The following is a 72,089-nucleotide window of genomic DNA, read 5'->3' as shown; positions in this document are numbered from 1 at the left end:
CTGCAGATGGTGACTGCAGCCATGATATTAAAAGACGCTTACTCCTTGGAAGGAAAGTTATGACCAACCTAGACAGCATGTTAAAAAGCAGAGACATTACTTTACCAATAAAGGTCCATCTAGTCAAGGCTATGGTTATTTCAGTAGTCATGTATGGATATGAGAGTTGGACTGTGAAGAAAGCTGAGCGCCGAAGAATTGATGCTTTTGAACTGTGGTGTTGGAGAAGACTCTTGAGAGTCCCTTGGACTGCAAGGGGATCCAATCAGTCCATCCTAAATGAGATCAGTCCTGGGTGTTCATTGGAAAGACTGATGCTGAAGCTGAAACTCCAGTACTTTGGCCACCTCATGCGTAGAGTTGACTTATTGGAAAAGACCCTGATGCTGGGAGGGATTGGGGGCAGGAGGAGAAGGGGTGACAGAGGATGAGATGGTTGGATGGCATCACCGACTCAATGGACATGAGTTTGGGTAATCTCAGGAAGTTGGTGATGGACAGGGAAGCCTGGAGTGCTGTGATTCATGGGGTCTCAAAGTGTTGGACATGACTGCGACTGAACTGAACTGAACTGAGGTCTGTTGTTCTGTCCTCAAGTGGTGTCCTACTCTTTGTGACCCCATGGACTGTAGCACAACAGGCTTCCCTGTCCTGCACTATCTCCTGGAGTTTGCTCAAACAAATGTCCATTGAGTCAGTGATACTATCTAACCATCTCATCCTCTGCTGCTCCCTTCTCCTCCTGCCCTCAGTCTTTCCCGACATCAGGGTCTTTTCCAGTGACTTAGCTCTTCACATCAGGTGGCCAAAGTATTGAAGTTTGAGCTTTAGCATCAGTCCTTCCAATGAATATTCAGGGTTGATTTCTTTTGGGATTGACTATTTTAATCTTTATTGTCCAATGGACTCTCAAGAGTATTCTCCAGCATCACAATTTGAGAAAGAATGTTTTTCAGCACTCAGCCTTCTTGATGGTCCAACTCTCACATCCATACATGACTAATGGAAAAAACTTAACTTTGGCTATGTTGACCTTTGTTGGCAAAGTGATGTCTCTGCTTTTTAATATGCTGTCTAAGTTTCTCATGGCATTTTTTCCTAGGAGATAATGTCTTAATTTTGTGGCTGCAGTCACTGTCCAAAGGGATTGTAGAGCCCAAGCAAATAAAATCTATCACTGTTTCCTCTTATTCCGCACCTATTTTCCACACAGTGGTGGCACCAGATGCCAAGATCTTAGTTTTTTGAATGTTGAGTTTAGAAAGTATTTTATCACCCAATGAGATTTAAACTAGAACATAAGAATTAAAAAATCACAGTTACTGACGTTATGAAATTTGGAACTTCATATTAAGGAGGTCTAATATCTATCATAATGAAACACAATATGAAAATAAAACTGGAATAAAATCAGAGAGACATACTGTGGCCACCTGATGTGAAGAGCCAAGTCATTGGAAAATACCATGATGCTGGGAGAGATTGAAGGCAGGAAAAGAAGGAGAAAGCAGAGGATGAGATGGTAGGATTGCATCACTGATTCAGTGGACATGCGTTTGAGCAAAGTCCGAGAGATAGAGAAGGACAGAGAAGCCTCAGATGCTGAGTTCATGTGGTCACAAACAGTCGGACTTGACTGAGTGACTGAACAACAACAGAGAGAAATGGAAATCTGAATGGGTCTCCTAACGGACTCAGAATAGAGAGCAGAATAGAGAATAGTTGCAACATCTTGGAATTTTTTATTAATTTCAATTAATCTTCTCTATTACTTATTAGTTCTGACCTAATCGCCAAAGAATCCACCTCTCAGAATCTGATTAATATATTTGTTGTAAAACAAGTTACTGAGATCTATTATGAAAGGATCAATTAAGGTTAGAGGTTTCTCTATTAAATATATTGTAGATATATTGTAGATAATTAAGAACTGGGGAATTCCTTGGCAGTCCAAATAACTGATATGCCATCATAATATTGACTCTGTTCATATACGCTTTTCACAGTTTAAAAATTTTTTTCAGGGCAAATTTGACATCCCTATTCCGTAGGCTATAGATCAGGGGGTTTAGCATGGGCACAATGATGGTGTAAAACACAGAGGACACTTTCCCTTGGTCCATGGAGCTGAATGATGATGGCTGTAGGTACATGAATGCAGCAGATCCATAGAAAATAGCAACAGCAGCGATGTGAGAACTGCAGGTGCTGAAGGCTTTGGACCTGCCTTCCATGGAATGGATTTGGAGGATGCTGGAAATGATGAAGATGTAGGAAGCAAGAATAACTAGAGCAGGAGTCAAAATGTTAAATGCACTCAAGAATATAACCAATAATTCATTGACATAGATGCTGGAACAGGATACCTCCAAGAGTGGAAAGAGATCACAGAAATAATGGTTAACGATATTGGTCTTGCAGAAAAAGAGTCTCAACATAAATCCTGTATGGATTGTGGATCCAGTGATGCCTAAAATATAAACTCCCACTGTGAGGAAGAAGCAGATGTGATAAGACATGGTGATGTTGTAAAGCAAGGGGTTGCAGATGGCAACATAGCGGTCATATGCCATCGCAGCCAACATGTGACTTTCTGCAATAGCAAAAATGATGAAGAAATAAAGTTGAGTCATGCATTCAGGATAGGAGATAATATTCTTCTCTGTCACAAAGTTCACCAGCATTTTGGGGGTAATGACAGTCGACTGACAGAGATCAATAAAGGACAAGTTGATGAGGAAATAGTACATGGGGGTGTGCAGGTGAGAACTGAGCCCAATCAGTGTGATCATGCCCAGGTTCCCCACCACTGTGACCACATAGATTCCTAGGAAGAGGAAGAAAAGGGGCAGCTGGAGTTGTGGCTGTTCTGTGAGCCCAATGAGGATAAACTCAGTCACTGAGGAGTGATTTCCAGGGTCCATTTTCTTCTCAGTTCCTTCTATATTTAAAGAGAAAATGAGAATATTTTATGCCTGTGTGTGCATGTGTGTGAGTGTCTGTGTGCACGTGTGTAGATGAATGGATAAGAAAGCTGTGGTACATATACACAATGGAGTATTACTCAGCCGTTAAATTTATTTATTTTAATTGGAGGTTAATTACTTTAAAATATTGTATTGGTTTTGCCATACATCAACATGAATCTACCACAGGTATACATGTGTTCCCCATCCTGAGCCCCCCTCCCTCCTCTCTCCTCATACCAGTGATCCCTCTGGGTCGTCCCAGTGCACCAGCCCCAAGCATCCAGTATCATGCATCGAACCTGGACTGGCAATTCGTTTCATATATGATATTATACATGTTTCAATGCCATTCTCCCATATCATCCCACCCTCTCCCTCTCCCACATAGTCCAAAAGACTATTCTGTACATCTGTGTCTCTTTTGCTGTCTTGCATACAGGGTTATCATTACCCTCTTTCTAAATTCCATATATATGTGTTAGTATACTGCATTGATGTTTTTCTTTCTGGCTTACTTCACTCTGTATAATCGGCTCCAGTTTCATCCACCTCATTAGAACTGATTCAAATGTATTCTTTTTAACGGCTGAGTAATACTCCATTATGTATATGTAACTTGAAATAGAACTGCCATATGACCCAGGAATCCCACTCTGGGCATACACACAGAGGAAACAAGAATTGAAAGAGACACATGTACCCCAGTGTTCATTGCAGCACTGTTTATAATAGCCAGGACATGGAAGCAACCTAGATGTCCATCAGCAGATGAATGGATAAGAAAGCTGTGGCACATATACACAATGGAGTATTACTCAGCCATTAAAATGGCATAGTATTTTTATTTCACTCAAAATATGTGAGTAGTGTGTGCTTTCTCTAATAAATTAACATATAATTCATAAATATGAAAAGTTTATTAATTTCAGATATTTTCTGTACTAGAATCATAACTCAAAATACCTGAAGGACTGGGCAACTATCTGTATCATTTCACCTGAGATCTAGTTCTTTAATGTCCCAACATCCTTCTCCCTGAACTATGACCCCAGAGAGCAGAAACATAACGGCATGGCAGACATCATCCTTATACCTCAATAGGTTTTCCAGACTCAAGAACCTTCTTCCTTTATTCTAATTTTGATAATTTGGAGTCAGAATATAATGACCTCAATATAGGTCATATATTCCATCACTGTGACCAGGGGATCAGGGTACAAAGTTTAGTTCATGGAATTTGCACTTCATGGTTGGTGGAAAAGATGAGAAAACTATAATCACACTCCCCCAACCCCTGCTTAATATGAGAAGCATTTTTGAACACAAATACTAGGTCTTGTTTATTCTGGTCTTTTTTATTAATATAATCCTGTATTTTGCAGATGATCTCTATGGAATTCAAGGATGATAGAGATGTGGATTAGTAGAGCACATGCAAAATACAATTAGAAATTTTAATTTAAACTCAGTATTTATCAACTGTGGGATGTGTTCTTGGTTTAAGACCAACTCACTTTTAGTTTACATTTGTATAGATAATGAGTAGATGCTAGAAAATGGAAATTCAAAATCTTACTTAAAACTCAAGCAATAGTTGGATTAATGCGTTCATTCAAGATGCAATACTTTATGTGATAGAGAAAAACTGGAAAACTAGTAAAATGATCTAAACTCTGCCATATTAGAATGGTTAGAATAACTAAGAATGTATTTCTAGCAAAATTAATACCCGTGTGACACCTGACAGCTATAGTTCAACATGTTGGTTTGTTTAAGAGTTATTGGGCTCATTTTATGTGTCACCAATAGAATGAAGTAAAAATCACTGCTTAAAACTATTGGAGAAATATTTGGTTTCACAACAAAACAAACACTCCAACTATCAAAATACCCAGATCTTTCAGGCAAAATGTTGATTTCATCTTAAATAACTACTTAGCAGGAATTATTAATAACAGTAAGCATCTCATGCTTGGATTAAATAATTTTTAACATCTCAGTTTCACTGTTTCATGATTTTATAATTCTTAAAAAATCTGCCTGCAATGCAGGAGACAGAGAAGGAATCAAACCAGGAATCAAACCAGGAATCACGGATTTGATCCCTGTGTCAGGAAGATCCCCCGGAGGAGGAAATGGCAACCCACTCCAGTATTATTGCCTGGAGAATCCCATGGACAGAGGAGTCTGGTGGGCTATAGTCTATGAGGTCACAGAGAGTTGGACATGACTTAGTGACTAAACACTCACACATAAACCCTGGTAGCAAGTTAGAATTAGTGGATTGAAGCGTCGCTGAACTCCATACTTACCATAAGACCTTGAGATAATCAGATCTGCTCTCCAACTCTGAAAAAGCAAAAATCTGTTTCATGTGAAAATTAAGTAAAATGATTCTCACAAGGAGCTTAGCCCAGTCCCTGGCTCTTGGTAAGAAAATGTCAAAGTTATTTTACTGTTAAACTATTCAGCTTCTCCCTATAATATGCTTTATTTAACCAGCATTTTTATTCTTTAATCATGGCCAGAATGTTAAGTTTTCTTATCCTTAGAACATCTTCTTGTTGCTCCTTTCTACATTAATACATATAGTAATATAGAGATTTGAAATATTTTACTGAATATTAACTTCTTAAATTATGAATATTTTCCATGGTCTCCAAATAAGGCCAAGCCAAATTATTTGTCATTCCTAGATTCAGATCATCTGACAAGAAAAATTTTCTTTTTGATGTTCCAACAGGTATCACAAGTTTTAATTATTTCACAAAAGAACATAGTAGGCTTTCATTTTTGACTCATCAAATTCCTTTAGCTTGTCTCACTCTATGCCCTTTATCTTATAAAATGCATTTGATTTTGAAGACCCATTAGTTAAGGATTTTAACAGTGGAAGCCCCAGTTAATAAGAAAATTTTCTATGTGCCCATGAGTATATTTTTATATTATATTTAGTACATAAATAAATCTGCATCAATTATTATGGCTTATTTATTGATTTTTCTTCAGCACTAGAGTGTTTTGTTTACTCAGTACAATGTTTGGCATGGTGCCTCACATACAGAAAGCATCAATAAACATGAGCCTTTAATAAAAATCATTTGAAAGATGCTTAGCTACATATTAATATAGACTCCACATAAGTGAACAAAATTCTCACACTATCTCTGTCAAAGTGAGTAAAGAAGGAAGTGTTGGTCACAATTTTACTCAGCCAGGGACAGGAGAGTGTCCTTGCTCGGAAGTAGTCTTTGTTCATTTGCTGTTGTTTAGTCACTCGGTCATGTCTGATTCTTTGCAAGGACTATAGCATGGACTGTACAGTCCATAGACTGTAGCATGCTAGGCTTCCCTGGCCTTCGCCATCTCCCAGAGTTGCACAAACTCATGTCCAGTGATGCCATTCAACCATCTCATCCTCTTCTTACTCGTAATGTAGTATGAATATTAGAGTGAGGACAGACAGATATTTAAAAAAGAAAGAAAGAAAGAAAAACTTTCTGCATTTGTAATTGCACTTGGAGGCAGCCACAGAGGGCTTCCCAGGTGGTGCTAAGTGGTAAAGAACCTGCCTGCCCATGCAGGTAGATGTAAGAGATACAGGTTCTATCCCTGGGTTGGGAAGATCCCCTAGAGGAGGGCATGGCCACCCACTCCAGTATTCTTGTCTGGAGGATCCCATGGGCAGAGGAGCCTGGTGGGCTACAGTCCACGGGGTCACAAAAAGTTGGACACAACTGAAGTGATTTAGCACAGAGCCACAGCTGAAGTTCTAAAATCATAAAAGTCAGGGCTGGGATTCAGACACACAGTCCTTGTTCCCTGAAATTTCAGAGTTATGTGTTTCTCCCCAATTTCTCCGAAGAGGGGGTGGATATCTGATGTTGCTGGTGGATAGCTCTGAATACTAACCTTGCAGGGCTGTTAGATGTTGAAGTGTCATAGCCTAATAGCCTCCATGATAACGATATGTCACTGGTCCTGACCTCTGATGAAAGTAACGGCTCTCAGTAAAGACTGGTTGATATCAATGATAATTTTATACTCTGCAATTGATTCTTAGAGTCTAATTAGGAAAAATGAGAGTGAACTCCCATTAGGTTCATATCCCATAAGTATCAACTCTTGGGAAAAGAAGCAATTAGAGTTTTGCTTTTCCCCCTTTGGTTCTCATGTGTTTAATAGTGTCATGTAGCTGTGATTCAGTGCTCTTGTTGGATTCTGTATTGTAAACAAGGATGTGACAGACAGAGTTTGTTAGAGCTCCAGTGAATTTCATGTCCACTTATGGATAAAGTAATTTCCCACTAGGTGAAAATGAGAAAATTGAGGGAAACAAACTTTATAGGTAAGATGTGAAATCTTTTTTTTTTTTCTTTTTCGTGTAAAATACTAATTGTGCTTAAATATTGTGATGTACTCAGGAAACAAAAATACTTATATTATTTTAGTATCCGTGAGGAACTGGAAGTGTACCTGATAATAGAGTGATCAGAAATGCATGGAGAATTTCATAAGACTGAAAAAGGAGAATGGAGTCAAGATGTCATTTCAGGATGGAAAAGCAGCATGCCAAGGTCATAGGGATGAACCCAGCAATGTTGAGATCTTACAGAACTACCTAGAACAACTTAAGAGCTTTGTAGTAGATACTAACAGTTATGAAAATAGTAGTATATTTTATTTATGTCCTACACATTTTATTTTAACCAATTTCATATTGCCATCCTCCTCAGATGCACAGTTAAATTTAAATGTTGACTCTAGATGGAACAACATACAGTTGTTTAGGACTAAATGTAAATATTGAAAGAGTGTAGGAGATTGCTGGTTATTCTTAATTTTCATTTTCCCATTTTTCCTCAATAATAAATGCCCTGAATCTTATTTGGGTGCATGGCTATCTAGACACCTTGGTATTTTCTTAAAAAAAAAAATAATTTGTTTATTTTAACTGGAGGCTAATTACTTTACAATATTGTGGTGGTTTTTGCCAAACATCGACATGAACCAGCCATGGGCACACTTGTGTTCTCTATCCTGAACCCTCCCTCCCACCTCTCTCCCCATCCCATCCCTCTGGGTCATCCCAGTGCACCAGCCCTGAGCACCCTGTCTCATGCATTGAACCTGGACTCGTGATCTATTTCACATATGGTAATATACATGTTTCAATGCTATTCTCTCAAAACATCCCACCCTCACTTTCTCCCACAGAGTCCAAAAGACTGTTTTTTATATCTGTGTCTCTTCTGTCTCACATACAGGGTTATCGTTACCATCTTTCTAAATTCTATATATATGCGTTCGTATGCTGTATTGGTATTTTCCTCTCTGACTTGCTTCACTCTGTATAATAATATTTTCTTAGCCTCTCTTCCAGCTGAGTTTGATTGCCTGGCCAAATTTCACCAAAGGGAAATAGGAGGAGGTAAGGTCTGTCGCTTCAAGTGGTGATCTTCAAGTTAAGGGACATTTCCTTTCCTTCCACATCTTTTCTTCTGATGGCTGAGGGATAAAGATGCAAGATCTGTCTGGAGCTATTGTCTGAGACCGAGAGATGGATGGAAGCTAGATGTTGTAGCAGATCACAATTTAAAACAAGTTTATGTTCTGCAGTGAGCCACTGAACCAGTCCTGAAGATCTTTAAGCATCATGGTGCATGTGTGTGGGGGGCTGTGTGCGACGTACAGTTAAACCTAATTGCAGCTAAGTTTAATTGCAATTAATTTTGATAATAAAAATAAATGCAAACTAAAGATCCTGAAGCATGCTAATTGTACATCAGGAACAGTTTTTTTTTTCTTTTTTTTTAAAGAAATTAATATAGGGTTGAATCCAATTTAATGAGTGTAAATTCTGTATGGAACATTATTCAAGTCCATCAGAATGCCTACTTTAGAATGCATTTACTCAGTCATGCTCTTTTCAATTACTAAAACATTTGAAAACATCTCCTGCCATAATAATGTTTAACAAATCTTATGCATTCATTAAAATTTTTCTCATTTGTAGTAGATCTCCAAGTCCTTGATTTCTGTTTTTTGTGTTTTGGAAATACTCTGATATCTATTCTAATATGTTAATACTACATCTTCCACGAGTTCTCAGATTGAGATCCATAACCCTGCAGATCCATAGAAAATTCCTAAGGAAGCTTTAAATTTTTGCCTTGCTTAGTACTTTTAAAGTTTGTGTGTGTTAGGACTTCCCTGGTGACTCAGACAGCAAAGAATCTCCTGCAAAGCAGGAAACCCAGGTTCAATCCCTGGGTCAGGAACATCCCTTGGAGAAGGAAATGACAACCCACTCCAGTATTCTTGCCTGGAGAATTCCATGGACAGAAGACCTGGTGGGCTACAGTCTATGGGGTCACAAAGAGTTGGACACGACCGAGCGACTAACACACACACATTCACATTTTAAATTTTGTAACACTTTTTTTAAAGTTTTAAATATTTACAAATGCTTGAAAACATAAAAAATTTCATAGTCATTTTCATATATCAAACATCAATGTAAGAAATTCACCAGCTGTTTTTTGATTAATGTGTAGTGTACTAAAATAGAAATACATATGGGTGCTCTGGTTCAAAGAAATAACATACAGAATTCACATTCTCCCATGGATACAATGAATTTAGAGCTACATAGAAAATAATTTCCTGTGGGGTGGTTTTTGAGGAGAGGAGGACTAGTTGATCAATTCTTACACATTGGGCAAACAAGAAAAGGCCACACTGAAGTGGATATGAGAGGCTGAGACACAATCTTGTCGTAAACCACAGCTCGCTGCAACAAACCACAGTCAGCATAACTCAGAACCCTGAGCTGCTTCTTGCGGAGCTAACAGCTTGAACCCCACATCTGGCACCACAACTGTTAAGAAAGACCTGAACCAAACAGAGAAGTCCACAAAACATTTAGCAGGAATGTCAGCAGGGTTTGTGATCATGAGACCCACAATGCTATAGGGAGACGAGAAACAGTTCTTAAAGAAAAACTTCTTTTTTTTTTTTTTTTGGTCTCCTGGGCCTTCATTGTTGCCTGCAGGTTCAGTAGTTGTGCTGCACAGGTTTCTCTAGTTACAGCATTTGGGCTTTGTTGCCCTGTGGCATGGAGAAGGCAATGGCACCCCACTCCAGTACTCCTGCCTGGAAAATCCCATGGACAGAGGAGCCTGGTAGGCTGCAGTCCATGGGGTTGCTAAGAGTCGGACACAACTGAGCAACTTCACTTTCACTTTTCACTTTCAGGCGTTAGAGAAGGAAATGGCACCCCACTCCAATGTTCATGCCTGGAGAATCCCAGGGACGGGGGAGCCTGGTAAGCTGGCATATATGGGGTCGCACAGGGTCGGACATGACTGAAGCGACTTAGGAGCAGCAGCAGGAGCCCTATGGCATGTGGGAATCTTAGTTCCCTGAGTAGGGATTGAATCCATGTCCCCTGCATTGGAAGGCAGATCCTGAACCACTGGACCACCAGGGACATCCCTGAGAAACCATTCTTAAAACTCACATTCAGGTAGACTGACCCACCCCAGAGCTCACCTCAAGGCAACTCCCTTTTAGAAAAGCACCTGGGCTTTTTGTGAAAGAGGATTTTTTGCTTATTTTTTGCTTATTTTTAAGCATAGGCAAGAAGAATAGGCATCTAAGGAGACACACACTGAGAGCTTATTGAAATACTTTCTGGGATACAGGCAAGAGGGCAGCAGGTCTGCACTCTCCCTGTCCCTAACTCCAGCTTCCAGTTATCTCCTGGCAGGGAGATCATAATCTTGTCTGGAACCCTGACTTTTGTGGCTGCGGCTCAGAGGACTGCTCATTGGAAGGACTGATGTTGAAGCTGAAACTCCAATACTCTGGCCGCCTGATGCAAAGAGCCAACTCATTGGAAAAAACCCTGATGCTGGGATTAAGGGCAGGAGGAGAATGGGACAACAGAGGATGAAATGGTTGGATGTCATCAGTGACTCAATGAACATGAGTTTGTGCTGCAGTTAATGGAGTTGCAAAGAGTCAGACATGTCTTAGCAACTGAATAATAACAGCTTAGTGGACACTGCTAGGTCACCTGGCTGGGGTCATCAACCAGGCTTGTACAGTTGAATCTCAGGATTAAACTGATAGAGAAAGAGCTCAGAAATGGGAAGAATTTAACCAAGTCTTTAATAAATAATTTTACAACTATAAAAAATTACTAAGAGATCATAAGAGCCATTGTTTTAATTCTATCAGTGCATCTGTACTTGTTATATCAGATAAGATAGCACACTAGCCAAAGAACATCAGTCTGGCAAATAAGATGATTTGAATTGGGAAAAGATAGAAAACACTGAGTATTTAAGATATCATGCAAATTCATACATACAAGATGTTAAATGAAAGACAATAAAACAACATAAGAGAAAAGATATTTCAAAGATACAACTGACATGAAATGGTGATTATTTATAAGTTATAGGAGGAAAGAGCATGAACCATATGACAGTGATACAGCTTAGCTGGGATGTTGGCTTTCATGAGCATCTGCTTTCATAAATAGCTATTTCTTGTATAAAGATAAGACAATATTGTTGAGGCTGTTTTATAAAATTATTGCTACATATTGCTTTATTATATCAAGTATAACAATTCAATCTCTGCTCAGTTGCTCAGTCATGTCCAACTCTTTGGAGGACTGTAATCTGCCAGACTCCTCTCTCCATGGAATTTTTCAAGCAAGAATACTGGAGTGGGTTGACATTTCCTACTCCAGGGGATCTTCCCTGACCAGGGATCAAAACTTCATATTTTGTGTCTCCTGCATTGGCAGGCATATTCTTTACCAATAGCATCACCTGGAAAGCCCCAAGTCTTTGAGACTCAAATGACTCTTTTTCTTTTGTTTTGATGAAGTCAGGTTTGAATGTTTTTCATTATTTTCATGATATCAGAAGAAATAAATAGGAAAAAAGTATGAAAGAGATCCGGAGGAAAGAAACTCAGTCTTATAGGGAACTGAGGTTGCTTCATGTATAGAAGAAAATTCCTATGGAGGCTTTAGATCTGCCCACAATTACCTGGGGCCAAAATATAACCGAGTAAAATCATGGATTCTGGAGCCAAACTCCCCACATCCTATCATTTGTTACGTTTGGGACCATGACATTTACTCATGGTCCCAAACTAAATGCCTTTCAATTTCATTTCCCTCCTAAGAGAAATAATACTACGATGTGCTTATATAATACTGTGAATATAAAATAAAGTTGTTCACTTAAATGCCGGACATTGTGTTTTATACAAAATTATATAGATTACTATGATTGATGTCAAAATCTTCATCTTCTTCCTCAATATTTTTCTTCTGGTTTGGATTATCACTGAAAATAAAACTAAGACCACTTTATCTTCTGGAGTTGTTTACTTTATTCATAATCACAGCCTATGACTTTACATATAAATACTACAATATAGGCTCAAGAAGTGGCCTGGATAAAATCTTGGAGATGTGTTATATAGGCAAGTATGATTGCTTTTTTCATATCCAATAAGCTTAATACATAATATATCTTAGTGAATCAAATGACTGATATGACATCATTATATTGTTTCTATTCATATACACTTTCCACTCTCTACAATTTTTTTCAGGGCGAATTTGACATCCCTATTTCGTAGACTATAGATCAGAGGGTTTAGCATGGGCACGATGATAGTATAAAACACAGAGGACACTTTCCCTCGGTCCATGGAACTCACAGATGAAGGCTGCAGGTACATGAATGCTGCAGATCCATAGAAAACAGCAACAGCGGAGATGTGGGAACTGCAGGTGCCGAAGGCTTTGGACCTGCCCTCAGTGGAACGAATATGTAGGATGCTGGAGATGATGAAGATATATGAAGCGAGAATAGCTAAGGCAGGAGTCAAAATGTTAAATGCACTCAAGAATATAACCAATAATTCATTGACATAGATGCTGGAGCAGGATAGCTCCAAAAGTGGAAAGAGATCACAGAAATAATGGTTAACCACCTTGTTTTTGCAGAAAAGGAGTCTCAACAAAAATCCAGTGTGGATTGTGGATCCAATGATTCCTAAAATATAAACTCCCATTGTGAGGAAGAAGCAGATGTGATAAGACATGGTGATGTTGTAAAGCAAGGGATTGCAGATTGCAACATAGCGGTCATATGCCATTACAGCCAACATGTGACACTCTGCAATAGCAAAAATGAGAAAGAAATAGAGCTGTGTCATACATTCAGGGTAGGAAATGATGTTCTTCTCTGTCACAAAGTTCATCAGCATTTTGGGGGTAATGACAGTGGAATGACAGAAATCGATAAAGGACAAATTGATGAGGAAATAGTACATGGGGGTGTGCAGGTGAGAACTGAGCCCTATCAGTGTGATCATGCCAAGGTTCCCCACCACCGTGACCACATAGATTCCTAAGAAGAGGAGGAAAAGGGGCAGTTGGAGTTGTGGCTGTTCTGTGAGCCCAACAAGGATAAACTCAGTCACTGAGGAGTAATTTCCAGGGTCCATCATCCTCTCCCAGGTTCTAAGTTTAAAAATGAGAAAATGAGTGTACATGTGTGAGAAGACGTGGTCATGTGAGTGTATTTTATGAGGGGGAGGGACGGATTCTGTGGAGCTCATTATTCGATCCCTCATCAGACGACACACATAAAGCAGAAATCTCTTGTGTCTCTCCTGCTACTTGGGGACAAACGATGATTCTGCTTGAACTAGAGAAGGAAATATAAACTTCACAACCCTTAGAATTCAAACACTTCCTCACTTTTGAAGTGAAAACACCCATCTATGGATTTTTAAAATCAGTCAGAATGAACATTGCTCTTTTTATTTCTGAGGATCTTTTCTTTCTTCCCATAGTCTATATTTATAAGTTATTCTGCTGTGGCTAAGTCCCTTCAGTCATGTCCGACTCTATGGGACCCCATAGATGGCAGCCCACCAGGCTCCCCCGTCCCTGGGATTCTCCAGGCAAGAACACTGGAGTGGGGTGCCATTTCCTTCTCCAATGCATGAAAGTGAAAAATGAAAGTGAAGTTGCTCAGTCATGTCAGACTCTTCGCAACCCCATAGACTGTAGCCTACCAGGCTCCTCTGTCAATGAGATTTTCCAGGCAAGAGTACTGGAGTGGGTTGCCATTGCCTTCTCCATATGTATATGTTATTCATAATCAACAGTTAGAACTGGACATGGGACAACAGACTGGTTCCAAATAGGAAAAGGAGTATGTCAAGGCTGTATATTGTCACCCTGCTTATTGAACTTATATACAGAGTACATCATGAGAAACACTGGACTGGAAGAAACAAAAGCTGGAATCAAGATTACCAGGAGAAATATCAATAACCTCAGATATGCCTATGTCACCACCCTTATGGCAGAAAGTGAAGAGGAACTAAAAAGCCTCTTGATGAAAGTGAAAGAGGAGAGTGAAAAAGTTGGCTTAAAGCTCAACATTCAGAAAACGAAGATCATGGCATCTGGTCCCATCACTTTATGGGGAATAGACAGGGAAACAGTGGAAACAGTGTCAGACTTTATTTTGGGGGGCTCCAAAATCCCTGCAGATGAAATTAAAAGATGCTTACTCCTTGGAAGAAAAGTTATGACCAATCTAGATAAGCATATTCAAAAGCAGGGACATTACGTTGCTGACTAAGTTCCGTCTAGTGAAAGCTATGGTTTTTCCTGTGGTCATGTATGGATGTGAGAGTTGGACTGTGAAGAAGGCTGAGGGCCGAAGAATTGATGCGTTTGAACTGTGGTGTTGGAGAAGACTCTTGAGAGTCCCTTGGACTGCAAGGAGATCCAACCAGTCCATTCTGAAGGAGATCACCCCTGGGATTTCTTTGGAAGGAATGATGCTAAAGCTGAAGCTCCAGTATTTTGGACACCTCATGCGAAGAGTTGACTCATTGGAAAAGACTCTGATGCTGGGAGGGATTGGGGGCAGGAGGAGAAGGGGATGATAGAGGATGAGATGGCTGGATGGCATCACGGACTCGACGGACGTGAGTCTGAGTGAACTCCGGGAGATGGTGAGGGACAGAGAGGCCTGGCGTGCTGCGATTCATGGGGTCACAAAGAGTTGGACACGACTGAGCGACTGAACTGAACTGAACTGAACTGAATCATATAAATTAGCATAGGATTTTTATCTCACTTGAAATAAGTAATAATGGTGTATACTTTCTCTAATTAACAGAAGATTCACTCCCCATGTGATTTTGTGTTTATTACATCTACTCTCCAACACTCTTATAAACAAAAATATCAATGTGCATTTTATGTGAAAATTAAGTTAAAAGATTCCTACAGGGAGTTTAGTGCAGTTACTTGCTCTTTGTAAGCAAATGTCATTTTTTTTAACCTATTGAGTTTGTCTCTGTTATATCTTTCATTTGACCAATATTTTCATTTCTAAATGATGACCACAGTTTTAAATTTTCTTTTCCTTAGCACATCTTCTTATTGCTCCTTTCTACATATATTAACATATACAGTAAAAATAGAGATTTTAATTATTTTATTTGCTATTAGCTTTCTAAATTATCAATATTATGTATCAATTAACAGCATTTTCCATGGTCTCTAAATAAATTCAAGTCAATTTGTTTGTTATTTAAAGATGTATATCATCTGACGATAAACTTTTTTTTAAGGTCACAATAGCTGTCACATGATTTAATTATCTAACAAAGAAACATGGTTTACTGTCACTTTCGACACATTAGATTCCTTCAGTTTTTTTCTCTTTATCCCCTTTATCCTAGAACTAACAGTCAACATCCTTAAGTTGAGGACTTAAACGGTGGAAGTCCCAGTTAATAAAACCATTTTCTGTGCCCAGAAATACATTTTTTATCTGGTAAAGAATTAACTTACCAATGCAGGAGACATGAGTTCGATCACTGGGTTGGGAAGGTCCCCAGGAGAAGGAAATGGTAACCCACTTCAGTATTCTTTCCTGGGAAATCCCAAGGACAGAGGAGCCTGGAGGGCTATAGCCCATCGAATTACAGTCGGACACAACTGAGTGACTAGACAACAACATGTTACATTTAATGCATACAAATCTGTATTAATTATTGAGAGTTATTTACTGGTTATTCTTCTGTACTAGATAATATTTGGCACCATGACTTAAATACAGAAAGTTTATCCACAAATATGCTATTTTAATAAAATTATTGAAAAAAGTTTAGTGAGAGGTTAACATAGACTCCCTGGAGAAGGAAATGGCAACCCACTCCTGTATTCTTGCCTGGAGAAACCCATGGACAGAGGAGTCTGGCAGGCTACAGTCCATGGCGTCACAAGAGTCAGACATGACTAAGTGATAAAACCACCACCACCACCACATAAGTGAACAAGGTTCTCACAATGCCTGAGCTGAAGTGACTAAATAAAGAAATGTTGGCCATAAATTTATCCAGCAGGGACAGGTAGATGATAAGGGAAACTTTGCTGCTCTGGGAGTGTGACTATTAGACTGAGGACAGATAGAGACAGGAAGATAACTACCTACATCTGTTAGTGCCCTGGGAGAGTGCTGTGGTAAAAGACCTAAAATTTTTAAATTCAAGACTGGGATAAATCCTCCCCAGGCCTTCCCTGGTGTTCAGTTGGTAAAGAATCCACCTGCAATGCAGGAGACTAAGGTTCAGTTCCTGGGTGGGGAACACCTCCCAGAGAAGGGAAATGGCAGCCCACTCCAGTATTCTTGCATGGAAAATCCCATGGACAAAGGAAGCTGGCATGCTGCTGTCCATCAGTTACAAAAAGTTGGACATGATAGTGACTAACCAGCACCAACCCCTGCCTAAAACTTTAGAGCTATGGGTTTCTCCCCCAACTCTGAAGGTAAAAATGATTCTGATGATGGTGGTGGATAGTTCTGAGTACTAACCTTTCAGGATTTCTTGGTGTTGAGGGTCATAATCTAAAAGTCTCTGTTTTTGTGATTTTGCATCACTGGTCCTGACCTCTGGTGAAGCTGATGATCCTTAGCAAAGATGGTTGATATTAATGGTGATTTTATATTCTCAGTATTGATGCCAAGAGTCTAATGTGGAATAAATAATGATTCTTACTTCCCTTTGGAACCTTATCCCACAAGTATCAACTCTTGGGAAAATTAGACAATTAGAATTTCACTCTTTTCTCCATTGCATCTCAAGTGTTTAATCTGGTCTAATGGATGGGGTTCATTGCTCTTGTTAGATTATACATTGTAAGCAAGGATGTGATAGAGTTTTTAGAGCTCCAGTGAATTTCATGTCAAGTTAATTGAAAGTTCAAAATTTCAGGAAATTATAAAGACATACACTAAAGGAGTTTTCTAAAGTGATTTTCCACAAGGGGAATAATAGATAATCAGAGAGCAACATTTACCTGTAAGCTTTAAAAGTTTCTTTTTTCATTTTCTCTATTAACTGTACTTATCTATCATGATACACCCATTAAAAAAATGCTTTTAGCATTTTAACTTGGGGACTGAATGAAAACATCTGTTAGATAGTGCCATAATCCCATGAGTTCTAACAAGTCTAACAAGGAAAAATAATGACTTATTTGCCTCTAATATTATAAGAAGTATGTTGAGAAACAATATAGAGACACATGTGTTATCGAGATTATTTTAATTCTACATAAATTCTGAATTGTATTTGTTAGGAAATAAAAATTGTATTTAATGTCTTTATTCAAAATATGTTTTAAATGTTATATCATTTTGAGGAAAAATTTACTATGAAATGTGTTGATAAAGTTTGCTTTTTTCAGCTTTGAGATATAATTAACATATAACATTGTATAAGCTTACTATATACAATTGATTTGATACAATTTAATGTTGCAAATTGGTTTCCACTATGGTTTTAGCTAACAACTCTATCATGTCATATAGTTACCATTTCCTTTTTATGGTAAAAATATTTAAGATTTACTCTACTAGAAACATATAAAATGGACTTCCCTGGTGATCCAGTGGTTAAGACTCTGCACTTCCACTTCAAGTGGCTCAGGTTCAACCCCTAGTTAGGGAACTAAGATCCCACATGCCATGTGGCAAAAAAAATAAAAAATAAAAAAAAAGAATTAAATGAAAAAAAAAGAAACATATAACACAATATTATTAACTGTAGTCATTATTTTGTATATTAGATCCCCAGAGCTATTTATCTTACAGCTGGAAGTTTGTGCTCTTTGACTTGCATCTCCTTATATCCCAATTGACCATCTGGTAAAAACCATTCTACTTTCAGTTTCTATGAGATCAGATTTGTCAGATTCCACATATAAGTGATATTATACAATATTTGTCTTTCTTTAACTTATTTCACTTAACCTAATGTCTCTAGGTCATTCCATGTTGTTCCAAATGACAGAATAATATTCCATAGTGTGTATATCCCACATACCTCAGGCTCTTTCTGTATATTGGCTAATCAAAGTTTGAAGGCCTTTAGATTACTGTTGGGTATCAGATTTTAATCAGATTTTAAGGTATTGTTGCAAATTTCTGTAAAAAAAGGGTAGCATAAACATAGGATAGAACAATCCATAAACACATAGGAAAATGTTGCTCATCAATAATTATCAGACCTAGAACAATCAATATGGTACAATGTAACACAAAAAATTGTTCTCAACTTTCTGATAACTTTTACAGGATACCCACAAGCCTTCTTTAATGATAAGGAGTACCATAAAAGACATCATTATTGCAGTATATGTGAAGAACCAGAAATGTGCTTGATAATAGTGTGAAGTGGTCAGAAATACATGGAGAATTAAAAACTTGCATTTGTTCTTGAAAGGTGTTTATAACTGAAAGGTGTGAAAAGCTGGAAAATGAGAATGGATTTACGAAGCTATGTCAGGACTGGAAAGCAGCAAGAATGAAGTGACAGGAATAAACCACATTGCTAAGATATTATAGAAACTATTCCACCCAGCAGGACAACAGTTTTCTGGCAGATTTAATAGCTATGAAATATTAATGTATTTTGCATGTTATGCATATCATTTTAATCACAGTTCACATTATTATTCTTTTAGATACAAAGTCAAATTCAAATGTTAACTCTAGAGAAAACAACACACAGCTGTCCAGGACGAAATACAAATACTCAAAAGAGTGGAAGACAGTTAGTAATTCCTAATTTTCTCTTTTTTCCTCAATAATAAATGCCTTGATTTTTTGGGGGGGGCAGGTGGCTACAAAGATACCATGGTATTTCTTAGCCCCTCTTACAGCCACCTTCAACTATATGACTGGGTCACACCAAAGGGAAATAGGAGGAGGTGAGGTCTGTCACTTCCAGGCAGTTGTCTTCAAGTTGGGGGACATTCTCTCTCCTTCCTTGTCTTTGGTTCTGATGGCTGAGGGTTACAGATGAAGGATGAATCTGGACCTATTGTCTGAGACCAAAAGATAGATGGAAACTAGATGTTGTAGCAGAGCAACAATCGATAAGCAGCTTATGTCCCCAGTGAACCACTGAACCTGTCCTGAGTCACCTGTAGGTTTAGGTACCAGAGTATGTGTGTACTTCTGTGTGTGTGATGAACAGTTATACCTAACTGTGACTAAAACAGAAAATATAAAGTAATTTTCTGAAATCCACTCCTGTGACATCCTTGAAAATGCTAATTGTACATGAGCAATTGGACATTTTTTGGAAATTAATATATGCTTGTATGAGAATTAACGAAAGACAAACTCTGTATGAGAGCTTAATCCAAGCTTATCATAGTGCCTAGCATTAGAATATATTTTTTGTATCATGTTCTTTTCCATTATTAAAACATTGTGCCCATCTGTACTGGTATATAAAAAAATCCTATATATTTGTTAATTTTTGTCTCATTTGTAGTAGTTCTCCAAATCCTTTACCTCTCATTTTTGTGGTAAAGTTTCATTTCCATTTGGAATCTGTCTGCAATCTACTCCAGTATTTTAATCGCATATCTTCTACCAGTTCTCATATCACTAGAGTCAGTGCAGACATGTTTTATCTTTCTTTATTCTTTTGATAGCTTTAATGCACAAATAGAGCTTCCCAGGTGGCAGTAATGGTAGAGAATCTGCCTGCCAATGCAGGAGATGTACGAGACACAGGTTTGATCCCTGAGTTGGAAAGATCCCCTGGAGGAGGAAATCACAACCCACTCCAGTATTCTTGCCTGGAGAATCCCATGGACAGAGGTCACAGAGACTGTAGCCTAACGGTCTACAGTCCATGGGGTCACAGAGAGTCAGACACGACTGAGCATTGAGCAGCAGAAATACACAAATGCATCCTCAGAAACAAACAAAAATTCTCAGAAATATTCCTTCCTATCTTTCAGCCATCCATGTGAAAAAAAATGTATTCAATGTTGTTTGTTGAATGCATAGAGTAATAATTATTACACACATAAGCCTTATAAAACATATCCTAGCAATAAAAATAGAGATTGGTTTATAATATATAACATCCATATTAGTTGCACATAAACATAGACATATATACATACACATATGTACACATATGGATAGATATACATGTATGCAGAGAGTTTTTATAGGATCAAAGAGTGGAGTATGAACTTGAGGAATGATTGGTATATAGAAAGTCAAGAGGGAATTTTCCTCTAATTCTCAAAGAGAGGAATAAGCTTGCCTTGTACTTTATGAATTTAGGTTTTATGAGGTAAGATAAATGGTGCTATCTCACAGAAGTGTTACCATTACATGTCTGAAGGCAAGCTGACTTCAAAGAAAACACTACCTTAGAATTATTAGATGGGACTCATGATGTTTAAAACACAGTTTGAAAAGAAAAGTGAAAGTGTTAGTCACTCAGTTGTGCCTGAGTCTTTGTGACTCCAAGGACTGTAGCCCACTTTGCTTCTCTGTCCATGGACTTTTCCAGGCAAGAATACTAGAGTGGGTTGCCATTTCCAGCTCCAGAGGATCTTCCAGGCCCAAGGCCTGAATCTGTGTCTTCTGCACTGGCAGGCAGACTCTTTACCATCTGAGCCACCAGGGATTTTTACCAAGTATAACAGCTCATGCTGAGTCGAAGGGGTAAAGAGGGTATTTATTGTTTACATATACCTTTTTCCTCTTCAAAATAACTCAATTTCTTTTCTATCAGATACTTTGGGGATAAGATGGGTACTTATCATTAAACAGAAAATAATTTTTCAATTTTAAATGCCTATGTGAATGAATGATCCATATGGTTATAATAATGAAAGAATATCACTTCTAAATCTAAGATTCTATAATGTGAATGGCAACAAAAAGATATATTTTTTAGAGACAAGAGAAAATAAGTACAACATTATCAGGGAAACGGAGGTGGTAGAATTATCTCAGAAATGTGGATTAAGGAAAGCTGCACAAAGATATAAGTCAAAATACACATAATTCTTCAGGTCCATTTATAGCTGTCAATCTCTTCCACAATAGTGTGGACCATATGTGTGTCTTGTGACATAGAAATTATGTCTTATCACCCATCATATGCCCTTGTATTTCCTAATACATTTTGTGCACAAACTAAGAATTAAAGACTGAGTTTTATAGATTGTAAATGGTTAAACATTGTTTACTTTAGAGATCTCACTTTTGGAGATATTTGCCTTATTAGTAAACAGCACCAGGGATACCAGACATTGAGAAAATAAAAAAGTATATATCAGATGGATTTATTCCTTGAATTAAGATAAATAAATTTTGGAATTTCCCTGGCAGTCCAGTGATTAGGACTCAGCACTTTTGCTGCCGTGAACCTGAGTTTAGTTCTTGGTTGGGGGAACTAAGATCCTGCAAGTCACACATTGCATCCAAAAAATAAAAATTTAAACTTAAAAAAATAATTTTTAAAAGATAAATAAGTCTTGACTAAAGAAGTTCCATATTCCATGCATATAATAATCCACATGAAGGCCTTTGGATATTGTTTTAATGTTTAAAGGTACTACAGAATTTTATGGACATGTGGACTCTGGCACATCCTCAAACGGTGCTGTTCTCCATATGATAACACTATGAGTCCAGTCCTCTCCCTGCCACTTCCCCCCAAATAATCAAGTCTTAATAGTAGCAATGATCTCATTAATTGTGGACATACATTCCTGTGTCTGGACTATTTCCTTACCAAACTTTCTCAGGAAATCATAAATTTCTTCCAAGGCAAAATACTCTTTTTCATAGGAAACTTATTTTTTCAAGGATTTTATTAAAGGCAATTTAGACATTATTCTTCAGGCTGTAGATCAGAGGATTCAGCATGGGCACAATAATGGTATAAAACACAGAAGACACTTTCCCTTGTTCCATGGAGCTGACTGATGATGGCTGCAGGTGCATGAATGCTGCAGATCCATAGAAAATAGTGACAGCTGAGATGTGGGAGCTGCATGCGCTGAAGGCTTTGGACCTGCCCTCCATGGGACGAATGTGGAGGATGCTGGAGATGATGAAGATGTAGGAGCTGAGGATCGTCAGGATTCGAGTGAGGATATTAAATGCACTGAAACACAAAACTACCACCTCATTTATGTAAGTACTGGAGCAGGAGAGCTCCAGTAGAGGAAAAAGATCACGGAGGTAATGGTTGATCACATCAGCCTTGCAGAAAAGCACTCTTAGCATGCAGCCTGTGTGAGCTGTGGCACCAGTCAAGCCCATGATATAAACCCCAACTACCATGCAAGAACAGAGCTGATAAGACATGGTGACATTGTAAAGCAAGGGGCTACAGATGGCAACATAGCGATCAGATGCCATTACAGCCAACATATGACATTCTGATATAACAAAAACAATGAAAAAGAAAAGTTGAGTCATATATGCTGGGTAGGAGATAGTATTCTTCTCTGTCACAAAGCTCACCAGCATTTTGGGGGTAATGACAGTGGACTGACTGAGGTCAATGAAGGACAAGCTGCAGAGGAAATAGTACATGGGGGTGTGCAGGTGAGAACTGAGCCCAATCAGTGTGATCATGCCCAGGTTCCCCACCACCGTGACCACATAGATTCCTAGGAAGAGGAGGAAAAGGGGCAGCTGGAGTCCTGGATGCTCTGTTAGCCCAGCAAGGATGAACTCAGTCACTGAGGAGTGATTTCCTGCTGCCATTTTCCTCTGGGAATTCATGGAAGAAAGGAAGAATTGAAGTGGATATTTATAGTCTTATAACACGGTGTGTAATATAAAAACCAGACTTCTCAAGCAGATAGCTCCAGTTCTCTGTCTCTTCCTGATCTACGTTAGTGGTAAAGTACATCTCAGTAACATAGAAGATATAAATATTAACAAATATAAATAGAATGTTCCTTTGTTTGTTCTACGTTATCAAACCAAAGAACTCTCCCAATGGGTCTCAGTATTGCCCAGTGCCTAGACAGCCAAATAAATTTTCTGTTAACTTTATTGTAAGAACTTTCCATGATTTGTTTTCTTTCCTCTCAACTCTTCTACAGAGCAAATACTAGCACGCCTATTTTACATGCTGGATAACTAATATAGTGATTGGATATTTTCTCACAGTTAGGCATATAAGAAGTACATGATCAAGCATACAAAATAAAGCCTTTCTGTCTCCCTTTTCATCTCCTCTTTTAGCTACTCATATCTGCCCTTCTATCTCTTTGTCATATCAGAGCAACCATAAGTGGAAAAATTATTATAAAGTACTGACAGTAGAGTATAAATAACTGATCCTTTGCAGTGAATACCTTCACTATAATCACCTTTTCAAAAATAATGAGGAGAATTCAGAAGTGTGAAATATTAAAGCCTAAATTCATTCATCCTAAAATCTCTTATGAAATATTAACTATGTGCTAAGTACTTTGTATGACCTGTTATTGTCCTGGGAAACCAGGGCTGCAGAATGTCAATCTTGCATGATCCTTAGGCTGTAACAACAATATGGGTGTGGTCTTGGTGTCTTTGTACTCACCTTCAAATTCACCTTCAAACCAAAACACTCCCCCGTAGGCACAAGAGACCAAAGCAGAAAGAATATTTGCATCTTTCTAACTCTGGGATATGGGGGAAGAAGGCTGATGATTCCATGCACAGCACAGTGTGATGACTTCAAAAGAAAGAGACCCAAGAGGTATCATCAGAGGTTATCAGTGTATCAAAACTGATTACTATTTATTCAGTGGATACTATGTGTTGTGCAAGGCCTTTAAAAAATGGTGTCCCAGCAATCTTACTGAGTGTATTATTCCCATTATATAGATGAAGATGCCATTAATAAATTCAGAGACTTAAGTGAGTTTTTAGCCATGACTGGTTTTTCAATATAAATGTGGATAATGATTTCCTAAGAGTACAGATAAAAAAAAAGAAATTGACATAGCCATAAGAAACAAAAGTGGTAATTAAGGACTTGAGCTAATACTGATATCTTCTGAAAATACTATCTCAAAATCAAAACATGCATAAAACATATCCTAGATGCAAAGAACATAAGAGCTGGAAAAATTTATAATCAGAATACCATTTATTTTCTGCCACCCTCTTGTTATTGACACTTTTCATCCATAGACAGAAATTTCAGTTATGATTATGAAGATCACCATTTCAGAGTAAGGTCCTCTTAGTCTTTAGCTAGGAGGACACTGCAAAATTGTGATTTTCTAAAAAGCTACTTTTGTAGAGTTTAGTGATAACAGCAGGTAAAACTGTTCACCTTTTTAAATTCAAATTTAAATACAAATACTTTTTTTAAAAAGGTGGAACTTGCACTTTGAGATATTAATTTGAGAATTATTCCATGGTACTGTAAACTTAGACTTATACTGAAAAATATTATGCTAATAACTCTGATGATACCATAAAAGAAATCATTATGAAATTTGTAGATGATATTAACATAGAGAAGACTAACAGACACTTTTATGATGATAATGATTCTAAACGATACTATTAGCCTGTGGATCTAATAGCCTTTGATATTATAAAGAATTTAACAGTCTGTAAGTACAGTTTTCTGTGGACACTTAGGATACAGAGAGATGAATAAGATAGAATTCCTACTCTTCAGAGTTTTACAGTCTAGAGAGAGTGGAGGGGGCAGACTAGACAATGTGATAAATGATTGAACAGATCCTCCAGAACTTGGTGACTATGGCGCTAACCCAGAGTAGGGGTCAATGAAAGCTTCCAAAAGTAACCTGAATCTGGAAGGATATAAGTAGGAATAGGTCAGGTCTGCAAAAAACATTCAAAATTGGGAAGAAATGGCCTAACAAATCTGTGTTCAAAACATCTGGATCAAGAGAAAACACATCAAACTGCCAATGATTTCATTAAAAAGAATATAACATCCAAAATTAAGGGAGTGATAATCACACAAGAAAAAAATACATCTGGTGAATTGTGCTTAGTTCTGGGGGCTATAATTTATGATGGTGAATTTCAAATTATAATTATCCAAGACAACAATATTTGAATCAAAATACTTTACTCCAAGTACCTACATGACTAATAACATGAATTGGAATTAGATTTATTGAATGTTACCTCAAAGGACAGAGCTGCAGCCTGTAAAATATGTGTTTCAATAGCAAGGCTGTCTAACCATTAAATGGGTCTGAATATAATATGGGCTGAACTTTGAAAAAGATAGTTTTCTGCATTCAGAGGTTTTACATTAAGAAGTGAGTAACCATTTTTAGATAGCAATCGTTTTTAGGAAGTCACTGTAATTGTGTGTGAAGTGGTTCAGTCAGTTCAGTTCAGTCTCTCAGTCGTGTCCGACTTTTTGCAACCCCATGAATTGCAGCATGCCAGGCCTCCCTGTCTATCACCAACTCCCAGAGTTCACTCAAACTCATGTCCATCGAATTGGTGATGCCATCCAGCCATCTCATCCTCTGTCGTCCATTCTCCTCCTCCCCTCAATCGCTCCCAGCATCAGAGTCTTTTCCAATGAGTCAACTCTTTGCATGAGGTGGCCAAGGTATTGGAGTTTCAGCTTTAACATCAGTCCTTCCAATGAGCACCCAGGACCGATCTCCTTTAGAATGGACTGGTTGGATCTCCTTGCAGTCCAAGGGACTCGCAAGAGTCTTCTCCAACACCACAGTTCAAAAGCATCAATTCTTCAGTGCTCAGCTTTCTTCACAGTCCAACTCTCACGTCCATACATGACCACTGGAAAAACCATAGCCTTGACTAGATGGACTTTTGTTGGCAAAGTAATGTCTCTGCTTTTGAATATGCTATCTAGGTTGGTCATAACTTTCCTTCCAAGGAGTAAGCGTCTTTTAATTTCATGGTTGCAATCACCATCTGCAGTGATTTTGGAGCCCCCTCAAATAAAGTCTGACACTGTTTCTACTGTTTCCCCATCTATTTGCCATGAAGTGATGGGACCAGATGCCATGATCTTCGTTTTCCGAATGTTGAGCTTTAAGCCAACTTTTTCACTCTCCTCTTTCACTTTCCTCAAGAGGCTTTTTAGTTCCTCTTCACTTTCTTTTTTCTTAATATAAATTTATTTATTTTAATTGGAGGTTAATTACAACATTGTATTGGTTTTGCCATACATCAACGTGAATCCTCCACTCTCTACACTTTCTGCCATTAAGGTGGTGTCATCTGCATATCCGAGGTTATTGATATTTCTCCCGGCAATTTTGATTTTTCTGAGATGAAAAAATTCTGAAACAGATGAAGCTCACATACTCACCCTTTACTTGGAAACTTTAGACTGGGTTGTATGTCTGCTTTGGGGCAAGTACTCTCTAGAGAAATCTTAATGCTGATGGTAGGGACTGTTCAAGATAGAAATTCCTATGCTGTCTTTCACTCAGTGTTCAAATTCACATCTTGATTAGTGTTGTTGTAGAGATACTATGAATCAAGAGTCATGACTCCTTATTGTAGCTTCCTCATAATGCTACCAGAGACGCTTGCCAAAGTGACATGCTTTTATTTAAGGTTTCAATATATAAGAGGTATTAATAATATCAAAGACATGTTGGAAGCTATTGGAAACTCCTGTTAAGATTTCCTTTCACCAGGGATGAGCTCTTAGAGTACAGGAGCAAGTAATGTTTGCTTTTTTCATTCTTTGTTGATCATATCATTAGCTCTCTTGTGTGTAATACTCTCAGTATTGAGACAGTAGACAGTCATTTGTTTAAGGGCTGAATTAAAGCCTGCAGACATTGCTCTAGATGGCCTTTGAAAACAACTTCCTATATGAATATAATTTCTGAAATATTTGAAACCATGATTTCAATATTTTTCTGTTTATTTGAGGTTTGGGGAATATTTAATTGTATTTAATTATTAGTAGTAAATGCCTCATTAGCACAATAGGTAATGTGTCAGTTTTGTTAGCTGTAGCTGCTCTATAAAATTTTCAAGCATTTTATTTTTATGTACATACGTCAATTATCTATAGCCAGGATTTACTGAGAACTTACTATGCACTACATTTAATATTAATCTTGTTATATTTGCTAACTCATTCAATTCTCACTATAGCTCAGTGTGGAAGATGATATTAGGTTGAAAAGTGAAGCATTAGTTGTTAAGTCATTTCCAACTATTTGTGACCCCATGGACTATAGTCTGACAGATTCCTCTGTCCAAATGATTCTCCAGGCAAGAATACTGGAATGGGTAGCTATTATTCCCTTCTCCAGGGGATCTTTCTGACTCAGAGATTGAACCTGGTCTCCTGCATTGCAGGCAGATTCTTTACCATAAGAGCCACCAGGGAAGTCCTGAATATTAGGTTGAATCAAGTAGCAACTTGATATGATTAAACTTAATACATATGGAATACTTAAAGAAGCTGAGGCACAGAAAGATTAGTTAATTTTCCTAACCTTTTCAGGATAGTAAGTTGTAGTTCGGTTTATTCATAAAATAATTATGTTTCTTATATTATATATATTTTAAAGCAGTCAATGATTTATTAATTCAGCAGACATGCAACACACCATAGTAGGTGTTAGGACAAACACTCAGACATGCAAACTGTATGTTTTCAAATGTGTCTACAATAGTACTTCACGCATTATATATAGCAAATAATTATATAGCAGTTGTGCTGTGCTTGTGCTGTCCTTAGTCACTCAGTATTGTCTAACTCTTTGCTGCCCCATGGACTGTAGCCCACCAGGCTCCTCTGTCCATGGGATTCTCCATATAAGAATACTAGAGTGGGTAGCTATCACTTTTCCAGTGGAACTTCCTGACCCAGGAATCTAACTGGGGTCTCCTGCACTGCAGGCATATTCTTCACCAGCTGAGCTAGCCAGGAAGCCCATATCACTTCATTTGTGTCAAATAGTATTTTAAGTGCTCTTCTGCTTTATCTTCATTTATTTTGAATATACTAGAATTATTCTCACTTTGTAGATAAGTAAACTGAATAGAAAGCTTTATGAAGACATTATAAATAATTTGGGGCTGGGATTATAATGATGAACAAATTAAATATACAAGGATTGCTGTTTAGTGCTTTTCGAGCTCCCCAGTATGGTAGCCACTATTCTTGTAAGCCATTCAGAATGTAACTAAAGTACATCAAATTTCAAATTCACCATTTTTCTGTTATACTGACATATTTTAAGTACTCAATAGTCACATGTAGCCAATGATTACTATATTGGAGAAAGCAAATATTGAACATCAGACCTATTTCCAAAAATTCTATTGGACAGTGCTGGTTCAGTAGAAGAGGGAGAAATTGATGAAAAGATTCATCAAATGTAAAACCATAAAAATGATAAGGAAGATAGGTCCACGGTGCTGTGAGTCTGTCATTTATGGCCTCAAGTATCTAAGCATTTGTCTGCATAGAGGTGACCACTCAGGTGATAGTCTTGGACCCAGAAGGTCAGTTCCAAGGGCAAGTTATATTCATCTTGAGACTGAAGTGGGAAAAATGTGGGGAAGTTCTGATACAGCATATGAAACTAAAATGTCTTTTTGCCTAGATGCAAGGGACTGACAGAGGATTTCTGTTCTCTGCTTCTAAGGGATTTTGCTATATTTGTACACTGGAAAATTTCCAGCATTCCTGCTCTATAGTCTTTTCCACATGTATTCAACATTTGACTCACTGGATAAAAGTAGTTGACCCTTGCACAATGGCAGAAGTTAAAGGGATACTGACTCTCAAGCTGTTGAAAATCCAGGTGTGACTTCTCAGTCCTCCATTCTCATAAAGTAGCCTCGGATCATATAGTAACTTAGTAAATGATTACTGGAAGAAAAAATATGCATATAAGTGGACATAGGCAGTTCGGACCTGTGTTTTTTAAGAGTCAACTGTATAAGAACATATTTATCTAGATTTGTATTATAAAGTTGTTTTTCCAGAGGATGGAAAAAAATTTTAAGCCAGTATATTCAGCCCGTGAATAAAACAAGCTGCTTTATCTGTCAGTTCAGTTCAGTAGCTCAGTCGTGTCTGACTCTTTGCGACCCCATGAATTGCAGTATGCCAGGTCTCCCTGTCCATCACCAACTCCTGGAGTTTGCCTAAACTCATGTCCATTGAGTCAGTGATGCCATCCAGCCATCTCATCCTCTATCATCCCCTTCTCCTCCTGCCCCCAATCCCTCCCAGCATCAGAGTCTTTTCCAATGAGTCAGCTCTTCACACGAAGTGGCCAAAGAACTGGAGTTTCAGCTTTAGCATCATTCCTTCCAGAGAAACCCCAGAGCTGATCTCCTTCAGAATGGACTGGTTGGATCTCCTTATAGTCCAAGGGACTCTCAAAAGTCTTCTCCAACACCACAGTTCAAAAGCATCAATTCTTCGGTGCTCAGCTTTCTTCACAGTCCAACTCTCACAGCCATACATGACCACTGGAAAAACCAGAGATGGACCTGACTAGACGGACCTTCGTTGGCAAAGTAATATCTCTGCTTTTTAATATGCTATCTAGTTTGGTCTCAACTTTCCTTCCAAGGAGTAAGCATCTTTTAATTTCATGGCTGCAGTCACCATCTGCAGTGATTTTGGAGCCCCCAAAAATAAAGTCTGACACTGTTTCCCCATCTATTTGCCATGAAGTGATGGAACCAGATGCCATGATATTAGTTCTCTGAATGTTGAGCTTTAAGCCAGCTTTTCTACTCTCCTCTTTCACTTTCATCAAGAGGCTTTTTAGTTCCTCTTCACTTTCTGCTATAAAGGTGGTGTCATCTGCATATCTGAGGTTATTGATATTTCTCCCGGCAATCTACATGCTAGCTTGTGCTTAGCAGCATTTCTCATGATATACTCTGCATATAAGTTAAATAAGCAGGGTCACAATATACAGCATTGACATACTCCTTTTCCTATTTGGAACCAGTCTGTTGTTTCATATCCAGTTCTGACTGTTGCTTCTTGCCCTGCATATAGGTTTCTCAACAGGCAGGTCAGGTGGTCTGGTATTCTCGTCTCTTTCAGAATTCTCCAGTTTATTGTGATCCACACAGTCAAAGGCCTTGGCATAATCAATAAACCAGAAATAGATGTTTTTCTGGAACTCTCTTGCTTTTTCGGTGATCCATAAGATATTAGCAATTTGATCTCTGGTTCCTCTACATTTTCTAAAACAGCTTGAACATCTGGAAGTTCATGGTTCATGTATTGCTGAAGCTTGGCTTGGAGAATTTTGAAAATTACTTCTTAGCATGTGAGATGAGTGCAATTGTGCGATAGTTTGAACATTCTTTGGCATTGCCTTTCTTTGGGATTGAAATGAAAACTGACCTTTTCCAGTCCTGTGGCCACTGCTGAATTTTCCAAATTTGCTGGCATATTGAGTGCAGCACTTTCACAGCATCAGCTTCCAGGATTTGAAATAGCTCAACTGGAATTCCATCACCTCCACTAGCTTTCTTCATAGTGATGCTTTCTAAGGTCCACTTGACTTCATTCTCCAGGATGTCTGGCTCTAGGTGAGTGATCACACCATAATGATTATCTTGGTCATGAAGATCTTTTTTGTATAGTTCTTCTGTGTATTCTTACCACCTCTTCTTAGTATCTTCTGCTTCTGTTAGGTCCATACCATTTCTGTCCTTTATTGAGCCCATCTTTGCATGAAATGTTCCCTTGGTGTCTCTAATTTTCTTGAAGAGATCTCTAGTCTCTCTCATTCTGTTGTTTTCCTCTATTTCTTTGCATTGATTGCTGAGGAAGGCTTTCTTATGTCTCCTTGCCATTCTTTGGAACTCTGCATTTATATCTTTCCTTTTCTCCTTTACTTTTTGTTTCTCTTCTTTTAACAGCTATTTGTAAGGCCTCCCCAGACAGCCATTTTGCTTTTTTGTGTTTCTTTTACATGGGGATGGTCTTAATCCCTGTCTCCTGTACAATGTCATGAACCTTAGTCCATAGTTCATCAGGCATTCTATCTATTTCTCACTTCTACTGTATAATCATAAGGGATTTGATTTAGGTTATACCTGAATGGTCTAGTGGTTTTCGTTACTTTCTTCAATTTAAGTCTGCATGGGGCAATAAGGAGTTCATGATCTTAGCCACAGCCAGCTCCTGGTCTTGTTTTTGTTGACTGTATAGTGCTTCTCCATCTTTGGCTGCAAAGAATGTAATCAATCTGATTTCAGTGTTGACCATCTGGTGATGTCCATGTGTAGAGTCTTCTCTTGTGTTGTTGGAAGAGGGAGTTTTCAATGACCAGTGTGTTCTCTTGGCAAAACTCTATTAGCCTTTGCCCTGCTTCATTCCGTACACCAAAGCCAAATTCTCCTGTTACTCCAGGTGTTTCTTGACTTCCTACTGTTGCATTCCAGTCCCCTATAATGAAAAGCACATCTTTTTTGGGTGTTAGTTCTAAAAGGTCTTATAGGTCTTCATAGAACCGTTCAGCTTCAGCTTCTTCAGCATTACTGGTTGGGCCATAGACTTGGATTACTGTGACATTGAATGGTTTGCCTTGGAAATGAACAGAGATCATTCTGTCATTTTTGAGATTGCATCCAAATACTGCATTTCAGACTCTTTTGTTGACCATGATGGCTACTTCATTTCTGAGGGATTCCTGCCCGCAGTAGTAGATATAATGGTCATCTGAGTTAAATTCACCCATTCCAGTCCATCTTAGTTCCTGATTCCTAGAATGTTGACATTCACTCTTGCCACCTCTGTTTGACTGCTTCCAATTTGCCTTGATTCATGGACCTAACATTCTAGGTTCCTATGCAATATTGTCCTTTACAGCATTAGACCTTGCTTCTATCACCAGTCACATACACAACTGGGTATTGTTTTTGCTTTGGCTCCGTCCCTTCATTCTTCTAGAGTTATTTCTCCACTGATCTCCAGTAACATATTGGGCATCTACTGGCCTGGGGAGTTCCTCTTTCAGTATCCATCATTTTGCTTTTTCATACTGTTCATGGGGTTCTCAAAGCAAGAATACTGAAGTGGTTTGCCATTCCCTTCTCTAGTGGACCACATCCTGTCAAATCTATTCCTTTGCGCTTTTGCTAATTCTGCTCCCTTAATCCCTTAACTATTTTGATTTCAGAATCAATTCTTATTTCTCTGCTTAACATCTCATTTAATGTTTCTTTCTGCATTTGAAATTTTTCCTGACATCTTACCCATTTTGCAATAAATACCCCTCTTCAGTTCAGTTCAGTCGGTTCAGTCACTCAGTTGTGTCTGACTCTCTGTGACCCCATGAACTGCAGCATGCCAGGTTTCCTGTCCATTACCAAATTCCAGAGCATGCTCAAACTCATGTCCATTGAGTCAGTGATGCCATCCAACCATCTCATCCTCTGTCATCCCCTTCTCCTCCTACCTTCAATATTTCCCAGCATCACGGTCTTTTCCAATGTCAGTTCTTCGCATCAGGTGGCCAAAGTATTGGAGTTTAAACTTCAGCATCAGTCCTTCCAATGAATATTCAGGACTGATTTCCTTTAGGATTGACTGTTTGATCTCCTTGAGTACAAAGGACTCAGAAGAATCTTCTCCAGCAGCACAGTTCAAAAGCATCGTTTATTTGGCACTCAGCTTTCTTTATAGTCCAACTCTCGCATCCATACATGACTGCTAGAAAAGTCACAGCTTTGACTTGATGGGCCTTTGTTAGCTTCAGTAGTCTCTTAAAATCCTGTATATTTGTGTGTCATTGCAATAAACTTGTTTGGGGCAGGATCAATGTCTTATCTGACTCATAAGTCCAGCTCCTGTCACTATGCAGAATATAGAAATGATACTCAAAAAACACTTGTTGAAGGAATCAGTAAAGTTTACCTGTATATGAATTGACAAATATTACTTACGAAAAGCAGCAGAGTTAAAATGTAGCTTGTTAATATGTAATTTAATTATTTAATATTATTTTGTTAATTGATTAGATATAAAACAGTATTGTAACATCACATTGCTATATTAAAAAGTGAATAGGTTAACTATCTATGTTTATTAGTTTGGTTTCTTCTTGTGTGAACTGTCAAGATATTTCATTATATATTTGAAATGATAATATTTGTGTGATGTTTCTTATTCTACTCAGTTTTACCCTGTCTGTAATTTTTACTTTAACCATGTGAAAAATTTTAAATACCCTGATTTATGTCAACATCTATAGTACAGTTCTTCTTCCTTCAATTGCTAAATTCCTTCTGTGAACCCAGCACATATAAAATATACACAGAAACCAGAAACACAGTCATAGCACTCAAGGAGCTTAGAGGACACAATATAATGTAATCTGTATAACATTAGGGTTTTTATGATCTAAAGTTAGAAAACAAAGGAAACATAATTTAAGTCATGTTGGAATCAAGTCAGACTTTTGCAGAGGGATTTTAGTAGATGGAATAGAAATGAACTGCATTTCAAAGACTTGGAACAACTCCAAAGACAGCAAATTGTGTGATAGTGTTTATTTGTTTGTTTGTTTTGAGAAGTAACAAATATCTTGGTAATTTTGAACTGAAGGGGAAAATAGAGACTGGACATTTAGGTGCAGACAAGTAATACAAATTATTTTACATATTAAAAAGTTTGTTTTATTCTAATTAATAGATAGACATGAAAGCATTTAAAGCATGAGAGTAATGTCATTAGATGATCTTTCACACTGTTAAATGCAAATTGGAGACTACACTTGAGAATTTTCTGAACCGCCAAAACTATTTAACCCATGTAAGTAAGTAAACTCATTCTAGCTCATTTCATGAACTTAAGTGAGACTTAATTTAGGCTATTTCTTGTAAATGCCTCTGATAATCATGAAAGAAGGCTTCTAAGTGGCATGGTAGTAGAGAATCCACCTGTCAATACAGGAGATGCAAAAGAAGCAGGTGGATCCCTGGGTTGGGAAGATCCCCTGGAGTGGGAAAAGGCAACCAACTCCAGTACTCTTGCCTGGAAACTTCCATGGGCAGGGGAAATGGCAGACTATAGTCCATGGGGTAGCAAAGAGTCAGACATAACTGAAGGACACACACAATCATGAAAGCAGATTAAGTAATCTTCCTAAAATTGGGATGAGTGTTAATGCAAGTTTGTGTACAGTGAAGGCAAGTCAACTGAAATGTTAGGGGTTTGAAGCAGAGAAAGGTTTATTGCAAGGTCATGCAAGGAGACAGGTGATTCATGAACTTAGAAGCCCCTAGCTCCCCAAAAGAGTTCAGCAAAGCACTCTTAAAAAGCAGATGGCAGAGAGGGGTCACAGGGTATGTTATCAGCTCCTGCACAGTTCTCTGGCTGAAGGTGAGGGAACAGTGTGGTGTCACAGAGGTTAATTTAAATCAGACATTACTTTGCCAACAAAGGTCCATCTAGTCAAAGCTATGGTTTTTCCTGTAGTCATGTATTCATGTGAAAATTGGATGATAAGGAAAGCTGAGTGCTGAAGAGCTGAGTGCTGAAGAATTGATGCTTTTGAACTGTGGTGTTGGCGAAGACTCTTGAGAATCCCTTGGACAGCAAGAAGATCCAACCAGTCCATCCTAAAGGAAATCAGTCCTGAATATTCATTGGAAGGACTGATGTTGAAGCTGAAACCCCAATACTTTAGCCACCTGATGCGAAGAACTGATTCATTGGAAAAGACCCTGATGCTGGGAAAGATTGAAGTTAGGAGGAGAAGAAGATGACAGATGAGATAGTTGGATGGCATCACCGACTCTGGCCATGGGTTTAAGTAATCTCCGGGAGTTCGTGATGGACAGGGAGGCCAAGCATGCTCCAGTCCATGGGGTCGCATAGAGTCAGACATGACTGAGTGACTGAACTGAACTGAACTTAGGCTCCAGGAGGCCTGGGTTTGTGCACTCTTCATTATTAAGTAGTTAACATCTTCCATTTGGGATGGAGTGGGTGTTCACATCTGCAAAATAACTCAGGAATTCTGCATCAAATACTGTTATCTAGGTACTTCAGAGAGGAGCTAAGGCAGATAGGCTGTTCCAGGAACGCCCAACAGAATCCTGCTCAAACACTTGAGATGGTCACTTGTGACCAGTGTAAGGTACGGAGTTAGAGTAGGTGAGGTTCAGAAAAAGAATGAGACTGGTACTCTACAGGAACAGATCACCTTTAATGAGGTGAGAAGGGGCAGAAGTCAGATTAGTGAGCAGCTGCTGCTCTTATCTAAGAAAAGAGTAAGTATATATAGGCATGTATGTAGAAAGCTATTATCTTAAGGGGGCCTGTTCTTTTCCAAGATTGTTGGGAGTAGTTATCTCTTAAATGGCTGGGGTAAGGAGTTCTGGAGATCAGCCAGAGGCTGGACCAGTTTGGAGCTGGGCGTAATCAACCTAATGTCTTTTTTCCTTCGGGTGAGAGAGTTCTTTGTTTTGCCTAGAATGGTGGGGAGGACCTGGAGGGGAGTTTTAACTCTAGGCTACCTTGAGCCATGCAACTTTCCTTCATTCCAGACTTTAAGGGATATATATATATATATATATATATATATATATATATATATATGAAGAAAGAGATGTGGGTGCCATTAATGTTCAGGGCTTTTCTTGTGCTGATAAATGAGCGTCATGGGTTTGTAGTCTGGGAGGAAGGAAGTCTAAGGCCTGTAGTGTTGATTTTCTATTTTTGCCATCAGAGTTTTAAGCAAAAGAACAGTCTTGACTTGGTCTTGAGAGATGGCCCGAATCTATTCCTGGAGAAACCTTTGAAAGAGATTGAAGAGACAGGGTCTACACACGAGGAATAAAATGATAAGTACCAATGGTCCCAAGAAAGGGAGTAACCAAGGAAGGGCCTGTTGGAATAGGTTTTGGGGATTGTAAAGGTTTTGCAACTCTTTTTTGCAGTGTTCAATTCTGTCTCTAAGTTCTTTGACTCTGTCCTGGACTATGTCCATTTCATTAACAAAATTGTAGCAATCTTTTTCTAGAAAAAGGCAGGTCTCTCCCCTTTCTGTGATGAAAAGGTCCAGGGCTCATCTATTTTGTAGGGCCACAGAAGCTAATGAGTTAATTTCTCTTTGGACTGAAATGAAGGACACTGTTACTTGCTCCATATCTTCATTAATTTCTTGGGACAGCTTGTTGTAAAAATGAGCCGAGGTCTAGATGTCCCCAATCTCGGTGTCTAGGGCATTGTGGAGTTCTGCCAGCAGAGTGGAGTGTAGGAAGCTTGGTGTGGGAGGAGCCCAGGAGGAACCATGGGCCTTCCATACATCACCTCAAAGGGGCTCAATCCCAGGGTCTTTCTGGGCAAAGCCCACACTCTGAGAACAATCAGCAAAAGTTTAGTCCAATCTAGATGTACCTTGAAGGTAAATTTGGTAAGAGTTTTTTAAATTATTCTATTCATCTTTTCTGCCTTTTATGAGGACTGAGTACGGTATGGAATGTGAAATTTTCAGGGTATCTGTAAGAATTGGACAAGTTGTTGGGTACCTTGGATGTAAATTTCAGGCCATTATCAGACTGTAGGGATGAAGGCAGACCAAACCTGGGGATAATTTCTGTGAGGAGGATTTGGGCCACAGTGTGGGCTTTTTTGTTTGTAGTGGGAAATGCTTTTACCGATCTCGAAAAAGTGTCCACAAGGACCAGGATGTATCTGAATCTCTGAACTGGGGGCATATGAGTAAAGTCTATCTGCCAATCTGGTGCTGGGAGGCTGCCTTGCATTTGATGGATTGGAAAGGAGGTAGGTTTATGGGTGGGAATTGGGATTAATACATTGACATGTTTGACAGGAGTGGGTAAGGTTATCTAAATATTGTTGGTCACCCGTGGATATGGGGAAATGGTTACAGAGGAACTGTTGGAGTGTCTTGGATGAGGGATGAAAGATTGAGTGCAGATAAGAGAGGATTTTTCTGGTGGTGGGAGGGTGAGATGGAGTCAGAGCTAAGATGACAGGGGACTGGAGGGAGGGGTGGGACAGGGCTATCTCTTTTGCCTTCTGGTCTGCAGCATTGTTGTAGGCTAATATGAGACTTCCCTTTTGATGACCCCTACAGTGGAGGATGGCGGCTTTGTTTGGTAAGAGTGTTGCTTCTAGAAGTTTGTGGATCAGATCTGAATTAATAATGGGGGATCCCTTTCGTGTTAGGAAACCTCTCTCTCTTTCTCCATATTAGAATGTTTGAGTGAAGTATGTTATAGGCATATTTGGAGTCTGTGTGGATGTTAACTCTTACATTTTTAGCCAGAGTCAGAGCTCTGGTGAGAGCTCTCCATTCTGCCTGTTGAGAAATGGTGTGAGGTGGCAGAGGTGAAGCTTCAATTGTCTGGGTCTCGTAATTGTAGCAAAGGTCCCCTGGATGATGGCATATCCTGCTGCGAAGGGTGGTAATTTCTGAGAGCTGCCATCAAAGAACCAGTGTGGGGTGTCTGGGTCTAGGATGGGCTGATCTGTTAAATGTTAAAAGGGGTTTGGGGTAAGATCTACTGTTAGGCTGCAGCTATGTAGGAGAGGGTCTGTTGTAGATGATGTGGGTAATAAGCTGATGGGGTTAAGCAGAGAGCAGGGGGAGAATGAGAGCTGAGGGTTGAGAGAAAGGCATGTAGGACCTATACCCTGGAAGGGGAAAGGGAGAGGAAAGCCCGATGTGATAGTAAGTCTTGGAAGGTGTGTGGAGAACAGACTGTTGAAGGGGCATGTCTAGAGAGTTTATTTGCTTTGGGTTTGAGGGCTGCGATTGCAGCCATGGCCTGTACGCAGGGAGGCCACCCCTTGGTCACCATGTCCAGCTGTTTTGACAGATAGCCTATGGGAGCCCAGGTATCTCTGGCCCACTGACATAAAAGTCCCAGGGCCTGTCCTTGGTTGGAATGGGCAGAGAGAAAGAATGGTCTGGTGTGATCTGGCAGGTGGAGAGTTGACATTTGGAGGAGGCTCTGGATGAGCTGGCAAATAGGATTGGCCAGAGAGGAGGGGTTAAAGAGGGGCTCATCCAGATGTCCTTTAGTTGCTTCATAGAGTGGCTTTGCAATGAGGGAGAAGTTAGAGATCCAGATATGGAAAAAGTTTAGGAGGTCGAGGATAGGCAGAGTTTTCTTTTTGTTTTTGGAAGTGGACAGTTAATTAAGGCCTGGATTTTATCTGGGGGAATTGTTCTTTGTTGGTGGGATATAGAGAGCCCCAGGTAGGTGACATTTGTCTGTACTACTTGGGCCTTGGATCGGGATACCCGATAACCCCAGGATCTTAGGGCCCCAAGGAGTTTGGCAGTATGTTGGAGGCAGAGTTTTCAGGTTGGGCTACAAAGGAGGAGGTCATCTACCTATTGGAGGAGATGACTTGGGGCTAGGTCGAGTGTCTGTAGGTCATTTTGTAAAGCCTGTCCAAAAAAGTGGGGGCTGTCTTTGAACCCCTGGGGGAGAGCAGTCCATGTTAATTGTTGGGAAATGTGAGTCTCAGGGTCTTGCCAGGTGAAGGCAAAAAGGGGTTGGGAGAGGGGGTGGAGGGGACTAGTGAAAAAGGCATCTTTGAGATCTAATACTGTGAAGAGGGTTACAGTTGGGGGTATGGCAGACAGAAGGGTATAAGGATTAGGGACTCTGGGAATGTCAGTGTAATAGCCTCATTGATTTTTCTCAGGTCCTGGACCAGTCTCCAAGAGTTTCGTTCCTTTTTTACTGCCAAAATAGGGGTTTTGTGTGGTGAATGGGTAGGAATTAAGATAGAGGTTTGAAGAAGACGGTCTCTAATAGGCTTAAGTCTCTTGTGGGCCTCCAGGGTGAGAGAGTACTGTTGCCAGGTGATTATAGTTGAGGAGTCTTTTAGGGTAATGTGGACAGGAGTTCAGTCACAGGGTAGGGAAGATCCCCAGGAGGAGGGAATGGCAAAGTACTCCAGTATTCTTGCCTGGAGAATCCCGTGAACAGAGGAACCTGGTGGGCTACAGTCCATAGGTTTGCAAAGAGTTGGACACAACTGAAGGGACTTAGCATGCAATCGCACACATGCAGCCTTGCTCTGACCACTCCTCCTTTATTCTTTGTCATAAGTGGTAATGTTAATCAGAATTTCCATCACTGCTTCTTGTCACATTCTCTGTGATATCCTGTCATGGTGATATGCACACCTATGTTTCAATTGCCATTCCTAGGTTGATAACCCTTAACCTACTACTAAGTTTCAAGACTAATTTTGTCATATGCTCTCGAGGCATCTTAAACTTAAACAAAATCAGTACTTACTAAATTCTTTCTCATGAGCAAGCTTGTGCTTGCTCCCATGTTTTACATCTTATTTAATGGCATCTTGCCTCCTGTTTCCCCTAACTACGTATATGATTTCTTCTCTGACCTGTGTCACTAATCCCTCACCTATCTTCAAAACATCCCAAATTGTGAGTGGGCATTCTCTTTCGTGATGCTAGCTAGCTGACATCTCATTTAGTAATACAAATACCTTGTGCATTTCATTGATCCCTATCTAGTGTTCATTAATCCTGGAACATATAATCCTAACGTCTTCCATCATACATATCTAACTTCTTTCAGGACCTCTAGTTGCTCCTCTATCTGACAGTGTTCTCTGTGTGTGATATCATAGCTCCTTCTGTATCTGGTTCCTCTTTCAGGGAATCTAGGCCCTCTAGGTGCTTCCACAGCAGTAGGTCTCAGGGTCAAGAGTCAGACCAAGATGACTCCATGGCAGTTGGCAGCTGTGACAATAGACTAGCCCAAATGGAGGAGTGGGGAACAATGTGATTTATCGTCTCTGTTTCCTAAGTTACTTCTGCCATGGCCAATGTGTCAGCAATCACTAAAAGTTAGATTTTGCCCTATTTCTTGTGACTAATCATGTCTGAGAAGAAGCGCATGAGATATTGGTGATGGTCTCTGCTTCCCAAACACAATGGTGCTCATACTTGTCAGAAAGGTCTAAGCCACCAGAATATTCTCCCCCTGGGTCTTAGTCTTCTTGGCAGTAGAAATCATCATAGAATAATGGGCTGCACTGAAGTTGGGACCCTAAAAACCTAAAATAAGCCACAATACATGGATATGTTGTACTTCCCTGGGGCCAGTAGGTCAGAGTTATACTATGGAAAGAGATGAGTAGAGAAAAAGGGTTCATCCTTCCTTGACTTCTATTCATCTCACCATTATCCTCTAGTGTAACCACCTGTGGTTGCAGTGTGCCCACTTCCATAATCAACACAGTCAAGGTCTACCCCAGAAGCTCAGTATTAGCATGTTTTGGAGAAATGTTTAGAAGCTCACAGACTTACCTGATGGATCTCTGAGAAGCCCTGACAGTAAAAACAGGGAATCTAGCACATCTAGAATGTGAGGATATAAAAGAAAGGTGACTGGCAGCAAAGAAATCACATTACATTGCCACTAGAGGAAGCCAGGAGTGTTTAGCAAGAAATACATTAAAAAAAAAAAAAATAGAGAAAGAAGTTTACAAGATACAAAGATAGAGAACAGTTTCTTTTGGTTCTGTCTCCCATTTAGCTTAAGACCCCTATCTCTTTCTTGCCCTACCTATGCTCTTTATTATTTAATCAAATGTTTCACCTCATTCTTGTTTACCTAGAGATTTGTGTGCCCCAGGTAGAAATGAGCCAGAAGAAATATCCGTCCTCCTCCCAATACAGCTTCTTCTTTTCAACAGATGGCCTGGAAGTGGTCAGAAACATTCTGATTGTGGTGTTCAGCCTTTCCTTCATGCATAACTTGCTCCTGGGTTTTGAATTCACCTACATGATTCCTCAAACCAAATATACTCTCATTATGACTGCCTGCCTCGCTTTCCTCACAGGTAACTCCCTGTCTTCAATCACCAGTAACTTCCTGTCTTCCCTGACATAGGATTGGAGGCATACTTGGTTTGTAGGTCCAGGCTGTGGTCTCTGACTAACTCAGCCCTCCCAGTTCTTTGGCTTAGATACGCAGCTGCCAAATTGGAGCCACCACTCAAGTGGCATTGCCCTTTGGACAAGGCGCAGTTGTGCGTGGTAGGGGTTTGGAAGTCAAGCATACGTTGGGTTAACTTAAGTATGAGAGACAGGGTCCGTCAGAAGGGACTTTTCTTTTTCCTTTTGTCTGGACATCAGGCATCCTTCTGCTCGGTGCACTCCTACTGTATCACCACATGCTAAATAAGGGTGAATTCGTGTACCGCTCGAGTTACAAGGTCTCCTGGATAATTTTCACTGCGTACTTAGACATTTTATTGTTATTCACCTCTGGTGAGTGTCTTCAGGGCCCTTGATGGGAGCTAAGAACCAATTCATCTGTGAGAGGATTGGAAAGAGGATGGAGGGAGAGTTACCAACCTTTGGATTTTAAAGGGCTAGTGGGGGAGTTAGACTCACTCTGAGGATGGTTCCTGCAAGGATGTTCAATATGCTTGCTTCTGAGGGAACCCCTCATTTCCACCTTTTCTTTCATACCTGCCCCACTTAAGAGCGGAGATAACTGCCAACTTCAAGACTAAAGAGAGTGGCTGATAGGGAACGTTCACTCATGTGAAGGCAGTGACCCTGGGGGCATAGTGTCCTGCCAGGACAGCCCAAGGCCAGAAGCAGTAACTGATGCTCAGTGACCACCTACAAACTCCGGAGAGTCTTCTAAGAAGCCTTTAAAATTTCCCTTGGAACTAAACTTCCTAACTCAGAAGCACGTCCTCCGTCAGAAAGAATGCTCAATTGTGTTGAGCACTGCCTGTGTGTGTGCTCAGTACTCAGTCGTGTCCGACTCTTCCACGACCCCATGGACTGCCAGGTGTCTCTGGCCATGGGATTTTCAGGCAAGAATACTGGAGTGGGTTGCCCTTTCCTCCTCCAAGGGATTTTCCCAACCTAGGGACTGAACCCGTCTCCTGCATCTCCTGCATTGCAGGTAGATTCTTTACCTGCTGAGCCCTCAGGGAAGCCCCAAACCTTGTGCATGTGTGCTCAGGCGAGTCCAGCTCTTTGTGACCCCATGGACTGTAGTTGAGCTGTATTTAAGCTACTCTGTACACACTTCTAAACTCTCCTGCTAAAGCATCCCCCTCCTGAATGACTTTGGCTAGTTTAAAGGGAACCATTAGGCTTTAGATCTGGGCCTCGTGGCCCATAGGGAGGGAAGAGTTTCTGTGACTTTTCTTTTGTTCCTTCATCACCCTCCCCTGGCTTCTCTTTTCCCAGGATTCCTCTCTCTCTTACAGTACAAGCAGTCCATTGATGGTTCTGGCAGCCTGATCACCATCCCCAAATCTGCCAGAGAAAGTCAGGTTATGGAGCAACGTGTGGTTTCTATCAAAGTTGTCTCGTTTCCAGCAGGTACTGCAATGCCTAGTAGTATTGTCATGCTACACTACACCCACATGAAAGAAGATTCGCAAAAAAACCCACACATCAAAGCATGTCGTGTAACCAGGGCTCTATGATTTGACAATTTATCTTACAGTATATGTTCATCTTAATGGCAACAGCTTGTGCATATGTGGTGTGTGTAGGTCCAGCTGTATAGTCTGGTTTGGCATTATATAAATGACTATAACTAGGTTGGGGTCTATAAGATCCAGAAAACTTAAAGAATTTTTTTTTTATCATGACCAGCTTTTATTTGTTCTCATCACTTAGTAACATCTGTTATTAGTATAATAAATATCATCATATAACTGATAGTTGCTGTATTATTAACTCTATATGTCACAATGATTTAGAATAAGGTATGCTACCTTAGTCTCATTGATTTTATTGTAAAATATTTCAACACTTCAGAAAAAATACAAAACAACATATAAACACCTGTATATACATCACCCAACTTTCACATTATAGACATAACTGATATTCCCATAATTCTTTTTCTAGTCTTAATTATCTCATTCGTTTCACTGCAAAACACCTTTAATGAAGCGTGTTGATAATTTTACATTCATGTCATTTTTTTTACAACTTTATGCATCTATAAAATCTGTAGAGAATAGCTATCCAATTGTTCCAAGATCAGTAAATGCCATACTGTACAGATCATTTTTAGCAACTCATTTTTCACTCAACTCTATGGTTTTGTGATTTATTGATAAGTTTTGACCTACTTCATTCATTCAAACTACTGTTAGGTTTTCCCTTTTAGGGATACAATGTGAAATACTCATTCTCCAGTCGATGAGAAGCTAGCAGTTTTCTTTTGTTTTTGTTGTTTTGTCACTAAGCTGTACGCGGCTCTTTTGTGACCCCGTGGACTGTAGCCCGCCAGTCTCCTCTGGCTGTGGGATTTCCGAGGTTGCCATTCCCTTTTCTAGGGGATCTTCCTGACCCAGGGATCGAGCCCATGTTTCCTGCATTGGCAGGCAGATTCTTTACCACTGAGTCACCAGGGCAGCCCTGTTTTCTTTATTCTATTACAAATAGTGCTGCTGTGAATATTCTTATACAATTCTGCCCATGAGCAAGAGTTTCTCTTGGATGTTTAGGACTAGATCAGCTGTATCAGAGAATGTTTTCAATATGATAACTGCCTGTGTTATTGTTGTTCAGTTGCTAAGCTGTGTCCAACTCTTTGCAACCCCATGGACTGCAGCACACCAGGATCCCCTGTACTTCACTATCTCCCAGAGTTTGCATGTCCATTGAGTCAGCGATGCTATCTAACCATCTCATCCTTTGCCACCCCCCTTATTCTTTTGCCTTCAATCTTTCCCAGCATCATGGTGTTTTTCAGTGAGTTGTTTCTTCGCAGCAGGTGGCCAAAGTATTGAGCTTCAGCTGCAGCATCAGTTCTTCCAATGAATATTCAGAGTTGAATTCCTTTAGGATTGATTGATCTCTTTGCAGTCCAAGGAACTCTCAAGAGTCTTTTCCAGCACCACAACTTGAAAGCATCAATTCTTCCATGCTCAGTCTTCTTATTTGTAACAAATAATGAAGTGTTTCTTTTTATATGTGTACTTTTCTTAAACCATAAGCTCCTAGAAGGCACAGAATTGTCCTCTAATAATTCCTCAGCATCTGAAATAGTACCTATCAGAAACCCACAAGACTGTAGGACCTAAGAACTGAGGCCCCCAAGTATAACTTACTGATATTTTTCCTGCCTCACATTCAGGTCTACAAAGAAAAGCACTGACTTAATGCTACATAAGCTTTTGCCTGTGGGGTAACAATTCTATGGTAATATTGGTGCCAAGAAACATGGGAAGAGGGATTCTCATTCCTTCAGTGTTTATTAAGCAAATATTTATTCAATACTTACTGAATATCCCTGGTGTTACTAAAGTTGTTACAAAAATAACACTGAACAAAATAGACAAAATCTCTGCTCTTATGGAATTTAGATTCAAATGCATGTGAGCCTCTGAGTGCATGTGTATATGTTGTGAGAAAACTAAATAAACAAATAAGTGACTACTATTTCATATATGGGTAGGTGCTGTGTATTCAGGAAAGGACACCTGCTTTTCTGTTTGAGGATGTGCCCCATTTGGCAACAGACCAAAATGTATGCAAAATGGTTTACTTCCAATACATCACTGTTATAATGAATTCAGCTTAAATGCAGAGTAGGTAATTTCTCTTTGCTACAAATCATGCTTTCTGGAGAAAACACAATGAAAACTTAAGACTTCTAAGTTTTAATCAGGTCCCTTGGATTTCCCAATTCAACTAGCAAGTGGCTCCCTGGGCACCAGCAGATGTTATTTCCATCCCATAGACTGGAGAGGACACTCTGGCAGAGCCACCATCAGAAATCATGACCTGTAACTGGTGGCACCTCAGAGCCTGGGGTACTGAGGTCTATGCTGAGTGTCTCAGTCCAAAATACACTCACAACAACATAAAAAAAAAATAGCAAAGAGGAAGAATCTCTGTTCTTAGCTGTTCATTTTTAAAATTCATCAGAGCCACTTGCTCTTCCTTGAGAATAAGGAAGCAGAGTTAGCAAGTCCCAACACTGAAGTCTTCCTGTAGAAGGGTCCTGGGTTAGATCCCTGAGTCAGAAGATCCTCTGGAGAAGGAAATGGCAACCCACTCCAGTACTCTTGCTGGAAAGTCCCATGGATAGAAGAGCCTGGTGGGCTACAGCCCCTGGGGTCACAATGAGTCGGACATGACTGAGCAACTTACTGTATTGTACTATACTGTAGAAGGGTGAATGTTGAATTTTATCTGTCCTGTTACTCATCTTCCAAACCTCACCTATAGAAGTGAAGGTCTCTGATGAAATGCCTTCTCTCTGCTGAGATGACCACTGATCATTTGGTGAGCCTGGTAAACTGTCAGAGCAGAAGTGGAAAAGAGATGCTGCTGTCATGAGGTCACAGGGTCAGTGAATCTTATCCCTGTAGAACTTGCCCATTAGTGTTTTTGATACACATCTTTAAAAATTCCCTCAGCCTTTACACAGAAGAGAAAACAAAGGCACAGATGGGTGAGCTAGGGTTCCTTCTCACATTCTGGGTCTGTCTCATTAGAGTGGGGTTGGGTGGAGAGATCAGGGTACTCATTTTAATGTTACCCTCTGTCCTGTTCCCCGGGTATGTCCTAGGGAAGAATGGCCCCAGGGAACGAATCTTCAGTGACTGAGTTTATCCTGCTGGGTTTAACACAGCAGCCAGAACTCCAGCTGCCTCTCTTTTTCATTTTCTTAGCAATTTATGTGGTCACTGTGGTGGGGAACGTTGGCTTGATTATTCTTATTGGTCTGAACCCTCACCTGCACACTCCCATGTACTACTTTCTCTTCAACCTTTCCTTCATTGATCTCTGCCACTCCTCTGTCATTACCCCTAAAATGCTGATGAGTTTTGTAAGCCAGAACATCATCCCTTATGCAGAGTGCATGACTCAGCTCTGCTTCTTCTCCTTCTTTGTTATTGATGAGTGCTTTATTTTGACATCAATGGCCTATGACCGATACGTGGCCATCTGTAAGCCCCTGCTGTACAAGGTCTCCATGTCCCATCAGGTCTGCCTCATGCTGACGGTGGGTGTATACACGATGGGGCTTGTGGGTGCCATGGCCAACACTGGGTGCATGCTGCGACTCTCCTTCTGTGATGGAAACATCATCAATCACTACATGTGTGACATTCCTCCTCTCCTCCAGCTCTCCTGCACAAGCACCTCCATCAATGAGCTGGAGATTGTCATTGTGGTGGGTGTCAATGTCATAGTGCCCAGTATCACCATTTCCATTTCTTACACCTTGATCCTCTTGAACATCCTTCACATCCGTTCTGCAGAGGGCAGGTCCAAAGCCTTTAGTACCTGCAGCTCCCACATAATTGTGGTTTCTCTTTTCTTTGGACCATCTGCATTCATGTATCTCAAGCCTTTTCCTGCTGGGTCTCTGGATAAAGATAACGTGTCCACAGTTTTTTACACCACTGTGGGGCCAATAGTGAATCCTTTCATCTACAGTATGAGGAACAAAGATGTCCAAGTTGCACTGAATAAAGACTTTGAGGAAAAGGGTGTTCTAAGTGGAATTTGTTACTATTTGTTACTAGTAATTATTACAAATATTACTCTTTCCTTCCCCTGTGACAGCTAAGGTGGTTCTTTCTCAGATCTTCACTGTGAGAATCTGCTGGGGTGTTTTGGAGGTAAAATCCAAGAAAGTATGGCAGTCCCCTAAAACTGTGGCTCCTATGGTGTGCTGCAAGTCTTTGGGGATTTCTAAGAGTCAGATATGACTTAGTGACTGAATAACAATGAATCTTAATACATATTTAATAGATACATGCTATCTCTGACTCTAATCTAGCACCACAGGATTCACTGTAGACTTTCCTTTCTGTGTATTTGTAAATTCTTTCTTTGATGATGTCATTTACTTAGTTGACTATACATTGTAAGGAGAAAGGGAGGGAAAAAAACCCCAAAACCTGTATATAAGCACAGTACTCCAGGCGGTAATTGTGTTTCTCACACTGGTATTGATTTGCAATTCTGAAGCTATCACATGTGTACTGAGTGTACTGAGATTGAATGAATGAATGATAAGTGATAATAAATTTAGATAATAGAAATTTTGTTCTAACAAAATGCTTTTGTTCAAATGCATTATTTTAACAACTCCCTGTGAATTTATACTTATTTCAAAATAAATGTTAGCTGTAATCTCGTAAGCAAAAGTTGAAGTTAATACATATCTAGGAATTCTAGTCAGACACAACTTAGAGACTGAACTGAACTGAGGAATTCCAAAGTCATATTTTCTTGAAATAGAAGTCTATGAATAGTGATTTTCTTTTAAAAAATAAATTTATTTATTTTAATTGGAAGTTAATTACTTTACAATATTGTATTGGTTTTGCCATACATCAACATGAATCCGCCACAGGTATACATGTGTTCCCCATCGTAAGCCTCCCTCCCTCCTCCTTCCCTGTACCATCCCTCTGGGTAGTCTTAACAGTGATTTTCTTTTGTGCTCTATGCTTAGTCACTCAGTCATGTCCAACTCTTTGTGACCCCATGGAATGTAGCCCTCCAAACTGCTCTGTCCATGGGAATTCTCCAAGCAAAAATACTGAAGTGGGTTGCCTTGCCCTCCTTCAGGGGATCTTCCCAATTCAGGGATGGAACTAAGGCCTCCTGCATTGCAGGTGGATTCTTTACTGTCTGAGCCACCAGGGAAGCCCAAGAATACGGGATTGGGTAGTCCATCCTTTCTCCAGGGAATCTTTCCAACCCAGGAATTGAACCAGCGTCTCCTGCATTGCAGTCAGATTCTATGCCAGTTGATCTACCGGGGAAGCCCCTGATTTTCTTATAGACTTAATTTATTAAAAGCAAAGACATATTGAGTTAGAACAGCCCAAAGTCAATTTTCATGGAATATTGGATTAGCATTATACCTAATAGCATTTTATTGAAATAATAATGTCTAAAAGCAATAAAAATATCATTTTTCTATATGTCTATAAAATGTGAAAAATATTTAAAGATACTCAAACTGTTTTATAAAACAAAGTAAATAACCTTTACTGAAGTGTTTATAAATTTTTATGAAAATTAATGTTACCTGGAATGACAGTTAATGAAATTTTCAGTGACATTAACTAGGTTTTCATTTTTATGACAGACAGAGAGGATCTTTTTCTATGCCCCAGGAGTTGTATATTCCCTGAAAGAAAACTAACATTTACTGTCATGATTAGGGTGTAAAAATAGACACCAGTTTCTTGCCTTATCATGATGAGAAGGTCTTAGGGGAGACTTACCCCTGGATTTCTAATCAGGTATAAAAAATTTACAAGCCTTAAGCAAATGCCATGTGCTCTATAACATGGTGGTGTAGCTGCTAAGTCTATGGTTTCCCTTTACAGTCTCCTAATAGATTTATAGCTACAACTTTAATCTGAACCTTAGACTAACTCCTGTAATGTTCAGACTGCTGTATCAATGCTCTGACTCTTTTGCCAACACAGAGAGAAGATTCTGTGACTGCATCTCAGCTTCAATATCTCCAAAGCCAGCTCTTCCAAAAGAGTGGAGGAGAAACACATATGAAGCTCCCTTGGCACTGAGTTCCTTCAATGGAAGGAATGTGAGTTAACCAAGTTTCTTTTTATCTCTGTTTCTATAAAATGAGTAAAAGCATTTCTACTGAATAACAAGAAACTCCAAGGTCTGGATCTGTGACTTGACTGCTTGTATTGTTCTGAGCATATCCTCTGTGTTGGCTTTGTCCTCATTCTGGTAGCAGGGGAACTACAGCAGTTCCAAGTGACAAATCCAGAACATAGCAATATCAGAGGAAGGAAATATTTGTTTTTCTTCTAAAATTTTTTGGTTGAAATGTATGTATTATAAAACTTTGATATCATAAGAATACAGCTTGGTATGTTTTCATTAACTTAACAGCTAGTTTAATCAGCACCCAAATTAATTTATTTCTCTTTCATGCCATCCTACAAAGCATGGTAAAGTACATCCATCTTGTTTTATTCATCCTCTGTTCCTCTAGGATGGTATAGAGCAGAATGTATAGAAACAACGAATATATGGTGAAGTATAAAGTTTAGGCCACCGAGGCTCTCCTCCATTCCTGTTACCAGTTATTGACTTCATAATATCTTGTAGCAAAGTATCTGTATATCCTATAGACTGTTAACAACTTCCTTCCAGGAAGCAGAATATAGGTGTGACTTCTGCTCAATAGGAATTCTCTTTCTTGAAGGTCATCATAGAGAAACTGAGATATATAGTAGAGTGATGGAAACTTGAATAGGAATGAAAAAGTGACTGGTCAGATGAGTAGGTTGGAGTGATGGGGATACATTCCCACCACTGAAACTTGTCAAGAGGTAGGTTTGTTCCTCAGCTATCCCATCCCTCTATTTTTCAGTAAAGTTAGAGCTATTATTTGTCCCTTACTCATGAAAACCAAAGATATGGGAGGAGTCATGGGTAAACTTATGGCTGGTCCATGTTGATGTTTGGTAGATACAAATGCAATACTGTAAAGGAATTATCCTTCAATTAAAAATAATTAAATTTAATAAAAAAGACAGTGATTTTTTTTATTATTTTTTAATTTTTTTTTATTTTTTAAATTTAAAAATCTTTAATTCTTACATGCGTTCCCAAACATGACCCCCCCTCCCACACACATCATCCCCACAACATCTCTCTGGGTCATCCCCTTGCACTAGCTCCAAGCATGCTGCACCCTACGTCAGACATGGACTGGCGATTCAATTCTTACATGATAGTCTACATGTTAGAATTCCCATTCTCCCAAATCATCCCACCCTCTCCCTCTCCCTCTGAGTCCAAAAGTCCATTATACACATCTGTGTCTTTTTTCCTGTCTTGCATACAGGGTCGTCATTGCCATCTTCCTAAATTCCATATATATGTGTTAGTATACTGTATTGGTGTTTTTCTTTCTGGCTTACTTCACTCTGTATAATTGGCTCCAGTTTCATCCATCTCATCAGAACTGATTCAAATGAATTCAGTAATTTAAATGTTGAGATGAGTGTGCCTTGAGACACTATGAAGCAGAGGAGGACTTACATGATTTCTCCTAGTCTGAGACTCTTTCTCATAAATAAAACTTATTCAAAAGTGATTTTATAGGGACAGAGCTGTGCTCCCTGTTAATGAAATTTTCTTCTATTCTCACAGATTTCTAAATTTGAAAATAGAATGCTGGCTAGAAATCATTCCTTATTGACTGAATTTATTCTTGCTGGATTAACAGACTGTCCAGAGCTCCAGCAACCCCTCTTTCACCTGTTTCTAATGATATCTGTTGTCACCATGGTGGGCAACCTGGGCTTGATCATTCTTATTGGTCTAAATTCTTACCTCCACACCCCCATGTACTATTTCCTCTTCAAACTGTCTTTCATTGATCTCTGTTACTCTTCTGTTTTCACCCCTAAGATGCTGATGAACTTTGTGTTCAGGGAGAATACCATCTCATATGTGGGGTGTATGACTCAGCTGTTTTTCTTTCTCTTTTTTATCATCTTTGAGTGTTATATGCTGACCTCAATGGCCTATGATCGCTATATGGCCATCTGTAATCCCTTGCTGTATAAGGTCCATGTCCCATCAGGTATGTTTGGTGCTCTCTTTGGCTGCATATGTGATGGGTTTTGCTGGAGCGTCTGCCCACAAAGGGTGCATGCTTAGACTAACCTTCTGCAATGTTGGTTGCATCAACCATTTCTTGTGTGACATCTTCCCACTCCTCCAACTCTCTTGTACCAGCACCTATGTCAATGAGATGGTAGTTTTCATTGATGTGGGTATTGACATCACAGTCCCCTGTTTCACTATCCTAATTTCTTAAATCTTCAAATATTAATATATAATATATTCTTGTTGCTTGTCTGTTTTGCCTAGTAGTTTGTATGTCTTAGTCCCATGCATGTAATTTGCCCCTCCCTCCTTCCCTCTCAGCTAGTGCCTCCCCTGACAGTTCCCAAGTAGATACTAGGTAACTAGGGAGTCAGCAATGTAGCCCACAAAAGCCAACCTTCAGTGAGGGGGTCCAGAGAAAGTTGAAGAGGGATGAAGTGGGGATCTGAAGGAGCTGATGGGGAAGATCCAGCAGGGTTTGCCTACTAGTAAACAACTTTTGAAACTGGGGACTTTTCCAAATACATGTGTTATATCTGAAATATCTTATAACACATATGTATTGCAACCCACTCCAGTATTCATGCTTGGAAGATCCCATGGATGGAGGAACCTGGTAGGCTGCAGTCCATGAGGTCACTAAAGTCGGACATGACTGAGTGACTTCACTTCCACTTTTCACTTTCATGCACCAGAGAAGGAAATGGCAACCCATTCCAGTGTTCTTTCTTGGAGAATCCCAGGGATGGGGGAGCCAGGTGGAGATTGCATCTATATTTCTGCCATTTATATAGATCAATCCCCACCTGCCATCTATGGGGTCACACAGAGTTGGACACAACTAAAGTGACTTAGCAGCAGCAGCATTAATTATTTTAATGGTGAGGGTTTTTCTTGTCTTTTTTGGTGGTGGGATAATGGATTTTCCCTTTCATTTGCTTTCCTCTGTTAAAATGACTTCATAAAGTTCTTTAAAAAGTAATATGTAAAAAACAGCAAACATTATTCTCAATGGTAGAAAACTTAAAACATTTCTTCTAAGATCAGGAACAAGACAAGACAATTGCAATTAATAACAACTTTCATCACTATTATTCAACAAAGTTTTGGAAGTCCTACCCGTGGCAATCAGAGAAGAAAAAGAAATAAAAGGAATCTACATTGGAAAAGAAGAAGTAAAACTCTCACTCTTTGCAGATGATATACTGTACATTGAGAAACCCTAAAGATACCGTCAGAAAATTACTAGCACTAATGAATGAATTTAGTAAAGTCACAGGATACAAAATCAATACACAGAAATCCCTTGCATCCCTATACACTTATAACAACAGATCAGAAAGAAAAAGGAAAAAATCTCACTTATTATTGCAACAAAAAGAATAAAAAACATAAGAATAAACCTACCGAAGGAGACAAAAGATCTATATGCAGAAAACTATAAGATACCAATGAAAGATGACACAAAGCAGGTGAAGAGATATATCATGTTCTTGGATTGGAAGAATAAAAATTGTGAAAATTAATATACTACCTAAAACTGTCTATAGAGTCAATACAATCCTTTCAAATTACCAATGACATTTTTCACAGAACTAGAAAACAAAAAAATTTGCAACTTTATGGAAACACAAAAGACCTCAAATAGCCAAAGAAATCTTGAGAAAGAAAAATAGAACTGGAGGAATCATCCTTACTGCCTTCATAACATACTACAAAGTCACAGTGATCAAGACAGTACTGTACTGGAACAAAAACAGAAATATAGATCAATGGATCAACATAGAAAGCTTGGAGATAAACCAATACACCATGGGCACTTTATCTTTGACAAAAGAGGTACGAATATATTATACAGTGGAGAAAAAGACAGTTTCTTCAATAAGTGGTGCTGGGAAAACTAGACAGCTACATGTAAAAATGAAATGAGAACATTTCCCAACACCATACACACACACACACACACACACACAAAAGAACCCTCAAATTAAAGACCTAAATGAAATGTCAGAAAATATAAAACTCAATAAACGTAGGCAGAACACTCTGACATAAATCACAGCAGGATCCTATTTGACCCACATCCTAGAGTAATGGAAATAAAAACAATAAATAGAAAAAATGGGATTTAATTAAGCTTAAAAGCTTTTGCACAGCAAAGGAAACCATAAACAAAATGAAAAGACAATCCTCAGAATGGGAGAAAATATTGCAAAGAAGACAAGTGACAAAATATTAGTCTTCAAAATGCACAAGCAGCTCATGCAGCTCACTCTCAGAAAAATAGACAAGCCAACCAAAAAATGAGCAGGAGACCTAAATAAACATTCCTCCAAAGACGACATACAGATGGCCAATAAACATATGAAAAATGCTCAAATAACTCATTATTAGAGATATGCAAATCAAAACTACAGTGAGGTATCACCTCGCACCAGTCAGAACAGCCATCATCAAAATCTACAAACAATAATTGCTGGAGAGCATCTGGAGAAAAGGAAAACCTCTTGCACAGTTGGTGGGAACACAAATTGATATAGCCACTATGGAGAATAGTATGGAGGTTTCTTAAAAAAAACTGGAAACAAAATATCCTTGTGAATGAGTGCATGCTAAGTCATTTCAGTTGTATTTGACTCTCTGTGAACCTATGAACTGTACCCTACCAGGTTCCTCTATCCAAGGAATTCTCCAAGCAAGAATACTGGAATGGTTGGGTTGCTATGTCCTCCAGGTTATCTTCCAGACCCAGGAATTGAAACTGCATCTACATATCCTGCATTGGCAAGCAGGCATGTTCTTTATGACTGACTCAGCAATTAAACTACTGGGCATATACCCTGAGAAAACCATAATTGAAAAAGACACATTTACCCCAATTTTATTGTAGCACTATTTACAGTAGTCAGGACGCAGAAGCAACCTAGCTGTCCGTTGACAGGTAAATGGATTAAGACGTTGTGGTACATATATACATTGAAATATTACTCAGCCATAAAAAGGAACACATTTGAGTCAGTTCTAGTGAGCTGGATGAACCTAGGACCAATTATACAGAAGAGTGAAGTAAGTCAGAAGGAGAGAAATAAATATCGTATGTGTGTTATGCTTTGTTGCTTGGTCGTGTCTGACTCTTTGTGTCCCCATAGACTGTAGCCCCCCAGGATCCTCTGTCCATGGGGATTCTCCAGGCAAGAATACTAGAGTGGATACCTATCCCTTCTTCAGGGGAACTTCCCAACCCTGGAATCAAACCGGGGTCTCCTGCATTGCAGGCAAATTCTTTACCAGCTGAACTACCAGGATTAAAACATATCTATGGAAACTAGAAAAACAGTACTGATGAACCTATTTACAGGGAAGGAGGAACACAGACATAGAGAAAAAACTTGTGAACAAAGTGGAGGAAAGAGAGGGTGGGACTAATTGAGAAAATGGGATTGACATACATTCCCTATCATGTGTAAAATGTGTAGATGATGAGATGCTGCTACATAGCACTATATAAACACTGCCCAGCCTGGCACTCTGTGACAACCTGGATGGGTGGGATGATGGGGAGAGGGAGGCTCAAGAGGAAGGATGAATATATAATTGTTATTGATTTGCAACGTTGTACGGGGGAAATCAACACTACATTGTAAAGTGATTATGCCCCAGATGTCCTTTTGTTTTTGGAACTGGGCATAGACTCCAAGAGATGAGAAAGAAAGTAAATATCAGAACACACGTCACTCTGCCTTGGGGATTAAGAAGAATACTTATTTTAAAATTGTAAACTAGTAGTATATTGTGTCTCAAAAGATCTGTGACACAGAATGGAAAAAAAACACCTCATTTCTACTGTCAGGGGGCTCATTAACTTGAAAGGAAATCATGAGGGAGAGAACTATTTTCTGTGCTTTTAATCAATTTTCCCAGAACTACAGGGTATGAAATACATTCTACTTGAGTTAACTGATTGCTTTGGAGCTTGTTAAGGTGGATATCATCTTTGCAAGTGAAGAAGACCTTCTGGGGAAATTCTCAAATAGAAATTATGGCCTGTCCCATTAGCATGTCAAAGACTGAGGACCACAGTGATGGATACTGTCTTCTTCCTTGTCAGAAACTTTGACCTTCTAAGGACTGTAAGGTAGACGTAGTCCTAAGGTTCAGTGGCAGTGAGGCATCACGGAAAAAGAAAGTGAGTGTTGAGTCACCTATGTCTCAATTCCTTTCAAACCTCAGACTGTATAAATCGAGGGTTCTGGGGCACACCACCTATTTACTGTTCTTTTCAGCCTTGATCCTAAACAAGAGCCTGGAGAGACTGAGGAATGATGTGCAGAGACACTGGGAGTCTACCGGTATTTTTTAAGCACAGAGACAAACAAGAGGAGAAAGGACAGAAAGAAGAAAATGAGGAATCTGAGGGAATAGTCATTACAAGTTTTGTATTTTGGATGCTTTGATGAGTCTCTTTAGACAACCCTGTGGTTATAAAAAGATCCAGCTCTCACTTGGGAAACAGGGAAAGTCCATGAAGGTCCATTGTGAATCTGAGTTTCTGCCCCTGTTCCTACAGATCACGACTGTGTAGTAAATGAATATGGAAAGTGCCTCCTCTGTGACTGAGTTTATCCTTATGGGATTGACAGAACAACCTAAACTCCAGTTACTCCTGTTTTTCCTGTTTCTGCTGAACTACCTGGTCACTGTGGTGGGCAATTTATACTTGATGATTCTAATTTGTCTAAATTCACACCTGCACACCCCCATGTACTTTTTTCTGTTCAGTCTCTCTTTTATTGATCTCTGTTACTCATCTGTCTTTACCCCCCAAATGCTAATGAACTTTATTTCCAAGAGGAATGTCATCTCCTTTATAGGATGTATATCTCAGCTGTTTTTTCTTCTGCTTTTTTGTCAGCTCTGAGTGCTATGTGTTGACAGCCATGGCCTATGATCGCTATGTGGCCATCTGTAAGCCCTTGCTGTACACAATGGTCATGTTCCCTCAGGTGTGTTCTCTGCTGATTTCTGGTTCATATGTGTTGGGGTTTGCTAGAGCAATGGTCCACACAGGGTATATGATACGGCTGGATTTTTGTGATTCCAACATTATTAGCCATTATATGTGTGACATTCTCCCACTCCTCCAGCTCTCCTGCAGCAGCACTTATGCCAATGAGATTGTGGTTTCTGCTGTTGTGGGGACAGTTGTTATAGTATCTAGCCTCATTATCTTAATTTCTTATGCTTTGATTCTTTTCAATATTCTTCATAGACCATCATCTAAAAGTTTGTCCAAAGCCTTGAGCACCTGTGGGTCCCCTATTACAACAGTTGGTCTGTTCTATGGATTTGCACTGCTCACTCACGTCAGGTCATCGTCTTCTCGTTTTGTGCAGCAGGGAAAATTTTTCTCAGTGCTTTACACTAATGTGGTACCCGTGCTGAACCCTCTCATTTATAGCCTCAGGAACAAGGATGTCAAAATTGCTCTGAAGAAAACCTTGAAGAGAATCACAAAATGAATGAAACCAGTTATGCTACATTTTCTTTTTTTTTTTTCTCGCTCCACTGTATCCTCTTCCTCTTATTGTTTTGTCATGCTCTTCATTTGTCTTTCTAATGTCCTTTTGATAGGATTTCATCTCTAATGTCTGATGTCTTTTCTTCTCTTGCCACTTAATGTAACCTGTGGGCCTATTTAACTGGAGAATCATCTTCAGCCCTAAGTGATCCCATAGCAGTTGCAGGGTAGAGACCAATAACCTTTCCCATCTGATGATAACACTATTATTTTCCTTGTGTGTCTATTCATCCAAGGTATGCCATGGAGTAGTATGCAGTCTGACCAATTTTTTTCTTTCTTGATTTCATCACATAGAGCCCTTTCCTGTATCAGTGCTGTCATTACTTACCGTTCCATTAAAACTGAGACATACTGACAAAAATGTGGACATGGTAAAGATGTAAAAATTCCCCAATTTTTTCTGGATTCTTTTAGTAATAGCTCCTGTTCTGTATCTAAGTGTCATATAGGTAAAGAAATTGAATACTTTGTTGAACCATAGTTCTTTATTTTGAGGGTACTTGAAAATGAATAAGCTAAATTATTTTGTCCACCTTTCTCAATCCACACTAATAACATATGCCTCTTTTATTGTATTGGTCAATTGATACACTGTCAAAAAATATAATTGAAATTGTTATCAACTTGCATATCAGTGGGTTCTGATAGTGATTAAAAGTTAAACAGTGATATTTTTGACTATAGTATTCATTATCAAATGCAAGGTCAAGATTCATTGTCTAGTTATGTAAGAGCACCTCCCTTTTGCAAAGAAAGATGTGTTTTCCACTTTTCAAAACAAAACAAAAATATTTGACAGAAACATTGTCCTGTTGATATTTATTCTTTTAGTTCATAAACTTAACTCCTTCCCTTTATTAGAGGAAAAATTAAATCTCTAGGAAATAATATGTTTTAGAATTTTATAAATGGTCTTAAAAGATAAGTCTCCTTATCTGATTTTTTGCTAAGGAAATAGTTCTGTGACTTGCTCAGAATCAAACAGCTAAAAATGCAGAGACCACTTTTTGAACCCACTGTTCATCTTGTGAAAAAATGGAAGGAAAGAAACAACTGTGAAGAAAAAGAGGGAACTTCTGGAGAATTGTTTCTGAATGAGCTTGCAAGTAGAAATTTTCCAGTGTGGAGGTATTTCAAAAAGCTAGAAATAGAAATACCATATGTCCCAATAATTCCACTCCTGGGTATATATCTGAAAAATATGAAAACACTAATTAAAAAAGATATTTGTACCCCAATATTCAGCACAGCATTATTTACAGTTGCCAAGATATGGGAGCATCCTAAATCTCCATCAATAGATGAAGGGAAAAGATGTAGTAAATAGATAAAATGGAATATTACTCATCCATCAAAAGAATGAAAACTCCCCATTTACAGCAACATCAATGGACTTGGAAGGTATTATGGTAAGTGGAATAAGTCAGGCAGAAAAAGACAAATATGGTATCACTTATATGTAGAATCTGAAAACTGTAACAAATTAGGGAATAGAACAGGAGAGATAGATTCATTGATATAGAGAACAAATTTATGGTTACCTGTGGGGAGAGGGAAGTGGAGACAGGCAGTATAGGGATAGGTGATGAAGACGTACAAAATATTATGTATAAACTAAGTTATAACAATAGAATGTACAACACAGGACATATAGCAAGATTTTATAATAACCATACTGGAATATAACCTCTAAGAATTGTGAATCTTGTAGCTCATATAATATTGTATATCAAATATACATCAATAAAAATAGAAAAAATGAATTCTTGATTGGTAATTGATATTTCATTACTAAAACTGGATAGAAAAAATTACATTCCACATACAAGTACACATTTCCATTAAGATTATGATGATATTTTATATGGAAATATTATCTAATAGATAAAATCATCATAATTCTGGTTTGTTGTTGTTCAGTCACTCAGTTGTTTCTGACTCTTTGCGACCCCACTGACTGTAACACCCAAGATTTCCCTGTCCTTCACCATCTCCTGGAGCTTGCTCAAACTCATGTCCATCGAGTTGGTGATGCTATCCAACCACTGTCATCTGTCATCCCCTCTCCTCCTGCCTCCAATCTTTCCCAGCATCAGGGTCTTTTCTAATGAGTCAACTCTTTTCTAATGAGTCATCACTTTGCATCAGGTGATCAAAGTATTGTATTAAGCTCTGCTTTAAATATGAGTATTTAAATAAATAAATAAATAAATATGAGTATTTTGAGTTTTTAGATACTTTGTATTAACATGATAATATTGAAAATACCTGTTTCTCTTATTTATTCATCAAACATAACAGCCATACTGAAAAGTTCACTGAACATTCATTTGCTGCTGCTGCTAAGTTGGTTTGATCGTGTCTGGCTCTGTGCAATCCTATAGATGGCATCACCCCAGGCTCCTCTGTCCCTGGGATTCTCCAGGCAAGAATACTGGAGTGGGTTGCCATTTCCTTCTCCAATGCATAAAAGTGAAAAGTGAAAGTGATGTCGCTCAGTCGTGTCAAACTCTTCGGGACCCCATGGACTGTAGCCTACCAGCCTCCTCCATCCATGGGATTTTCCAGGCAAGCCTACTGGAGTGGGTTGCCACTTCCTTCTTCAGAACATTCATTTATGTTTTGGTAAATAATGAAAACTTCAATTTAATGTCTACTAAGGTCATAAAATATTTCCACCATAGTTTAGTTCTTGCTTATAGCTATATTTTCCCCAGGTGTATTTGTCCTCGAAAATCTAGCTGAATGATAAGAGATAGGCAAGTTTTAGAAGAACTTATTTAGTCATATGAGGGTGAGTGAACTTTATGCTGTCACTGACTTTTGCTGACTGTCTTTTTACTTGGAGAAATATTTGTGTAAATAGACATATATATAGTTGAAAACTGAGATAACATATATCATAGTTTTGTGAGTTCTTGGTAGTTTCCTTAATGAGATACTTGACAGACATATTTTAGAGTACACAGAGTCATGTACACATTGTACACAAAATATTTTGGAAATAAATTATTAGGTAAGTTTAGACAGCTTTATCAGAGAAGGCAATGGCACCCCACTCTAGTACTCTTGCCTGGAAAATCCCTTGGATGGAGGAGCCTGGTAGGCTGTAGTCCATGAGGTCGCTAAGAGTTGGACACAACTTCACTTTCACTTTTACTTTTCACTTTCATGCATTGGAGAAGGAAATGGCAACCCACTCCAGCGTTCTTGCCTGGAGAATCCCGGGGATGGGGGAGCCTGGTGGGCTTCCGTCTATGGGGTCACACAGAGTCAGACATGACTGAAGTGACTTAGCAGCAGCAGCAGCAGCAGACAGCTATATAGGTTGTTTATTCTAAATTTTCTCATGCCAGTTGGATTTACCTCCCTTGATTCCTGTACCTGAAATCTTATATCTGGGCTCTCAGAATATTGTATTAACTCTTTGTGGTATGTCTAAGACTGCTTTCTTATCATTTTTGAACTACAAACATATTTTCAGGCTGGATTTATTTTTTAAATGCATATTTACTGAAGTATAACTGATTCACAATATTATTTTCAGGTATACAGTATAGTGATTCAGTGTTTTTACAGATTATATTCCATTAAGATTTATTACTAGATAATGGCTATAATTCCTTGTGCTATAAAATATCTCCTAGTTGCTTATTTTCTTCATACATAGTCATTTATGTTTCTTAATCCTGTACCTCTATCGTTCCCCTCCTCTTTTTGTTACATCTAGTTTGTTTCTCGTTTTTTTCTTTTCTTTGTGAATTTCTCTCTGTTTTGATGTATACATTTCTTTGTTTTATTTTTAAGATTCCCATATAAGTGATATCTTATTGTGTATAAAAAAATTATTTCACTAATCATAAAATTGTCTAGATCTATGCATGTATTTGAAAATGGAAAACTTTCATTCTTTATATGGCTGTGTAATATCCCATTGTATGTATATCCATTTGGTTGTTTATGGACACATAGGTGGCTTTCATTTCTTGGCTATTGTAAATAGTGTTGCAATGAATATGGATGTGCATGTTTCTTATTTTGTATTAATGCTTTATTTTTCTCCACATATATACCCCAGTGTAGAATTGCTGGATATGTGGTAATTCAATTTTTACTTTTTTAAACATTAATTTATTTATTTTAGTTGGAAGATTATTACTTTACAATATTGTGGTAGTTTTTGCCATACATTTACGCAAATCAGCCATGGGTGTACATGTGACCCCGATCCTGAACCTCTTTCCACCTGCCTCCCCATACCATCCCTCTAGGTTGTCCCAGTGCACCGGCTTTGAGTGCCCTGTTTTATGCATGAAATTTGTACTAGTAATCTATTTCACATATGGTAATATACATATTTCAGTGCTAGTCTCTCAAATCATTCCACCCTCATCTTCTCCCACAGAGTCCCAAAGTCTGCTCTTTATATCTGTGTCTATTTTGCTGTCTTATATATATGGCCATCATGACCATCTTTTTAAATTACATATATATGCATTAGCATACTGTATTGGTGTTCTTTCTGATTTACTTCACTCTGTATAATAGGCTCCAGTTTCATCCACCTTATTAGAACAAACACAAAAGTGTTCTTTTTGTTAACAGAGTAGTATTCCATTGTGAGTATGTACCACAGCTTTCTTATCCAAACGTCTGCCAATGTACATCTAGGTTGCTTCCATGTCCTAGCTATTGTAAACAGTGTTGCAATGAACATTGGGGTACACGTGTCTCTTTCAATTCTGGTTTCCTCCGTGTATATGCCCAGCAGTGGGATTGCTCAGTCATATGGCAGTTTTATTTCCGGCTTTTTAAGGAATCGCCACACAGTTCTGCATAAGGGCTGTACTAGTCTGAATTCCCCTCAGCAATGTAAGAAGGTTGCCTTTTCTCCACACCCTCTCCAGCAATTATTTTTTGTGGACTTTTATTATTGTTTGTAGATTTTTTGATAGCAGACATTCTGACAGGCGTAAGATGGTACCTCATTGTGGTTTTGATTTGCATTTATCTGATAATGAGTGATGCTGAGCATCTTTTCATGTGTTTGTTAGCCATCTGTATGTCTTTTTTGGAGAAATGTCTGTTTAGTTCTTTGGCCCATTTTTTGATTGGGTCATTTATTTTTCTGGTATTGAGTTGCATGAGCTGTTTGTATATTTTTTAGATTAATTCTTTGTCAGTTGCTTCGTTTCCTATTATTTTCTCCCCTTCTGAAGGCTGTCTTTTCACCCTGTTTATAGTTTCTTTCATTGTGCAAAAGTTTTTAAGTTTAATTAGGTCCCATTTGTTTATTGTTGCTTTTACTTCCATTACTCAGGGAAGTAGGTCATAGAGGATCTTGCTTTGATTTATGTCATAGAGTGTTCTGCCTATATTTTCCTCTAGGAGTTTTATATTTTCTGGTCTTACATTTAGATCTATAATCTATTTTGAGTTTATTTCTGTGTATGGTATTAGAAAGTGTTCTCATTTAATTCTGTTACAGGTGGTTGATCAGTTTTCCCAGCACCACTTGTCAAAGAGATTGTCTTTTCTCCATTGTATATTTTTTCCTCCTTTATTAAAGATAAGGTGTTTATAGTTGCATGTATTTTTCTCTGGGTTTTGGTTTTGTTCCATGGATCTATATTTCTGTCTGTGTCATTACTATACTGTCTTAATGATTATAGCTTTGTAGTATAGTCTACAGTCAGGCAGGGTAATTCCTCCAGGTCCATTCCTTTCTCAAGCTTGATTTGGCTATTCAAGGTTTTTTGTGTTTCCATATAAATTTTGAAATTATTTGTTCTAGTTCTCTGAAAAATACCGTTTTTAGCTTGATAGGGATTACATTGAATCCAAAGATTTCTTTGGGTAGTAAACTCATTTTCACTATATTGATTCTTCCAATCCATGAACATGGTATATTTCTCCATCTATTAGTGTCATCTTTGATTTCTTTCATCAGTGTTTTATAGTTTTCTACATATAGGTCTTTTGTTTCTTTAGGTAAATTTATTCCTAAGTATTTTGTTCTTGTGGTCTCAATGGTGAATGGGATTGTTTCCTTGATTTCTCTTTCTGTTTTCTCATTGTTAGTATATAAGAATGCAAGGGATTTCTTTGTATTAATTTTACATCCTGCAACTTCACTATATTCATTGATTAGCTCCAGTAATTTTCTGGTGGTGTCTTTGGGTTTTCATTGTAGAGGATCATGTCACCTGCAAACTGTGAGAATTTTACTTCTTCTTTTCCAATCTGGATTCCTATTATTTCTTTCTTTTCTCTGATTACTGCGGCTAAAACATACAAAACTATGTTGAAAAATAGTGGTGAGAGTGGACACTCTTTTCTTGTTCCTTACTTTAGGGGGAATGCTTTCAATTTTTCGCCATTAAGGATAATGTCTGCTGTGGGTTCCTCTATGTGGCTTTTATTATTTTGAGATATGTTCCTTCTATGCCTGCTTTCTAGAGAGTTTTTGTCATAAATTGATGTTGAATTTTGTCAAAGATTGCCCGTGCATCTATTGGAAGAAATGGACAAATTCTTAGAAAAGTATAACCTTTAAAAACTGAACCAGGAAGAAATAGAAAATCTTAACATACCCATCCTAAGCATGGAAATCAAAACTGTAACCAAAAGTCTCCCAAAACACAAAAGCCCAGTACCAGATGTCTTCACAGTTGAATTCTACCAAAAATTTAAAGAATAACTAACACCTATCCTATTCAAACTCTTCCAGAAAATTTCAGAGGAAGGTAAACTCCCAAACTCATTCTATGAGGCCACCATCACCCTAATACCAAAACCAGAAAAAGATGCCACAAAAAAAGAAAACTACAGGCCAATAGCACTGATGAACATAGATGCAAAAATCTTCAACAAAATTCTGGCAAACAGAATCCAACAACATATTAAAAAGATCATACATCATGACCAAGTGGGTTTATCCCTGGGATGCAAGGATTCATCAGTATTTGCAAATAAATCAATGTGATACACCATGTTAACAATTTTTAGTTTTTTGAAGAACTTCTGTATTGTTTTCCATTGCAGTGAACCAATTTATATTCATACCATTATACAAGGGTTCAATTTCCCCCACATTCTTTCAACATTTGCTATTTTCTGTCTTTTTGATGATAGCCATTCTGACAGGTGTGAGGTAATATCTCATGGTTTTGATTTGCATTTCCCAGATGATTTGCAATGGTGAGCATCCTTTTATGCACTTGTTGGCCATCTGTATACCTTCTTTGGAACAAATGTCTATTTAGTTCTTTCATTCATTTCTTAATTTGGTTATTTTTTTCCTTGATATTGGTTTGTATGAGCTTCATATATATTTTGAATATTAACCACTTGCTGGATATATAATTTGCAAACATTTCCTCCTATTCATTAGACTGACTTTTTATTTTGTTGATAATCACCTTTGCTGTGCTACAGTTTAATGTTTAACTAGGTCACATTTATGCATTTTTAAAAAAATTTCATTTGCCTTAGGAAACACATTGAAAAAAATATTGCTACCATTATTGCAGGGAGTGTTCTGCCTATGTTTTCATCTAAAAGCTTCACGACCTCAGACTTTAATTTAGGTTTTCAACCTATTTTGAAGTAATTTTTCACATGGTTTGAGGAAATGTGCTAATCTCATTGCTTTACATGAATTTCTTCCGTTTTCCAGCATCACTTCTTGAAGAGACTGTATTTTGTCCATTGCATATTTTTGACTCCTTGTCATTATTTACTTAAGCATGATTGTGTGAATTTATTACCAGGCCCTCTGTCCTGTTTTACTGATATATGTGTTTGTTTTTGTGCAAGTTCCACACTGTTTATATTGCTCTAGCTTTGTATATAGTAATATAGTATAATCTGAAGTCTGGGAGGGTGATTCATCCAGCTGGTTCTTTTTTCCTAAGATGGCTTTCACAGTTTCAGATCTTCTGTTGTTCCATATTAATTTCATGAAGATTATTTTTAGTTGTTTCATAAATGGGTATTCTTTTAGGAACTGCCTTAAGCTTGTAGATTGTTTTTGGTAAATGGCCATTAATATTAATTCTTCTAATCCATAAATATGTGGGATAATGTTCCATTTCTTTGTATATTCTTCAGTTTTCTTCATCCATGTTTTATATTTTTAGAGTATAGTACTTTCCCCTTTTTGGTAAGTTTATCCCTGGGTAAGTTCTCCTTTGCATGTGCTTTTAAATGGGATTTTTAAGTGTTATTTTTTTGAATATTTCATTATTAGTGTATGGAAAAGAAACAGAATTTTACCTATTAACCTTATGCTAATTAACAAATCCAAATTTCTTGCCTTCGTTAGTTAGTTCTAATAGCTTCTGAGCAGAGTTAAGGTTTTCTATAAAAGTATCAGGGCATCTGTAAACAGTGACAGTTTTCCTTCTTCTCTTCTAATTTGGATTTTTTTTTTCTGTTTCTTATACAATCTGTATGGCTAGATCTTTCAATATTGTGTTACATAGAAATGTAGAGATTGTTCTTTTTCTCTTGTTCCTGATTTTAGAGGAAAGGTTTCCAGCTTTTCACCACTGAGTATGATGAAAGTTATCTTACATGGCCTTTATTATGTTGAAATATATTTCTTCTTTACCCACCATCATGAGAGTTTTTACTATTATTGGATGTTGAATTTTGTGGAATGTGTTTTCTGTATCCATTGAGATGGTCATATGACTTTTATCCTTGCTTTTGTTAATCTGGTGTATCAATGGAAACTTGCTCCAATATTCTTGCTGGGAAAATCCCACGGACAGAGCCTGGCTGGGATGTTACTCAGCCTTTGTTACTCCACAGTAACAAAGAGTTGAACATGACTGAGTGACTAATCACACACAGCCCCCCACACACATCCCACATTGATTTAACTGAGAATATTGAGCCAAACATGCATCCATGGAATAAATTCTACTTAATCATAGTATATAATCTATTTCATGCATTGTTGAATTCATTTTGCTGTTTTATTGAGGGCTTTTGCATTTACATTCCTCAGAGGTATTGGCCTGTAATTTTTTGAAGTGGCTTTGGTTCTGCTTTCAGCATAATGATGGCCTCTTAGAATGAGTCTGAGAGTTTTCCATTCTTTTCAAATTTTTGGAATAGTTTGAAAAAATCTAAGTGTTAGCTCTTCTTCATAGGTTTGGTAGAGTTTCCCCATGAAGCCGTTCGGTCCTGAAATTTTGTTTGCTGGGAGACATTGTTTATTGCAACTTTAATTTTGCTACTAATGATCAGTCCGTTCACATTGTCTCCTTATTTTAGAATCTATCTTTCCTGGTTGAGTGTTTCTAGAAATCGATCCACTTCTTATTGGTTGTCCATTGAGTTGGTCTGCAACAGTTCATGGTATTCGCTGATAATTTTTTGTATCTCTGTGAAGTCAGTTGTTATTTCTCTTTTTTCTTTTTTTTACTTTGTTTATTTGAGTTCTCTTTCCTTTTTTTTTTTTTTTTTGTAAGCTTGGCTAACAATTTATCACTTTTTTATATTTAAAAAAGCTAATTCTTTTGTTCATTAACATTTCTGTTTTTTTTCTATCAATATTTTATTTATTTCTTCTCTGATCTTTAGCCATGGATTGTTATTCGAGATTTGTTTTGTTTCTTGAGGAGTGCCTGTAATACATACGCAAACATCTGTATAGTTTATTGAGTATAGAAATTAGTTTTGGGTTTATAGATACTTGTCAGCAAAAACAAGACCAGAAGCTGACTGTGGCTCAGATCATGAAATCCTTATTGCCCAATTCAGATGTAAATTGAAGAAAGTAGGGAAAACCACTAGACAATCGAGGTATGACCTAAATAAAAAGCCTTGTGATTATACAGTGGAAGTGATAAATAGATTTAAGGGACTAGATCTGATAGACAGAGTGCCTGAGGAACTATGGGTGGGGGTTTGTGACATTGTACAGGAGACAGGGATCAAGAGCATCCCCATTGAAAAGAAATGCAAAAAAGCAACATGGCTGTCTGAGGAGGCCTTACAAATAGCTGTGAAAAGAAGAGAAGTGAAAAGCAAAGGAGAAAAGGAAAGATATAAGCATCTGAATGCAGAGTTTCAAAGAATAGCAAGGAGAGATAAGAAAGCCTTCCTCAGTGATCAACGCAAAGAAATAGAGGAAAACAACAGAATGGGAAAGACTAGAGATCTCTTCAAAAAAATTAGAGATACCAAGGGAACGTTTCATACAAAGATGGGCATAATAAAGGACAGAAATGGTATGGACCTAACAGAAGCAGAAGATATTAAGAAGAGGTGGCAAGAATACACAGAAGAACTGTACCAAAAAGATCTTCATGACCCAGATAATCACAATGATGTGATCACTCACCTAGAGCCAGACATTCTGGAATGTGAAGTCAAGTGGGTCTTAGAAGACATCACTACAAACAAAGCTAGTGGAGGTGATGGAATTCCAGTTGAGCTATTTCAGTCCTCGAAGATGATGCTTTGAAAGTGCTGCACTCCATATACCAACAAATTTGGAAAACTCAGCAGTGGCCACAGGACTTGAAAAGGTCAGTTTTCATTTCAGTCCCAAAGAAAGGCGATGCCAAGGAATGATCAAACTACTGAACAACTGCACTCATCTCACACGCTAGTAAAGTAATGCTCAAAATTCTCCAAGCCATACATGAACCATGAACTTCCAGGTGTTCAGGCTGATTTTAGGAAAGGCAGAGGAAACAGAGACCAAAGTGTCAACATCTGCTGGATCATCAGAAAAGCAAGAGAGTCCCAGAAAAGCATCTATTTCTGCTTTATTGACTATGCCAAAGCCTTTTACTGTGTGGATCACAATAAACTGTAGAAAATTCTAAAAGAGATGAGAATAGCATACCACCTGACCTGCCATTTGAGACACCTATATGCAGGTCAGGAAACAACAGTTAGAACTGGACATGGAACAACAGACTGGTTCCAAATAGGAAAAGGAAAACATCAAGGCTGTTTTTTGTCACCCTGCTTATTTAACTTATATGCAGAGTACATCATGAGAAACACTGGGCTGGAAGAAGCACAAGCTGGAATCAAGATTGTAGGGAGAAATATCAATAATCTCAGATATGGAAATGACATCACCGTTATGGCAGAAAGTGAAGTGGAACTAAAAAGCCTCTTGAGGAAAGTGAAAGAGGAGAGTGAAAAAGTTGGCGTAAAGCTCAACATTCGGAAAACAGAGATCATGGCATCTGTTCCCATCACTTCATGAGAAATAGATGGGCAAACAGTGGAAACAGTGTCAGACTTTATTTTGGCGGGGCCAAAATCACTGCAGATGGTGATTGCAGCCATGAAATTAAAAGACGCTTACTCTTTGTGAGAAAAGTTATGACCAACCTAGATAGTATATTCAAAAGCAGAGACATTACTTTGCCGACTAAGGTCCATCTAGTCAAGGCTATGGTTTTTCCTGTGGTCATGTATGGATGTGAGAGTTGGACTGTGAAGAAGGCTGAGTGCCGAAGAACTGATGCTTTTGAACTGTGGTGTTGGAGAAGACTCTTGAGAGTTCTTTGGACTTCAAGGAGATCCAACCAGTCCATCTTAAAGGAGACCAGTTCTGGGTGTTCATTGGAAGGTCTGATGCTGGGCCTTAAGCTCCAATACTTTGGCTACCTCATGTGAAGAGTTGACTCACTGGAAAAGACTCTGATGCTGGGAGGGATTGGGGGCAGGAGAAGAAGGGGACGACGGAGGATGAGATGGCTGGATGGCATCACCGACTCAATGCATGCGAGTTTGAGTGAATTCCGGGAGTTGGTGAGGCCTGGCGTGCGGCAGTTCATGGGGTCGCAAAGAGTCGGACACGTCTGAGTGACTGAACTGAACTGAACTGATAGATACTTGTGTCTGAGTCTTAGTACTGTATGGCTACTTTGACCTTATAATAGTCAATTAATCCTTCAAACTAGAGTTTTTATATATAAGACAATGATGCTGATTAAGAAAATGTTTATAAGAATAACAAGGGGAAGACTGTTTAATGAATTTAGCAGTGTGTTTGGTTAATGATAATGAATATTGGTACAAATTTCAGTTTCTGCTTATCTCAATTTACTGTTTATACTGAGTATCATAATGGCAAAGGCTAATTCTCATTCTATTTACGTTCATTTCTTTCTTGTAATCTAAATGTTCATAGGATTAAATGAATCAGTGAAGTCTCTAAGAGCCTCTTTACAAAGATTTAGGCCTTGTGCATTATCTACTCTGAATGGAAGAGAACTGTGCAAGACTTGAAGCTTTGCTGTCAGGCTTCAGTTTCCTTCAGACTTACTGTGCTCCATAGTGTTGAGAGGGTAGCATGCAGGAAGGCTAAGGTTCCCCAAATGGAGAAAATAGCCTGCAAGTGTCAGACATTTTTTGATCTCTTTCTTAAGGGGCAGGAGGAAACAAACTTGTGTTATATTTCCCCCCTTCTCTATAAAAATTTAAAAATAGGTTTTTCTCAAAATACTGTGTTGCCATAATGACACCTGGTTCCACTTGAACTTAACTTTTCTCAAATCTTGAGTTAACCAATGCATTTTTCTTACGGAAATATTTGTCTTAAGCTATGTTAATGTACTATGCATTTACCCCAGACTAAGTCTTCCAGTCTGTTCTGCCTAAAGGCTCAGAACTGACTTGACAAACCAGCATTTTATCCTCATACATTGTTCTCCTAATCCATGTAAAGGAAGCTACTTGTATGGTAATCTGCTTTTCTACAAGATTCAAGTCAATCCTTTGATGGCCTGGGATGACTCACCTGGTGGCAAGATTATCTCAAAATACATCTTGTGGATGAGGGGCCTGGTGCCATTCTCTAAGTTTTAAGACATTCTTTTCTTTCAGTAACAGACTGCTAGTAACTACATAACATCCAGCTAAAGACTAGCAGGCGGGTACTCTTTCTGCTTCCTTCTGATGTCTATGTCAAAAGCTTTCTCTATCTCTTTTTTATTTTAATAAAACTTTATTACACAAAAGTTCTGAGAGATCATCTCTGGCCCCTGACTGAAGTCTTCTCCTCCAGAGGCCAAGAATCCTGGCGTTTTTCGTGGTTCAGCAACAATCTTTCAGTGTCATCCTAGAAATCCAGCAGAGGACTCTGGCTCCAGATGATGTACTTAAAGTGACAATAGAAATTTTATACAGTTACCCTTCTTAAGAAACTGTATTGTTGCAAGAAAGGGGATCCCTTCCAGGGCCAAAAACTGGGCTCTTGTCTAACACTGAGAAATGAATTGTCTGAGGAGATACATGTGCTGACAAAACAAGAAATTTTATTGGGAAAGGGTGCCTGGGTGGAGAACAGTAGGGTAAAGGAACCCAGGAGAACAGCTCTGCCATGTGGCTTGCAGTCTCGGGTTTTATGGTGATGGGATTAGTTTCTGGGTTGTCTTTAGCCAATCATTCTGACTCAGAGTCCTTTCTGCTGGTGCATGCCTTGTTTAGCCAAGATGGATGCCAGAGAGAAGGATTCTGGGAAGTGGTTGGACATGTGGTGTCTCCTTTTGACCTTTCCCGAACTCTTCCTGTTGGTGGTGCCTTATTAGCTCCATGTTCCTTACCAAGACCTGCTGTAATAAAACAACTCATGCAAATGGTTACTATGGTGCCTGACCAGGGTGGGCAGTTTCAATCAGTGTGCTTCCCCTAACAGAATCATTAAAACAGTAACATAGATTTGTTTGAAAATGTATATTACATAACATCAGCTATTTTAAGAGCAATATTAAACCTGATGAATAACAAAAACCACTATCAAAATGTATAACAACAAACTAATACTTTTCTATAATCAAACGTTCAGTTATCTACAGTGTAAAGAGAGAGAAATTCAGGGTTTATAGGTACATCATATTGAAAATAAAGTGGCAAAAGCAATTTTATACAATTACCATTCTCAAAACACTGAATTATCAAAACAGTGACACAAATTTTATTAAGAATGTTATACTGACCATAGTATCAGCCGTTTTCAAAACAATACTAAATCTGAGAGATCAAGTACTTAATGTAGGCAACATAGCTCTATTTCTTCCTGAAAGTAACTGACATGCCAGAAAAGAGTTTCAAAATGGCATTAACTCCAAAACAACAACAACAACAACAACAACAAAAAACAAACCACGTCAGAGTCACTGAAGCTACAAAATTTTGCAATTTAAAGTAGATTTGTGATTGGTGTTTGATTTGTTATATTCATAATATCTGATATCAAGATCAAACTGCAAGAACCAAGAAAACAACTGATTTACACCATGTTGCCTCTCTTCTATCCAGAATTTGGTGACACCAGGTATCTTTGGAAGCAGCCATGAGGGTGGGGACAGAATATATAAGACACTTAAATGCCTATTTAAGGAGCAATTGGATAGACAAACAAGGTGGCAGAGGAGTACGTGGATGTGGAGAATATGTCTCTCCATGGATACATCTGGAATACACCTTCAGACACAGAAGTACATGCAGAAAACCAGCTGAGAGCAGACAGGAGTATCTGACCAGCAGAACGTAATATATAGAACACACAAAACTCGGTAGGACAAAGGAACTAGAGGGAAAAACAGGAGCGTTAGTAGGACTGGGCCTACCCTCCACTGGTGGGGAAACTGAAGCAAGGGTCCGAACCCACACTGGCACAATTGTCTGAGTCAGAGGAGAAACATTTTAAGGCTGAGAGTGAAACAACTGATCTGTGGCAGAGAAAATGGAAAGATAATCAGACAGTCCTTGCCACAGCCACATATACCCTGGACAGGGATGCAAGTCCTCTGGGAGGTGCAGTGGCTGAAAGCTGGAGTTTAGGGATTATGGAGCAATCCTATGGCTAGGGCTGCTGTTGACTGTGGAGAGACAGATCAAGGGGATGTGAGGGAGGAGATTGTGGTGGGAAATGCCTGTGGAGGAAAACCAGGCAGCCATGGAACCAAGGCAATGTTTCTGAGTCATGCCTAGAGGGTAGAGCCATCACCATAACCTCTCTGTACACAGATGCAAGAAATGGCAGCTGAACAATAGAGAGACTGACTCATCAAACATCTGATGCACTAAACTAAAGAGTAGGAACCCAACCAGGATGCCCCTGTAAGTGCCTGATATGCGATATACTGAATAGGATCCCAGTCAGGTTGGTCCCTCTATGTACCTGATGTGCCAAACAACAGAGAAGGACCCAAGGAAGGAAGCCCTCTAAATGCCTGAATGGGTGGCACTATGGAGAAAGACTGGATAAAGAGGCCTTCTGATCACCATCTACAAGAGGCTCGAAAAAGACCCTGATAGGGCCATAACTCCTGCAACAGAGGCAGTCTGTGTCCCTGCTCACTTGGCGCTGCCAGGGTCCCCACAAGCCAAGCAGCTGTGCCTCCTTCACATTCAAACTTCACTGAGGCAGAGCTGTGATAGGCAAAAATATTCTTGCATCTATGCATGCAGGGTCACTTCTGTCATATCCAACTCTTTGCGACCCTGTGGACTGTGGCCTGCC

At 38.8% G+C, this 72,089-nt stretch overlaps 3 protein-coding genes and 4 pseudogenes across 4 annotated transcripts in view; 4 read left to right on the top strand and 3 right to left on the bottom strand.

Annotated features, from left to right (window-relative positions):
• The window catches only part of LOC138427316 (putative olfactory receptor 8G3), a 3,932-nt gene extending 975 nt beyond the window's left edge, over positions 1-2,957 (bottom strand). Inside the window, exon 1 of one of the 2 annotated variants that reach the window (XM_069566663.1) lies at positions 2,028-2,957. In XM_069566663.1, coding sequence (XP_069422764.1) covers positions 2,028-2,924 — 897 coding nt within the window. In that variant the 5' untranslated portion in view covers positions 2,925-2,957. Of the gene's footprint in view, positions 1-2,000 lie in introns of those variants that run through there. The other variant, XM_069566664.1, reaches the window with a different exon arrangement.
• Positions 2,958-12,575: 9,618 nt separating this feature from the next.
• LOC138427328 (putative olfactory receptor 8G2) lies at positions 12,576-15,138 on the bottom strand. Its single transcript, XM_069566679.1, has 2 exons — positions 15,116-15,138; positions 12,576-13,527 (listed from the first exon to the last, which is right to left on the bottom strand). Exons 1-2 carry the CDS (start codon positions 15,136-15,138, stop codon positions 12,576-12,578), a joined length of 975 nt encoding a protein of 324 aa, XP_069422780.1.
• A 7,111-nt stretch (positions 15,139-22,249) lies between these two features.
• On the bottom strand, positions 22,250-23,158 carry LOC138426580 (putative olfactory receptor 8G2). Its single transcript, XM_069565279.1, has one exon. The coding sequence runs from the start codon at positions 23,156-23,158 to the stop codon at positions 22,250-22,252; it is 909 nt and encodes a 302-aa protein (XP_069421380.1).
• Positions 23,159-40,310: 17,152 nt separating this feature from the next.
• On the top strand, positions 40,311-42,836 carry LOC138426441 (transmembrane protein 225-like; annotated as a pseudogene).
• A 3,098-nt stretch (positions 42,837-45,934) lies between these two features.
• On the top strand, positions 45,935-46,880 carry LOC138426428 (olfactory receptor 8B3-like; annotated as a pseudogene).
• A 3,679-nt stretch (positions 46,881-50,559) lies between these two features.
• On the top strand, positions 50,560-51,211 carry LOC138427247 (olfactory receptor 8B3-like; annotated as a pseudogene).
• A 4,350-nt stretch (positions 51,212-55,561) lies between these two features.
• Positions 55,562-56,519, top strand: LOC138426805 (olfactory receptor 8C8-like; annotated as a pseudogene).
• The last annotated feature ends 15,570 nt before the right edge of the window (positions 56,520-72,089 follow it).

Source organism: Ovis canadensis, chromosome 21 (assembly GCF_042477335.2).
Source record: "Ovis canadensis isolate MfBH-ARS-UI-01 breed Bighorn chromosome 21, ARS-UI_OviCan_v2, whole genome shotgun sequence".
NCBI classification, from domain to species: Eukaryota; Metazoa; Chordata; class Mammalia; order Artiodactyla; family Bovidae; genus Ovis; species Ovis canadensis.
This window is presented reverse-complemented; position numbering and strand designations above follow the sequence as displayed.

Coding starts and splice junctions, on each gene's coding strand:
- LOC138427328 (XM_069566679.1), bottom strand. CDS start 15,138: ATGATTCAGTTCAGTTCAGTTCA. Junction 13,528..15,115: donor ATTCAGTTCAGTTCAGTTCA/GTTCAGTCGCTC, acceptor TTTTAAACTTAG/AACCTGGGAGAGGATGATGG.
- LOC138426580 (XM_069565279.1), bottom strand. CDS start 23,158: ATGAATTCCCAGAGGAAAATGGCAGCAGGAAATCACTCCTCAGTGACT.